Source organism: Panthera pardus, unplaced genomic scaffold, assembly GCF_024362965.1.
Source record: "Panthera pardus isolate Hobbes unplaced genomic scaffold, ASM2436296v1 HiC_scaffold_20, whole genome shotgun sequence".
NCBI lineage: Eukaryota > Metazoa > Chordata > Mammalia > Carnivora > Felidae > Panthera > Panthera pardus.
In genome coordinates this window covers 31,219,238-31,291,326 of record NW_026526766.1, presented here as the reverse complement: position 1 = coordinate 31,291,326, position 72,089 = coordinate 31,219,238, and the positions used below count along the sequence as shown (strand labels likewise).

At 36.6% G+C, this 72,089-nt stretch overlaps 1 protein-coding gene and 1 pseudogene across 5 annotated transcripts; one reads left to right on the top strand and one right to left on the bottom strand.

Annotated features, from left to right (window-relative positions):
* Positions 1-35,876: 35,876 nt before the first annotated feature.
* On the top strand, positions 35,877-54,442 carry ZNF658 (zinc finger protein 658). Of its 5 annotated transcripts, XM_053907882.1 has the most exons (7): positions 35,890-36,078; positions 38,111-38,209; positions 38,381-38,439; positions 40,133-40,286; positions 43,494-43,620; positions 43,916-44,011; positions 50,638-54,442. In XM_053907882.1, exons 4-7 carry the CDS (start codon positions 40,275-40,277, stop codon positions 53,526-53,528), a joined length of 3,126 nt encoding a protein of 1,041 aa, XP_053763857.1. In that variant the 5' UTR covers positions 35,890-36,078; positions 38,111-38,209; positions 38,381-38,439; positions 40,133-40,274; the 3' UTR covers positions 53,529-54,442. The 5 variants fall into 5 exon arrangements, with proteins under 5 accessions (XP_053763855.1, XP_053763857.1, XP_019294763.2 ...); XM_019439218.2 differs by lacking the exon at positions 40,133-40,286; XM_053907879.1 differs by lacking the exon at positions 40,133-40,286 and having other exon boundaries at positions 35,891-36,026.
* A 5,070-nt stretch (positions 54,443-59,512) lies between these two features.
* LOC109260770 (L-lactate dehydrogenase B chain-like) lies at positions 59,513-60,307 on the bottom strand (annotated as a pseudogene).
* Positions 60,308-72,089: the final 11,782 nt, after the last annotated feature.

Here is a 72,089-nt window from a genome sequence, read left to right as displayed (position 1 = left end):
AATGAGCACATAATATGCTCAAAAACATATTAAAAAGGCATGGGTGGAGACACCCCTGGCTGTTTGCATTACAACCTCAGCTCCTTCTTGATCATGCTATGATTTCTCTTAAATGTTTTAAATCTTAATCCCAAGGACTAACTACAGCTGAGTGACACTGTTCAAAATAAGATAAACCCTCTCACCCTATGGTGCTATACAAAACTCCTGAAGGGAACCCACATGGACTGGGCCCACTAAACTTCTCACCTGGGGTGGAGGATATGCTTATGTTCTTACAGATTCTGGACGTCTGTGGATCCCCACTCGGTTAGTGAAGCCATACCATGGCATGGTGGATACCCCCAGGATATCTTCTAGTGAAGCAAGACTTCCAGAGAATGACTCTGAGTGAGCAGCCACTGGCCCCCGTTTTCAAGACGGAAGAAGCCTCTTCATGGACTCCTCATCCTGAAGTCACTATACAAATGCAAGTCCTTGACCCTGATATAACATAGGGAAGCCTTAAATACCTAACCAGGCCAGCGTCCTCTTACAACACAATGGTATTGCATACACCGCTGAGTGTAAATGGCACGTTTCCTTCCCTGTCCATGTATATTTCTTGTACGTCTTTCATAAAACTGTATTATAACGGAAGGGAGGAAGCATCCCTTTCATTATACCCTATTATCTTAATGCAAGCATTTATCTAATAAGTCAAATTAGATAAGCACCTAAGTTTTGCACTGATGCCTGTGACATATAATCTTTGTTGAAAGGCAGATTGAACAGTGACTCAGGCCATTTTTGACATCTCAAATCCATTTAACAAAATGCCATTTACCCCAGCAGTATCCCACAGTCATAACACTCAAGTAGACATCCTTTCTCAGTTCTTTTGCTTAAAGTAGCTTGTTAGCTTCACTAACCCAACTTACAGTCATTTTTTGTGGGAATTTCTACTCAGTTATCCCCAGGCTCATGAGTGGCCCAGGTCTCCACTTAAATAAAAAAGCATGCCTGAAAATAATTTTCCTCCTCTATAATAGTGTCCTCATCAGAGGAACCATCACCCCAGGGATCCCATGTCTCAGGGTTCCAACTCTTCCAAGATACAATAGTTTTCACTTCAGTGTGTGGCAGTCTATGTCCATGCATCTTTGCTATCCCATGTGCCATCCTTCCATTGAATTCTTTGGGACATAATGTCCATATTAGAGTAACATACAGGTTATACACATCCCATTCTAAAATCTATGTTTCTCTGGGCTATTTCAATTTTCTCCTTAGTCATAATTTCATTTTCTACTATCTTTCCCTTACCATTTTGGATAAAATAACTAATAATCTCTTGGGCATTTTTGGCATGTTCTTGTACTCATTCACTAGTCTGGAATGCTTAGCCAAGTCTCCCTGACATGGTGATGGCTGCCCAGCTTAGGATTTCATTCATGGACAATGGAATTTCCCCTGGTATGGTCCCTTTCATTTTCAGTATCCTGACAATTGTTAGAAGCTGAAGGAGAATCAGCCTCCAGCCTGAGAAGGCACTTTAATACCAAAAAAAATGAAGAAAGTCACTCCATACTATTTACAGTTTTATTCAGGGTAACTTACTGACAGGGACAATCAGGTGGGTGGACAGATGGCCAGGGCACTACACAGCTGTTCTCTGAGCCTGTTCTCCACCTATTCTCCACAGCTATCTGGACCTTAATCTACAGTTTTTATAAAATGAGGGGCATGGTGGTTATGTCCACAGGGTAGTTATCTAAAGTGCCACCACCTATGAACCAGAGGGGAGAACAAAATGGCAGGGGGGGCAAAGATGGATTGCTATTGTTGGCACTCCTATGGAGCAAAAAAGAAAATTATCCTATCAATTGAACAAATCACAAAACACTGTGATCCCGGTAGACTATCTCATTATCCAGGTTCTCGTGTTTTCCATTATAAGTTCAAATCAGGGTTTTATGGTGGCCATAATGTAATTTCATCTTTCCCTGTTGTTATCCACAGAATGTCAGTATCCTATTGTTTCATTATGGAGTTGAAGACCCACTTCAAAAAGTCCTGATCAGTCTTTACATGTTCTTTTTGCTCATGTCATTAGCCAGGTTGGTGGTGGACATGATGGCTTAGTGCATAGTGTTGATCATTGGTGATTGAGTGATTTCTAGTTATTGTCATCCAGCAAAACTTGCATGGCTCCCTTACCTGCTAGCCAGATGAACCAACCTTCTATTTCCTAATTGGCATTTTGCCATAATCTCCCTCTAACTGCCCTTTTCCCACTCATTTTAAGAGTGCATCTCATTTCATCTCTAACGAAACTCTCCTAAATCACTAGGGAGTATTTTATCTGTAGTTACCACCATGGGCCAGAAGGAAATGGGTCTGTTTTCCTGGTAGTACAGAAGGGTGAGCAACAACCACAGATTTTAAAACTTTGTGATATCCTTCCTTCTCACCTGTCCTCTATCTCTAGCCGTTGATACAACTCAACAGATGTCTCTTGGATGACAGTTAAAAAACACTTGTTTCCTTGCCACTGAACACTTCATCAACTAGATGAAATACTGCTTGCCAGATTCCTATTCCATACCTTGGAAGTATGGAATACGTCCTTTTTACAAAAAGGCACTGTGATCTTTTTCAGCCTTTAAAACTGGGGGTTGAAAATCAAATCTAGCTAACCTATCAGGAGTAGGTGGAGCCAAAGTCTTTCTAATGTGGCCTATTATTGAAACTGAATGGATGAACTTTGCAGAAGTTACAACTTTTCTACCAAGAGAATTCTTTAGTTTGTTAAAGACAGCATTTTTATCTTTGTCAGAGAAATTTAGTGTTCTGAGTCTACCTGTTTTGAGAAATTTTGTGAGTCAAATCAAAGCAGGATCTTGGATTTTTGTGGGGCTTATAAGTTGTTACTACAGATGGGGATCCAAGCCACTAAAATAGATTTTTAAATTGCTAACCAACAAGATATCACTTATAAACTAAAAATTGGGGACATAACAGGAATTTTTTAAAAACACTTCGTAAATGTTTACAGTTAAAACATGTAACATATGAATTCTAATTTTACATTTTTATAATACATATAATTAATCATTTAAGAACCCCATTTACAACATAATTTAACCTATTTTTTCTTTATTACAAAAATTTAAGGAAACTCTATTAGCCATTTTTAAACAGAAACATAGACTAATGAGTTTACACAGACACTTCAGGAGTTACTGAGTACCTGCTAGAAAAATATCTTCACAGCTAGAAACTCATGAAATAGGGGTGAGTTGAGGATCAGACAGTTCCTACCAGTTAGTACAACTTTGTATTTACTTTTTTAATTGACATTATTAGTTGCAGGTATACAACATATTGACCCATAATTCTATACATTAATCAATGCTCACCAACCTAAGTGTTGTTATCACACAATGCTATATCAATGGTATTGACTATATTCCCTATGCTGTACTCTCCATCTCTGTGATTTACTATTTATTTTATAACGGGAAGTTTGTATCCCTTAATCCTCTTTATCTATTAACCCATTCCCACATCCACCTTTCCTCTGGCAACAAGTCTATCCTCTGTATTTAAGAGTCAGTTTCTTTGTTTGTTTGCTTTGCTTTGCTTTTTAGATTCCACAAATAAGTGAAATCATCTGGTATTTGTATTTCTCTGATTTATTTCACTTAACATAGTATTTTCTAGGGCCATGCATGTTTTCACAAATGGCAAGACCTCACTCATCTTGCATCTGAGTAATATTCAATTCAAGATATTCAACTCAATTCACATCTTTATCCATTCATCTATCAATGGACACAGGTTGCTTTTATATATTGGTTATTGTAAATAATGCCACAATAGACAGAGGAATGGATATAACTTTTTTGAATTAGTGTTTCCATTTTCTTTGGGTAAATATCCAGTAATAAAATTATTGGACCATATGGCATTTCTTTTATTTAACCATATGTTATTATTTTATTTTATTTTATTTTTATTCCAGTATAGTTAACATACAGTGTCATATTAGTTTCAGGTGTACAATATAATGATTCAACAGTTCCATTCATCACACAGTGCTCATCATGCAAGTGCACTACTTAATACCCATCACCTATTTCATTTCCCACCACCCATCAGCCATCTAATAACCATTATATTGTTCTCAATAGTTAAGAGTCTGATTCTTGTCCAGAATCTCTTTTTCTTGTTTGTTTTTTTTTTCCCCATATGTGGGGTTTTTGCCCTTGGGGAGTCAATAAACCCTCTTCCATATGTACTCCAGGGAAAGGGACAGTTCTCTCCCAATGTGCCTCAGAGATTGCTACACCATGCTATGCACTCCAGGGCCAGCTCCCTCCACTCCAGTGGCATGCACAACAGCTCCCATCTGGAGAAAGTCATGCACTTCCAAAACCTGAGCTGGAGCTCCAAATGTTTGCAAAAAAGAACTGGGACACTCAGTACTTCTTGCTCCCCAGTCTGTGGTCCAGAGAGGTTTTCCTCTTATGCTAACTCAATGCTGCACTTTCTTAATGCCCCCTCTCTCTCCCTTTTGTCTCTCAACAGAAAGTGTTCCCTTCCCTCTGCACCTCTGCCATTTTCCTCCCCCAATTCACATTTATAGACCTATCATCTTTCAATTTGTCTCCCTCCAACTGTGTAGATCCTTCTGCCACTCTGAAGATCTATTTCCTGGGTGTTCCAAGTAATCTGACCTCAATACAGTTGTGTTTGATGTACAAGAAAAACCCAGGGATCCCATATTTTCCACCATCTTAACTCCTTCTGTGTTTTTTTTTTTTTAGTTTTTATATGAATTCCAGTTAGTTCACATACAGTGTAATATTAGTTTCAGGTGTACAATATTGTGATTCAATACTTCCATACAACACCTGGTGCTCATCACAAGTGCACTAAAACAGTAGTGACAAAGAAAATAATGTAAAAGTAGCAACAGAATAGAAAACAACTATATACAAGGGAAACCACATAAGGCTAGGAGTGGATTTTTCAGCAGAAACTTTGCAGGACAAAAGTGGCATGTTATATTCAAAGTGCTGAAAAGGAAAAATATGTATCCAAGATTATTCTATCCAGCAAGGCTATCATTCAGATTAGAAAGAAACATAAAGATTTCCTCAAACAAAGTTAAAGGAGTTCACAACCACTGAACTAGCCCTACAAGAAATATTAAAGGGGATCTTTGAGTAAAATGGAAAGATCATAAGTCAGAGTATGAAAATTATAAAACAAAAGCAGTAAAAATAAACACTTTTATAAAAATCAGTCAAGGGTTGAAAATATGATGCCATATTCCTAAAATGTCGGGGAGACAGGAGTAAAAAATGGATTCAAAGTTTAAATATAGACTGCTACGCAGAAAATGTGACATACAAAGTTAATGGTAACCACAAATAAAAAAACAGTAGATGTGCAAAGTATAAACAGAAAGGAATAGAAGTATAACACTAAAGAAAGCCAGCAAACGATGGAAGACAGTAAGAGAAAAAGGATTGGAGAAAAACTACAAAAGTGATGACAAAACAAGTTTAAAAAAAGGCAATAAATAAATATCTATCAATACTTTGAATGAAAATGTACTAATTGTTCCAATCAAAAGCCACAGGGTATAGGATGCATAACTGGCTCAGTCAGTAAAGCATGCAAACCTTGAACTCAGGGCTGTGATTTCAAACCCAATATTGGGCCTAGAGGTTACTTCAAGCAAACAAAAAAAGACATAGGGTGACAGAGTGAATGAAAAAAAATACCATATATGTGCTGCCTACAAGACCCATTTCAGACCAAAAGACTCCTGCAGATTGAGAGTGACAAAATGGAGAAATACTTATTATGCAAATGATTGCCAAAAGAAAGCCCAGGTGGCATACTTATATAGACAAAATAGACTTTAGAATGAAGGTTATAAAAGAGACAAAGAAGGACACTATGTAATAATAAAGGGGACAATCCAATAAGAAGATATATTAATCAAAAACATTTATGCAACCGACATAGGAGTATCCAACTACATAAAGCAATTAATAACAAACATAAAGGAACTGAGTGATAGAAATACAATAATAGTAGTAGACTTTACCACCCCATTTACATCAATTAACTGATCATCCAAACAGATAATCAACTAGTTCACAGTTCTTTTGAATGACACACTCAACCAGTTGGACTTCACAAACATATTCAAAACATTCCATTGCAAAAGAGCAAAATACACATTTTTTTCAAGTATACATGGACATTTTCGAGAATACATCACATATTTGGCCACAAAGCACATTCAAATTTAAAAAGATTGAAGTCATAACATGCAAATTTCTGACCACAATACTATGAAACTAAAAATCAACCACAAGGAAAAATATGGAAGAACACAAAAATATGGAGGTTAAATAATATGCTGCTCAAGAATAAAAGGTCAACTAAGAAATCAAAGAAGAAATAAAAAACTATGTGGAAACAAATGAATATGAAAACACAATGATCCAAAAACTTTAGGATGCAGCAAAAGCGGTCCTAAGAGGGAAGTTTATGGCAACTACCTCAAGAAGCAAGAAAAGTCTCAAATAAACCATCTACCCTTACACCTAAAGGAGCTAGAAAAAAGAGCTATAAACAAAACCCAAACCCAGCAGAAGGAAGGAAAAAATAAAGATTAGAGAAGAACCAAGTGATACAGAAACAAACAAATAAACAAAACAATCTAGCAAACAACAGAACAGATCAACAAAAACAGGAGCTGGTTCTTTGAAAAGATGAACAAAATTAGTAAATCCCTAACCAGGCTCATCAGAGAGAGAGAAAGAGAGAGAGAGAGAACCCACAAATGAAAGAAGAGAAATAACAACCAAAAATCCAAACAATTGAAAGAAAATATTATGAAAAATTATATTCCAATAAATTAAACAACCTAGAAGAAATAGATATATTCCTAGAAATACATAAACTACAAACACTGGCAGGAAGAAAGAGAAAATTTGAACAGACTAATTACTAGCAATAAAATTGCATCACTAATCAAAAAACTCCCAACAAACAAAAGTCCAGGAACAGACATCTACACAGGTGGATTTTACCAAACATTTGAAGAATTAATTCTTCTCAAATTATTCCAAAAAATAAAAGACAAAGGAAAACTTCCAAATCCATTCTATTAGAACAGTATCAACCTGGTAGAAAAACCTGGTAAAGCTACAACAACAACAACAAAAGAACTACAAGCCAATATCTATGATGAAAATAAGAGCACAAAGTCCTCAAAAAAATTAAAAACAGAATTCAACAATACATTAAAAAAAATCATTCACCACAATCAAGTGGGATTTTTTCCCCAAGATGCAAGGGGATTCATCTTTGCAAAACTATAAATGCAATATGTCACACTAAAAATAGAAAGGATAAAAACCATACAATCACTTCAATAGATGCAGGAAAAGCATTTGACAAAGTACAACATCCATTCATGATAAAAGCTCTCAACAAAGCATGTCTAGAGGGAACATAACGCAACATAATAAAGGTCTTAACGCAACATAATAAAGGTCTTACATGTCAAACCCACAGAAAACATCATATTCAATGAGAAAAAACTGAGAGCTTTCCCCCTAAGTTCAGGAACAAAACAAGGATGTCCACCTTTACCATTTTTATTCAGCATGCTACTAGAAGTCCTAGCCAGAGCAATCAGACAACAAAAAGAAACAAAAAGCATTCAAATTGGTAAGGAAGTAGTAAAACTTTCACTATTTGCCAATGACATCATACCACATACAGAAAACCTAAAGACTTCACCAAAAATTAACTAGAGCTGATGAATGAATTCAGTATAATCACAGGATACAAAATTAATGTAAAGAAAAATGTTGCATTTCTATACATTAATAATGAAACAGCAGAAAGAAATTAAGAAAACAGTCCCACTTCCAATTGCACTAAAAACAATAAATTATCTTGTAATCAACTTAACCAGAAAGACTTGTACTCTGAAATTTTTAAAACATTGATGAAAGAAATTCAAGATAACACAAAGAAATGGAAATACATTCCATGGATACAAAGAACAGATATTGTTAAAATGTCTATACTATCCAAAGCAATCTACACATTTAAGGCAATCCCTATCAAAACACCAACAGCATATTTCACAGAACTAGAACGAACAATCAAACATTTGTATGGAACCACAAAATTCCCTGAATAGCCAAATCAATCTTGAAAAAGAAATACAAAAATAGAGATATCACAATTCCAGACATCAAGTTATATTACAAAGCTATAGTAATCAAAAGAGTATGGTACTGGCACAAAATTAGACACATAGATCAATGGAACTGAATAGAAAACCCAGAAATAACCCTACAATTATATGGTCAATTAATCTTCAACAAAGGAGAAGAAAAATACATGAGAAGAAAGAGACATTTCAAGAATGGTGTTGGAAAACTGCACAGGTATATACAGAGGAATGAAACGGGACCACTCTCTTATACCATATACAAAAATAAACTCAAAATGGATTAAAGACCTAAACCATAAAAATTCTAGAAGAAAGCTCAGGCAGTAATGTCTCTGACATCAATCAGAGCAACATTTTTCTAGATATGTCTCCTGAGGTAAGGGAAATAAAAGCAAAAATGAACTATTGGGACTATATCAAAATAAAACGTTTTTGCACAGTGAAGGAAGCAATCATAAAACTAAAAGACAACTGATGGAATGGGAGAAGATATTTGCAATGACATATCTGAAAAGTGTTAGTGTATAAAATATATAAAGGACTTATAAAATTCAACACCCAAAAACCAAATAATCCAATTCAAATTGGGCAGAAGAAATGAACAAACATTTCCCCAAAAAGATATCCAGATGCCAACATTCACATGAAAAGATGGCCAACATCACTTACTATCAAGGAAATGCAAATCAAAACTAGAATGACAGATCACCTCACATCTGTCAGAATGACTAAAATAAAAAAAAAAACATAAGAAACAATAAGCAGTGGTATTTGGAGAAAAAAGGAAACCTTGGCACTGTTGGTGAGAATGCAAACTAGTAAAGCAACTGTGTAAAACAGTGTGGAGTTTCCTCAAAAAGTTAATAATAGAACTACCTTACTATCCATAAGTCACACTACTGGATATTTACCCAAAGAATACAAGAACACTAATTCAAAGGAATACATGCATCCATATATTTATAGCAGCATTATATGCAATAGCCAAGTTATGGAAGCATCCCAAGTGTCCATCGATAGGTAAATGGATAAAGAAAATATGGTATATACACACAATGGAATATTATTCGTCTATAAAAAAGAATAAAATCTTGCCAGTTATAATAACAGAAGGAGCTAGAGAATATAAGGCTAAGTGAAATTTGTCAGAGAAAGACAATTACCATATGATTTCACTTATATGTGGAATTTAAGAAACAAAACAAACACACAAAGGAAAGAGAGAGAAAGACCAACAAAGAAACAGACTCTTAACTATAGAAAACTAATTGATGCCTACCAGAGGAAAAGTGGGGAGAGGAGGGGAGATTGGGGTATGAAATAGGGAATGGGGATTAAAGAGTACATTTATCATAATGAGCACTAAGTAATGTATAGAATTATTGAATCATTATATTATACACCTGAAACTAATATAACACTGCATGTTAACTATACTGGCATTAAAATTAAAAATTAAAATAAAAGAAACCATACAATTCAGACCAGCAAGGTTTTCAAAAAAATTAGATCTAAAAATGTTATGAATAAATAAATAAATAATTGCTCATTTTACCTCCTGACAGAGGAAGTTCTGGTTTATGGAAGCAGAGAGGATAAGCAACACTCCCCAGAACAAAAACAAATGTTTCAGATGGATAATTAATCACACACTATTGACTAGACAAATACAAGTTTTATAATTCACCTTAATTTACTATAGTTTGATTTTATTTATTTTTTTAATTCCTGGGGCACCTGGGTTGCTCAGTTGGTTGAAAATCTGACTCTTGATCTCAGCTCAGGTCTTAATCTCAGGTTTGTGAATTCAAGTCCCTTGTTGGGCTCCTTGCTAGGTGTGGAGCCTACTTTAAAAAAAAAAAAATTCCAGTATAGCTATCATACAGTGCTATTTTAGTTTCAGGTGATTCAACAATAACATCCATCCCCTAGTGTTCATCATGACACGTGCACTCTGGATTAATTCCCATCACCTATTGCACCCAACCCCCAATCACCTTTCATCTGGTAACCATCATTTTGTTCTCTATAGTTATGAGTCTGTTTCTTTGTATCTCTCTCTCTCTTCTATTTCCTTTGTGTGCTTGTTTTGTTTCTTAAATTCCACATGTAAGTGAAATCCTATGGTATTTGTCTTTCTCTGACTGAATTAATTTGCTTAGCATCACATTATTCTCTCTAGCTCCATCCATGTCATTCCAAATGGCAAGATTACATTCTTTTTATGACTGAATAATATTCCACTGTATATGTACATCACTCCTTCTTTATCCATTCACCTATCAATGGACACTAGGTCTGCTTCCATAATTTGGGTATTATAAATAATGCTGCTATAAAAATAGGAGTGTATGTATCCCTTTGAATTAGTGTTTTTGTATTTTAGGGGTAAATATCAAGTAGGGCAATTACTAGATCATAGGGTAATTCTATATCTAATTTTTTAAGGAACCTCTATATTGTTTTCCACAGTGGCTGCACCAGTTTGCATTCCCACCAACTGTGCACAAGGCTTCCTTTTTCTCCACATTCTCACCAACACTTGGCTGTTTCTTGTGTTTTTTATTTTAGCCATTCTAACAGATATGAGGTGATAATGTCATTCCAGTTTTCATTTGCATTGCCCTGATAATGAGTGATGTTCAGCATCTTTTCATGTGTGTGTTGGTTATCTGAATGTCTTTTTTGGAGAAATGTCTGTTCATTTCTTCCATCCATTTTTTAAAATGTTTTATTTATTTTTGAGAAAGAGGAAGATAGACACAGTATGAGCAAGGGAGGGGCAGAGAGAGGGAGACACAGAATCTGGAGCAGGCTCCAGGCTCTGAGCTGTCAGCACAGAGCCCGACATGAGGGTGGAACCCACAAATTGCGAGATCATGACCTGACCTGAAGTCGGACGCTTAACTGACTGAACCACCCAGGTGCCCCTCTTCCACCCATTTTTAATTCAATTATTTAGTTTCTGATTGTTGACTTGTATAAGTTCTTTATATATTTTGTACATTAACCCTTTATTTTGTATATGGTGTAGAAAGTGGTCCAGTTTCATTCTTTTGCAAGTAGAGACCAGTTTTTCCAACACAATTTGTTGAAGAGACTGTCCTTTTCTATTGGATATTCTTTCCTGTAATTTTCTATTGTTTTAAAGCATGTATTTTAATTAAAAATGTCAGTAAAAGTTGATTATCTACCCAGAAAACCGCCAGAGGATTAGCAGAAGGGAGTCTCCGGAGTCAAGCGCCGACGAGAGGCCCACGGAAGAGGGTATGAAGGGCGGCGAGGCGGTGCGCCCTCCACGGACTGGCGGGAGGGAGCCGGGGCGGAGGGGCGGCTCGCCGGCCAAGCAGAGCCCCCGAGTCTGGCTGGCAAAAGCGGAAGGGCCGGACGGACTGTGTTCCGACAGCAAGCGCGACTTAGCATCTGGGAGGTCATAAGTTAACAGCTCTGCTCGGAAAGCGGGAAGGCTGGAGGACAAAGAGAGGGAGAGCTGCTGAGCCCCCGGACAGCAGAGCTCAGCTTGGCGGGGAACAAAGGCGCCAGCGCCATCTCCCCCGCCCATCCCCCAGCCAAAATCCCAAAGGGAACCAGCTCCTGCCAGGGAACTTGCTCCCTCCATGCAAACACCCAACTCTGTGCTTCTGCGGAGCCAAACCTCCGGCAGCGGATCTGACTCCCTCCCGCTGCCACAGGGCTCCTCCTGAAGTGGATCACCTAAGGAGAAGCGAGCTAAGCCTGCCCCTCCAGCCCCCGTGCACCTTGCCTACCCACCCCAGCTAATACGCCAGATCCCCAGCAACACAAGCCTGGCAGTGTGCAAGTAGCCCAGACGGGACACGCCACCCCACAGTGAATCCCGCCCCTAGGAGAGGGGAAGAGAAGGCACACACCAGTCTGACGGTGGCCCCAGCAGTGGGCTGGGGGCAGACATCGGGTCGGACTGCGGCCCCGCCCACTAACTCCAGTTATACACCACAGCACAGGGGAAGTGCACTGCAGGTCCTCACCACGCCAGGGACTCTCCAAAATGACCAAACGGAAGAATTACCCTCAGAAGAATCTCCAGGAAATAACAACAGCTAATGAACTGATCAAAAAGGATTTAAATAATATAACAGAAAGTGAATTTAGAATAATAGTCATAAAATTAATCGCTGGGCTTGAAAACAGTATACAGGACAGCAGAGAATCTCTTGCCACAAAGATCGAGGGACTAAGGAACAGTCACGAGGAGTTGAAAAACGCTTTAAACGAAATGCAAAACAAAATGGAATCCACGATGGCTCGGCTTGAAGAGGCAGAGGAGAGAATAGGTGAACTAGAAGATAAAGTTATGGAGAAAGAGGAAGCTGAAAGAAAGAGAGATAAAAAAATCCAGGAGTATGAGGGGAAAATTAGAGAACTAAGTGATACACTAAAAAAAAATAATATACGCATAATTGGTATCCCAGAGGAGGAAGAGAGAGGGAAAGGTGCTGAAGAGGTAATTGAACAAGTTATAGCTGAGAACTTCCCTGAACTGGGGAAGGAAAAAGGCATTGAAATCCAAGAGGCACAGAGAACTCCCTTCAGACATAACTTGAATCGATCTTCTGCACGACATATCATAGTGAAACTGGCAAAATACAAGGATAAAGAGAAAATTCTGAAAGCAGCAAGGGATAAACGTGCCCTCACATATAAAGGGAGACCTATAAGACTCGTGACTGATCTCTCCTTTGAAACTTGGCAGGCCAGAAACGATTGGCACGATATCTACAGTGTGCTAAACAGAAAAAATATGCAGCTGAGAATCCTTTATCCAGCAAGTCTGTCATTTAGAATAGAAGGAGAGATAAAGGTCTTCCCAAACAAACAAAAACTGAAGGAATTTGTCACCACGAAACCAGCCCTACAAGAGATCCTAAGGGGGATCCTGTGAGACAAAGTACCAGAGACATCACTACAAGCATAAAACATACAGACATCACAATGACTCTAAACCCATATCTTTCTATAATAACACTGAATGTAAATGGATTAAATGCGCCAACTAAAAGACATAGGGTATCAGAATGGATAAAAAAACAAGACCCATCTATTTGCTGTCTACAAGAGACTCATTTTAGATCTGAGGACACCTTTAGATTGAGAGTGAGGGGATGGAGAACTATTTATCATGCTCCTGGAAGCCAAAAGAAAGCTGGAGTAGCCATACTTATATCAGACAAACTAGACTTTAAATTAAAGGCTGTAACAAGAGATGAAGAAGGGCATTATATAATAATCACAGGGTCTATCCACCAGGAAGAGCTAACTATTATAAATGTCTATGCGCCAAATACCCGAGCCCCCAAATATATAAAACAATTACTCATAAACATAAGCAACCTTATTGATAAGAATGTGGTCATTGCAGGGGACTTTAACACCCCACTTACAGAAATGGATAGATCATCTAGACACACAGTCAATAAAGAAACAAGGGCCCTGAATGATACATTGGATCAGATGGACTTGACAGATATATTTAGAACTCTGCATCCCAAAGCAACAGAATATACTTTCTTCTCGAGTGCACGTGGAACATTCTCCAAGATAGATCATATACTGGGTCACAAAACAGCCCTTCATAAGTTTACAAGAATTGAAATTATACCATGCATACTTTCAGACCATAATGCTATGAAGCTTGAAATCAACCACAGGAAAAAGTCTGGAAAACCTCCAAAAGCATGGAGGTTAAAGAACACCCTACTAACGAATGAATGGGTCAACCAGGCAATTAGAGAAGAAATTAAAATATATATGGAAACAAACGAAAATGAAAATACAACAATCCAAACGCTTTGGGATGCAGCGAAGGCAGTCCTGAGAGGAAAATACATTGCAATCCAGGCCTAGCTCAAGAAACAAGAAAAATCCCAAATACAAAATGTAACAGCACACCTAAAGGAAATAGAAGCAGAACAGCAAAGGCAGCCTAAACCCAGCAGAAGAAGAGAAATAATAAAGATCAGAGCAGAAATAAACAATATAGAATCTAAAAAAACTGTAGAGCAGATCAACAAAACTAAGAGTTGGTTTTTTGAAAAAATAAACAAAATTGACAAACCTCTAGCCAGGCTCCTCAAAAAGAAAAGGGAGATGACCCAAATAGATAAAATCATGAATGAAAATGGAATGATTACAACCAATCCCTCAGAGATACAAAAAATTATCAGGGAATACTATGAAAAATTATATGCCAGCAAATTGGACAACCTGGAAGAAATGGACAAATTTCTAAACACCCACACTCTTCCAAAACTCAATCAGGAGGAAATAGAAAGCTTGAACAGACCCATAACCAACGAAGAAATTGAATCGGTTATCAAAAATCTCCCAACAAATAAGAGTCCAGGACCAGATGGCTTCCCAGGGGAGTTCTACCAGACATTTAAAGCAGAGATAATACCTATCCTTCTCAAGCTATTCCAAGAAATAGAAAGGGAAGGAAAGCTTCCAGACTCATTCTATGAAGCCAGTATTACTTTGATTCCTAAACCAGACAGAGACCCAGTAAAAAAAGAGAACTACAGGCCAATATCCCTGATGAATATGGATGCAAAAATTCTTAATAAGATACTAGCAAATCGAATTCAACAGCATATAAAAAGAATTATTCACCATGATCAAGTGGGATTCATTCCTGGGATGCAGGGCTGGTTCAACGTTCGCAAATCGATCAACGTGATACATCACATTAACAAAAAAAAAGAGAAGAACCATATGATCCTGTCAATCGATGCAGAAAAGGCCTTTGACAAAATCCAGCACCCTTTCTTAATAAAAACCCTTGAGAAAGTCGGGATAGAAGGAACATACTTAAAGATCATAAAGGCCATTTATGAAAAGCCCACAGCTAACATCATCCTCAACGGGGAAAAACTGAGAGCTTTTTCCCTGAGATCAGGAACACGACAGGGATGCCCACTGTCACCGCTGTTGTTTAATATAGTGCTGGAAGTTCTAGCATCAGCAATCAGACAACAAAAGGAAATCAAAGGCATCAAAATTGGCAAAGATGAAGTCAAGCTTTCGCTTTTTGCAGATGACATGATATTATACATGGAAAATCCGATAGACTCCACCAAAAGTCTGCTAGAACTGATACATGAATTCAGCAAAGTTGCAGGATACAAAATCAATGTGCAGAAATCAGTTGCATTCTTATACACTAACAATGAAGCAACAGAAAGACAAATGAAGAAACTGATCCCATTCACAATTGCACCAAGAAGCATAAAATACCTAGGAATAAATCTAACCAAAGATGTAAAAGATCTGTATGCTGAAAACTATAGAAAGCTTATGCAGGTAATTGAAGAAGATATAAAGAAATGGAAAGACATTCCGTGCTCATGGACTGGAAGAATAAATATTGTCAAAATGTCAATACTACCCAAAGCTATCTACACATTCAATGCAATCCCAATCAAAATTGCACCAGCATTCTTCTCAAAACTAGAACAAGCAATCCTAAAATTCATATGGAACCACAAAAGGCCCCGAATAGCCAAATTTTGAAGAAGAAGACCAAAGCAGGAGGCATCACAATCCCAGACTTTAGCCTCTACTACAAAGCTGTCATCATCAAGACAGCATGGTATTGGCATAAAAACAGACACATAGGCCAATGGAATAGAATAGAAACCCCAGAACTAGACCCACAAACGTATGGCCAACTCATCTTTGACAAAGCAGGAAAGAACATCCAATGGAAAAAAAGACATCTCTTTAACAAATGGTGCTGGGAGAACTGGACAGCAACATGCAGAAGGTTGAAACTAGACCACTTTCTCACACCAATCACAAAAATAAACTCAAAATGGATAAAGGACCTGAATGTGAGACAGGAAACCATCAAAACCTTAGAGGAGAAAGCAGGAAAAGACCTCTCTGACCTCAGCCGTAGCAATCTCTTACTCGGCACATCCCCAAAGGCAAGGGAATTAAAAGCAAAAGTGAATTACTGGGACCTTATGAAGATAAAAAGCTTCTGCACAGCAAAGGAAACAACCAACAAAACTAAAAGGCAACCAACGGAACGGGAAAAGATATTTGCAAATGACACATCGGACAAAGGGCTAGTATCCAAAATCTATAAAGAGCTCATCAAACTCCACACCCGAAAAACAAATAACCCAGTGAAGAAATGGGCAGAAAACATGAATAGACACTTCTCTAAAGAAGACATCCGGATGGCCAACAGGCACATGAAAAGATGTTCAACGTCGCTCCTTATCAGGGAAATACAAATCAAAACCACACTCAGATACCACCTCACGCCAGTCAGAGTGGCCAAAATGAAGAAATCAGGAGACTACAGATGCTGGAGAGGATGTGGAGAAACGGGAACCCTCTTGCACTGTTGGTGGGAATGCAAATTGGTGCAGCCGCTCTGGAAAGCAGTGTGGAGGTTCCTCAGAAAATTAAAAATAGACCTACCCTATGACCCAGCAATAGCACTGCTAGGAATTTATCCAAGGGATACAGGAGTACTGATGCATAGGGGCACCTGTACCCCAATGTTTATAGCGGCACTCTCAACAATAGCCAAATTATGGAAAGAGCCTAAATGTCCATCAACTGATGAATGGATAAAGAAATTGTGGTTTATATACACAATGGAATACTACGTGGCAATGAGAAAAAATGAAATATGGCCTTTTGTAGCAACGTGGATGGAACTGGAGAGTGTGATGCTAAGTGAAATAAGCCATACAGAGAAAGACAGATACCATATGGTTTCACTCTTATGTGGATCCTGAGAAACATAACAGAAACCCATGGGGGAGGGGAAGGAAAAAAAAAAAAAAAGAGGTTAGAGTGGGAGAGAGCCAAAGCATTAGAGACTGTTAAAAACTGAGAACAAACTGAGGGTTGATGGGGGGTGGGAGGGAGGGCAGGTTGCGAGGGAGGGCAGGGTGGGTGATGGGTATTGAGGAGGGCACCTTTTGGGATGAGCACTGGGTGTTGTATGGAAACCAATTTGACAGTAAATTTCATATATTAAAAAATAAAAAAAAAATAAATAAAAAAAATAAAAAAGAAAAAAAGAAAAAAAAAAAGAAATTGTGGTTTATATACACAATGGAATACTACATGGCAATGAGAAAAAATGAAATATGGCCTTTTGTAGCAACATGGATGGAACTGGAGAGTGTGATACTAAGTGAAATAAGCCATACAGAGAAAGACAGATACCATATGGTTTCACTCTTATGTGGATCCTGAGAAACATAACAGAAACCCATGGGGGAGGGGAAGGAAAAAAAAAAAAAAAAGAGGTTAGTGTGGGAGAGAGCCAAAGCATAAGAGACTGTTAAAAACTGAGAACAAACTGAGGGTTGATGGGGGGTGGGAGGGAGGGCAGGGTGAGTGATGGGTATTGAGGAGGGCACCTTTTGGGATGAGCACTGGGTGTTGTATGGAAACCAATTTGACAGTAAATTTCATATATTAAAAAAAAAAAGTTGATTATCTAACGTATAGTAGAAATATCTCTATTTACAAGTCAGGATTTCATCATTTTTAAGTTTATTTTCCTTCATGCTTAAAACTTTTATTGATGATATAAACTGCAGCATGGCTTAGATCCAGTTCTCTCAATTTCATGTGTATACATCCAAACATTATTAAATGTTTAAATTTTAAAAAACATGAAAAAGAAGCTTTCCAATTACAAATTGATCATATGGAAAGAATATACAAGATGTGATTCTGAGACAAGTAGGGGAAATTTCTTTGTACTCTAGTCTCTTGTAATTCCATTTTTGTTTTGTTTTGTTTTATTCCAAATTTTATTTAAAGTCTAGTTAGTTAACATACAATGTAATATTGGTTTAAGAAGTAGAATTTACTGGTTCATCACTTACATATAAACCCAGCGCTCATCATAACAAATGCCATCCTTGATATCCATCACCCATTTAGCTCCTCCCCCATCCACCTCCCTCCATCAACCCTCAGTTTGTTCTCTATAGTTGAGTCTATTATGGTTTGTCCCCCACCCTCTTTTTTTCCTTCCCATATGTTCATCTGTTTTGATTCTTAAATTCCACTAATGAGTGAAATCATATGGTATTTTCTTTCTCTGATTGACTTATTTCACTTAGCATAATACCTTCTAGCTCCATTCATGTCATTGCAAACAGTAGAATTTCATTCTTTTTGATTCCCAAGTAGTATTCTATTTTATATATACCCCATCTTCTTTATCCATTCATTAGTCAAGAACATGGGCTCTTTGCATAGTTTAGCTGTTCATAATGTTGCTATAAAAATTGAGGTTCATGTGCCCCTTTGGATCTGTATTTTTTTATCCATTGGGTAAATACCTAGTATGGCAGTCCTGGATCATAGGGTACTTTTATTTTTAATTTTTTTGAGGAACCTCCATAGTGTTCTTCAAGAGGCTGCACCAGTTTGTATTCCCATCAAAAGTGCAAGAGGGTTCCCCTTTCTCCGCATCATCACCAACATCTGTTGTTTCCTGCATTGTTAATTTTAACCATTCTGACAGTTGTGAGGTGGTATCTCATCATGGGTTGGATTTGTACTTTCCTGATGAATGATGTTGAACATCTTTTCATATGTCTGTTAGCCATCTGGATGTCTTCTTTGGTAAAGTGTCTATTCATGTATTCTGCCCATTTTTAAACTAGATTATTTGGTTTTGTGCTGTTGAGTTTTATAAATTCTTTATAGATTTTGGAAACTAACCCTCTATCAGATATGTTATTTGAAAATATCTTCTCCCATTTTGTAGTTTTGTTAACTACAGAAGTTAACAGTTGTGCAGAAGCTTTTTATGCTGATGAAGTCCCAATAGTTCATTTTTTCTTTTGTTTCTCTTGCCTCTGGATACATGTCTAGTGAGAAGTTGTTGTGGCCAAGGTCAAAGAGGATGCTGCCTGTGTTCTCTTCTAGAATTTTTATTGTTTCAGGTCTCATATTTAGATCTTTCATACATTTTGAATTTATTTTTGTGTATGGTGTAAGAAAGTGGTCCAGTGTCATTCTTCTGCATGTTGCTATCCAGTTTTCCCAAAACCATTTGTTGAAAAGACTGTTTTTTACTCATTGTATATTCATTTCTGCTTTGCCAAGATTTAGTTGACCATATAGTTATGAGTCGAATTCTGGTTTGTTCCACCGATCTAATGTGTCTGCTTTTATTCAGTACCACACCGTCTTGATGAGTACAGCTTTGTAATATACCTTGAAATACAGAATCATGGTTTCTTCAGCTTTTCTTTTATTTTTCAGCATTTATTTGGCTATTTGGGATCTTTTGTGGGTCCATACAAATTTTAGGATTGTTTGTTCTAGCCCTGTGAAAAATGATGGTGAGTGTGTGTGTGTGTGTGTGGAGATTGCATTAAATGTATAGATTGCTTTGGGCAGTATAGACGTTTTAACAATGTTTGTTTTTCCAATCCATTAACATGGAATATTTTTCCATCTCTTTGTGTCCTTTTCAATTTTTTCATAGTGTTCTATAGTTTTCAGAGTACAGATCTTTTACCTCTTTTGTTGGGTTTATTCCTAGGTATCTTACTGTTTTTGGTGAAATTGTAAGTGGGATCGATTCCTTGATTTCTTTTTCTGCTGCTTGATTATTGGTGTATAAAAATGCAACTGATTTCTGTATATTGATTTTATACCCTGTGACTTTCCTGAATTCATATATTATTTCTCATAATTTTTTTTTGTGGAGTCTTTTGGGTTTTCTACATAGAGTATTATGTAACATGCAAATATTGGAAGTTCTACTTATTCCTTGGTGATTTGGATGATTTTAACTTCTTTTTATTGTCTGATTACTGAGGTTAAGACTTCCAGTACTATGTTAAATAACAATGGTGAGAGTGGACGTCCCTGTCTTGTTCCTGGCTGTAGAGGAAAGGCTCTCAGTATTTTTCCCCAGTGAGAGTCATATTAGCTATGTTTTTTTTTTTGTTTTTGTTTTTGTTTTGTTTTGTATATGGTCTTTATGATGTGGAGGTATGTCCCATCTATACATACTTTTTAAAGGGTTTTTATTAGGAATGTATGCTGTATTTCATCAAAAGCTTTTTCTGAATCTATTGAGAGTATCACATGGTTCTTATTCATTCTTTTATTAATTTAGTGTATTGCGTTGATTGATTTGCAGCCCAGGTATAAATCGCACTTGATCATGGTAAATAATTGTTTTAATGGACTGTTAGACTTGATTTACTAGTATCTTGTTGATAATTTTTGCATTCAGGTTCATCAAGAATGTTGGCCTATAATTCTCCTTTTTAGTGGGGTCTTCGTCTTGTCAAAAGAAAGCCTGAGTAGCCATAGTTATGTCAGACGAACTAGATTTTAACCCATAGACTGTAACAAGAAGATGAAGAAGGGCACTATACCATAATTGAAGGGTCTATCCATCAAGATCTAACAATTGCCAATATTTATGCCGCCAGCTTGAAACACTCAAATGTATAAATCAATTAATAACAAATACAAAGGATTTTAATACCCCACTTATAGCAATGGACAGATCATCTAAGCAGAAAATAAATAAGGAAACAATGGCTTTGAATGACACACTGGCAGATGGACTTAACAGATATATTCAGAACATTGTATCTTAAAGCAGTAGAATACACATTCTTCTCAAGTGCACATGGAACATTCTCCAGAATAGATCACATATTGGATCACAAATCATCCCTCAACAAGTACAAAAGATTGAGACCACACCATGCATATTTTGAGACTACAATGCTATGAGACTTGATGTCAACCACAAGAAAACATTTGGGAAGACCACAAAAACATAGAGTTTTAAGAACATGCTACTAAAGAATGAATGGATACACCAGGAAATTAAAGGAGAAATTTAAAAAACATACAAGAAAGCAAATGAAAATTAAAACACAACAGTCCAAAACCTTTGGGATGCGGCAAAGGCAGTCCCAAGAGGAGAGTGATTGCCATACAGACCTACTTCAAGAAACAAGAAAGCTTTCAAATACACAACGTAAACTTACACCAAAAGGAACTAGAGAAGGAGTAGCAAATAAAGTCTAAGTCAAAGAGAAGAAGGGAAATAATAAAGATTTGAGGAGAAATAAACAATATAGAAACAAACAAAAAAAGCCAAAACAGTAGAACAGTTTAATGAAACTAAGAGCTAATTCTTTGGAATAAAATTGATAAACCTCTATCCAGACTTATCAAAAAGAAGAGAAAGGATCCAAATAAATAAAATCACAAATGGAAGATGAGAGAGCTCAACCAACACTACAGAAATACTAACAAGTATAAGAGAATATTATGAGGGGTGCCTGCGTGGCTCAGTTGGTTAAGTGTCCAACTTCAGTTCAGGTCATGATCTCATGGCTCAGGAGTTCAAGTCCTGAGTCTGGCTCTGTACTGATACCTCAGAGTCTGGAGCCTGCTTTGGATTCTGGGACCCATCTCTCTTTCTGCCCCTCCCCTGCTTGCACTCTGTCTCTCTCAAAAATAAATAAACATTAAAAAAAGATTTTTGGGGCACCTGGGTGGCTCAGTCGGCTGGAGGTCGACTTCAGCTCAGGTCATGATCTCACGGTCTTTGAGTTTGAGCCCTGTGTCAGGCTCTGTGCTGAGCGCTCAGAACCTGGAGCCTGCTTCCAATTCTGTGTCTCCCTCTCTCTGCCCCTTCCCTGCTTGCTCTCTTTCTGTCTCTCTGTCTCAAAAATAATAAACATTAAAAAAACATTTTTTAAGATTTTTTAAAAAATCACAAGAGTATATTATGAAAAGTTATATACCAACAAACTGGGCAATCTGGAAGAAATAGATAAATTCCTAGAAACACACAAACTACCAAAATGGGCAGAGGAAGAAACAGAAAATTTGAATAGTTCCATAGCCAGCAAAGAAATTGAATCAGTAACCAAAAATTGCGGGGAAGTAGGTTCTACTTACATAAATGGGTTAGAAAAAAGCTTAGGGTGGAAAGCCACCACCATGAGGTGAAAGTGCCCGATGTTAGCTAGCGAGATATTGTAATGGGATCATGAGTAACTTGTTATATCACCTGCAGGAAATTACTTTCCATCTGGCACTAATATACCTTGATCACAAACACCACTTGCTCCCCAGACCCTTTGCTTCTCACACATACAAGATAATGATTACTGATTGTTTTCTTCACATTCACCACATGTGTAAGATCTTGAGAGCTCAATAAATATGGAGACAAAACCACTGTTGAGGGCTCTTGTCTCCTTCTAGACATTAGCCTCTCTTATATTCAATTTTGTGTTCACTCTCTTGCTGGACAAGAGAGAACTCCAGACTCATAGTCTGCAACAAAAAATTTCCCAACAAACAAGATGACTAGATGGCTTCCCAGCAGAATTCTACCAGATGTTTTAAAAAGAGTTGATACCTATTCTCAAACTGTTCCAAAAAGTATAAATGGAAGGAAAACTTCCAAATTCATTCTATGAGGCCAGCATTACCTTGATTCTTCCAGTTACCTTTTAAATAACTTTTAAAATGTACTTAAAGGAGAACAAATAGCCAATCTTTCAGCCTCACTTCATGTGTTAACTTACATTTGAAGACAAATTCCTTATTTTTACTTTTGCTATTTTGCTACAAGGATATTTTTCTATTTGATAGTTCTAGAGTATCATTCTAATTCAAAGGCACTATCACTAACATAAAAAATGACAAAGCATTTAATCATTTCCCCCTCCTAACAACCACAGAGCTATCTATTACTACTATTATCAGAAATAATAGAACACTTTGTACTACTTTTTAACAACATGGAAAGCTAATGAAAGATACCCTAAGAATTACATTAACACTTGTAAAGTAAGCAGAGTTTCATCTGTAAAGTCTGACTAAACTTCAAATGATCTGTTTATACAGCTTGAAAGCAATTCAAAACACAATAAACAAAAATAAACTTCTTATTTCTGACATGTAAAGAGCTTGACAGTCATCACATGCATCCTCACAATAAGAATAAAGCTGAACAAACTGAAATGCAACAATTCTTGATTCATCAAAGAATTGAGAACATAAGACAAACTGTGATCCTGAAAACTAAATAATCAAATAGGCAATTATAGAGAATTACAACTTACCAGGAACAGAAGCCCATAGCTTAGGTCAGTATATTTAAACTATAATTGATGAATTTCTGGAGTCTTTGTGCAGACTAAGCTTAGAGCTTAAAACTCTGAAGGAGCCTACTCTTAAGCCCTACACTTTCCATAATTTTTCTTGAAATATCCCTACCAGTTTTCCACTATGAATATCAGAGAAAAAACTGTAGTGCCTCTCACAGGGGAAAATAAAAGCAACCATTCTCAAATATATCCAGAGGTTTCTTCTCCTTAAACGAGGCCTTCCTTCAAGGAAATTATTCTACCATAGCCCAACATAAGAGAATTTTACCAAAGCCTGACAAACCTGGCAAAGGAAACTCCCAAGTCCATCTCTCTTTAGATTTTGACAAAGAGGAAGGAAAATGCATAATTTAGGCCCATGAAAAGAATAAAACCTAATTATAGGACCACACAAGTCTTGCTTACTCTCCTCCCATACATTAAGACCACATCAGTAGAACTCCTGAATAATAGCAGGGGATTATAGCTGAAAGAATTGAAAGCCTCAGACCTTATTATAGGATCTATGGATAACTAAAGACAATATTGGAGACAAAAACAAGGACAGTAGAGGAAATTTTAGCCTCTAACATCACAGCTATAGCAAATAGTAAACACAGTCTAATTTTAGCCAGAAAAACATAAAAGCTTACACTAAAGACCAATCTACTTCAGTGCCTTTCAACTAATATTAATATATATATGTATATATATATATATATCTCAAACATATATATATATCTCAAACACACACACACACACACACATATATATACCTGTTAAAGAAAATTACAATGCACACTAAAAGGCAAAATGGTCTGAAGAAACAAAGTAAGCATTAGAACTAGACTCAGAACTGGCAGAGATTTTGGAATTATCAGACTTTGAGTTTAAAATAACTATGATAAATATGCTGATGTATTTAATGGAAGAAACGGATAACATGCAAGAACAGATGGGTAATGTAAGCAGAGACATGAGAACTCTAAAAAAGAATCAAGAGAAAATGTTAGAAAACAAAAATACTATAATAGAAATGAAGAATGTATTGATGAACTCAACAGACTAGACAGAATCAGCAAATTTGAAGATATGTCAATGGAAACTTCCAAAAGTTAAATGCAAAGAGATAAAAGAATAAAAACAATGGGATAGAATATCCAAGAACTGTGAAATAATTACAAAAAGGTCTAAGATATACATAATGGGGTATTAGAAGGAAAGGAGAGAGAACATTAGAAATATTTGAAGCAATAGTGGCCGAGAATTCTCTAATTAACAGACACAAAACTACAGATCTGAGAAGCTCAGAAAACGTCAACTATGAAAAATACCAGAAAATATACACCTTGGAATGTCATATTCAACTTCAGAAAATCAAAGGCAAAGAAAACATCTTGAAAGAAACCAGTGGTAGTTGTGGTGGGTGTAAAACCTTAGATATAGAGAAACAGAACAAGAAGTACTTTGGACTTCTCTTCAGAAACCATTCAAGCAAGAATAAAGTGGAGTGAATTATTTGATGTTGAAATAAAAACCACACCAATGTAGACTTTGTATATGATATACAACTTTATACCTACAAATTTTATAACCTAGAAAAAATGAACCAATTTCTTAAAAAACACATTCATTAAGAAAGAGACCTGGGAAGATGGCAGTGTAGGAGGACTCAGCTCACCTTGTCCTGCTGATCACTTAGATTCCATCCACATCTGCCTAACTAACCCAGAAAACCACCAGAAGACTAGCAGAATGGATTCTCTGGAGCCAAGTGTAGACAAGAAGCCCATGGAAGAGGGTAGGAAGGGCGGAGAGGCAGTGTGTGCTACATGGACCAGTGGGAGGGAGCTGGGGCGGTGGAGGAGCAGCCCACCACGGCAAGGCAGAGCCCCTTGCAAAAGCAGAGGGGCTGGACTGCCTGAGTTTTGACAGCCAGTGGGACTTAACATTTGGAATGTGAAAAGTCAACAGCTCTGCTCTGGGAGAGTGGGGAGGTCAAAAAGACGCTGGGAGGGAGAGTTGTTGAGCCCTGGAAGACAGAACTTAGCTCAGCAGGGAAACAAAGGTGCTGGGAAGCACCATCTCCCTCTCCCATCTCCCAGCCAAACTTCCAAAGGGAACCAGTTCCTATCACCGAACTTGCTTGCACTGCGCAAATGCCAATGCTGTGCTTCTGTGGCTTCTGTGGATCCATCTCTCTGACAGGTCAGCCTCCCTCCTGGTTCTGCAGGGCCCCTCCTGCAGGGAACCATGGAAGGCAAAGGGAGCTCAGCCTTCCCCTCCCACCCCTGTGCATCTTGCAGATCCGCCAGCTAATACACCAGATCCCATCAAAGCAGCACCACAAGCCTGGCAATGTGCAAATAGCCCAGACAGGGGCCACACCACTCCACACCCCTGGGAGAGGGGAAGATAAGGTGCACACCAGTCTGACTGTGGCCCCGTCAACCAACACAAGTTTCTCCAGACAGCACAGGGGAAGTGCCCTGCAGTCTGCAGCCATGGCAGGGACTACCACAATGATGAAACGGAAGAATTCTCCTCAAAAGAAACTCCAGGAAGTAGCGACAGCTAACGAATTGATCAAAAACGATTTAAGCAATATATCCGAACAAGAATTTAGAATAATAAAATTAATCTCTGGGCTTGAAAAAAGCATAGAGGAGAGCAGAGAATCTATTGCTATTGCTACAGAGATAAAGGGACTAAGAAATACTAATGAAGAGCTAAAAAATGCTATAAATGAGGTGCAAAATAAAATGGAGGTGGCCATAGCACGGATTGAAGAGGCAGAGGAGAGAATAGGTGAATTAGAAGATAAAATTATGGAAAAAGAGGAAATTTAGAAAAAGAGATAAAAAAATCCAGGAGTATGAGGGGAGAATTAGAGAACCAAGTGATGCAATCAAATGGAACAATATCCGTATCATAGGAATTCCAGAAGAAGAGGAGTGAGAGAAAGGGACTGAAGGTGGACTTGAACAAATCATAGCTGAGAACTTCCCGCATCTGGGGAAGGAAAAAGGCATTGAAATCCAAGAAGCACAGATAACTCCCTTCAGACGTAACTTGAATTGATCTTCTGCACGACATATCATAGTGAAACTGGCAAGATACAAGGATAAAGAGAAAATTCTGAAAGCATCTAGGGATAAACAGGCTCTAACTTACAAACGAGACACAGAAGAGTAGTGGCAGACCTATCTACTGAAACTTGGCAGGTCAGAAAGGAATGGCAGGAAATCTTCAGTGTGATGAACAGGAAAAATATGCAGCCAAAAATCCTTTATCCAGCAAGTCTGTCATTCAGAATAGAAGGAGAGATAATGGTCTTCCCAAACAAACAAAAACTGAAGGAATTCATCACCACTAAACCAGCCCTACAAGAGATCCTAAGGGATTCTGTGAGTGAAATGTTGCAAGGACCACAAAGTACCAGAGACACCACTACAAGCATGAAACCTATAGACATCACAATGACTCTAAACCCATATCTTTCAATAATAACACTGAATGTAAATGGACTAAAGGCTCCAACAAAAAGACATAGGATAACAGAATGGATAAAAAAAAAAAGACCCATCTATTTTCTGTCTACAAGAGACTCATTTTAGACCTGAGGACACCTTCAGATTGAAAGTGAGGGGATGGAGAACTATCTATCATGCTACTGGAAGTCAAAAGAAAGCTGGAGTAGCCATACTTACATCAGACAAACTAGACTTTAAATTAAAGTCTGTAACAAGAGATGAAGAAGGGCATTATATAATAATTACAGGGTCTATCCATCCGGAAGAGCTAACAATTATAAATGCCTATGCACCAAATACAAAAGCACCCAAACATATAAAACAATTAATCACAAACATAAGGAACCTTATTGATAAGAATGTGGTAATTGCAGGGGACTTTAATACTCCACTTACAACAATGGATAGAACATCTAGACACAGGATCAATAAAGAAACAAGGGCCCTGAATGATACTCTGGATCAGATGGACTTGACAGATATATTTAGAACTCTGCATCCCAAAGCAACAGAATATACTTTCTTCTCGAGCGCACATGGAACCTCCTCCAACATAGATCACATACTAGGTCACAAAACAGCCCTTCATAAGTATACAAGAATTGAGATCATACCATGCACACTTTCAGACCACAATGCTATGAAACTTGAAATCAACCACAGGAAAAAGTCTGGAAAACCTCCAAAAGCATGCAGGTTAAAGAACACCCTACTAAAGAATAAATGGGGGGCGCCTGGGTGGCGCAGTCGGTTAAGCGTCCGACTTCAACCAGGTCACGATCTCACGGTCCGTGAGTTCGAGCCCCGCGTCGGGCTCTGGGCTGATGGCTCAGAGCCTGGAGCCTGTTTCCGATTCTGTGTCTCCCTCTCTCTCTGTCCCTCCCCCATTCATGCTCTGTCTCTCTCTGTCCCAAAAATAAAATAAACGTTGAAAAAAAAAATTAAAAAAAGAATAAATGGGTCAACCAGGCAATTAGAGAAGATATTTAAAAATATATGGAAACAAATGAAAATGAAAATACAACAATCCAAAAGCTTTGGGATGCAGTGAAGGCAGTCTTGAGAGGAAAATATATTGCAATCCAGGCCTATCTCAAGAAACAAGAATACAAAATCTAACAGCACACCTAAAGGAAATAGAAGCAGAACAGCAAAGACACCCCAAACCCAGCAGAAGAAGAGAAATAATAAAGATCAGAGCAGAAATAAACAATATAGAATATTTTTTAAAAAAAACAGTACAGCAGATCAATGAAACCAAGAGTTGGTTTTGTGAAAAAATCAACAAAATTGCTAAACCTCCAGCCAGGCTTCTCAAAAAAGAAAAAGAAGAGGACCCAAATAGATAAAATCATGAATGAAAATGGAATTATTACAACCAATCCCTCAGAAACACAAGCAATTATCAGGGACTAGTATAAAAACTTATATGCCAACAAACTGGACAACCTGGAAGAAATGGGCAAATTCCTAAACACCCACACACTTCCAAAACTCAAACAGGAAGAAATAGAAAATTTAAACAGACCCATAACCAGTGAAGAAGTTGAACCAGTTATCAAAAATCTCCCAAAAAATAAGAGTCCAGGACCAAGTGGCTTCCCTGGGGAATTCTACCAGACATTTAAAGCAGAGATAATACCTATCCTTCTCAAGCTGTTCCAAAAAATAGAAAGGGAAGGAAAACGTCCAGACTCATTTTATGAAGCCAGCATTACTTTGATTCCCAAACAAGACAGAGACCCAGCAAAAAAAGAGAACTACAGGCCAATATCCCTGATGAATATGGATGCAAAAATTCTCAAAAAGATACTAGCAAATCGAATTCAACAGCATATAAAAAGAATTATTCACCATGATGAAGTGGGATTCATTCCTGGGTTGCAGGGCTCTTTCAACATTCACAAATCAATCAATGTGATACATCACATTAGGAAAAGAAAAGAAAAGAAAAGAAAAGAACCATACGATCCTGTCAATCAATGCAGAAAAAAGCATTTGACAAAATTCAGCATCCTTTCTTAATAAAAACCCTCAAGAAAGTTGGGATGGAAGGAACATACTTAAACATCATAAAAGCCATTTATGAAAAGCCCACAGCTAATATCATCCTCAATGGGGAAAAGCTGAGAGCTTTCTCCCTGAGATCAGGAACACGACAGGGATGTCCACTCTCACTGCTGTTGTTTAACATAGTGTTGGAAGTTCTAGCATCAGCAATCAGACAACAAAAGGAAATCAAAGGCATCAAAATAGGCAAAGGTGAAGTCAAGCTTTCAGTTTGCAGATGACATGATATTATACATGGAAAATCCGATAGACTCCACCAAAAGTCTGCTAGAACTGATACATGAATTCAGCAAAGTCGCAGGATACAAAATTAATGTACAGAAATCAGTTGTATTCTTATACAACTAATAATGAAGCAACAGAAAGATAAATAAAGAAACCGATCCCATTCACAATTGCACCAAGAAGCATAAAATACCTAGGAATAAACCTACCCAAAGATGTAAAAGATCTGTATGCTGAAAACTATAGAAATCTTATGAAGGAAATTGAAGAAGGTATAAAGAAATGGAAAAACATTCCATACTCATGGATTGGAAGAACAAATATTGTTAAAATGTCAATACTACCCAAAGCTACCTACACATTCGATGCAATCCCAATCAAAATTGCACCAGCATTCTTCTCGAAGCTAGAACAAGCAATCCTAAAATTTGTATGTAACCACAAAAGACCCCGAATAGCCAAAGTAATTTTGAAGAAGAAGACCAAAGCAGGAGGCATCACAATCCCAGACTTTAGCCTCTACTACAAAGCTGTAATCATCAAGACAGCATGGTATTGGCACAAAAACAGACACATAGGCCAATGGAATAGAATAGAGACTCCAGAATTAGACCCACAAAAGTATGGCCAACTCATCTTTGACATAGCAGGAAAGAATATCCAATGGAAAAAAGACAGTCTCTTTAACAAATGGTGCTGGGAGAACTGGACAGTAACATGCAGAAGAATGCGACTAGAGCACTTTCTTACACCATTCACAAAAATAAACTCAAAATGGATGAAGGACCTGAATGTGAGACAGGAAACCATCAAAACCCTAGAGGAGAAAGCAGGAAAAAAATCTCTGTGTCCTCAGCCACAGCAATTTCTTACTTGACACATCCCCAAAGGCAAGGGAATTAAAAGCAAAAATGAACTATTGGGACCTCATGAAGATAAAAAGCTTCTGCACTGCAAAGGAAACAACCAACAAAACTAAAAGGCAACCAACAGAATGGGAAAGATATTTGGAAATGACATATGGAAGAAAGGGCTAGTATCCTAAATCTATAAAGAACTCACCAAACTCCACACCTGAAAAACAAATAATCCAGTGAAGAAATGGGCAGAAAACATGAATAGACACTTGTCTAAAGAAGACACCCAGATAGCCAACAGGCACATGAAAAGATGCTCAACGTCGCTCCTCATCAGGGAAATACAAATCAAAACCACACTCAGATATTGCCTCACACCAGTCAGAGTGGCTAAAATGAACAAATCAGGAGACCATAGATGCTGGCGTGGATGTGGAGAAACGGGAACCCTCTTGCACTGTTGTTGGGATTGCAAACTGGTGCAGCTGCCCTGGAAAATGGTGTGGAGGTTTTTAAAAAAATTAAAAATAGATCTACCTTATGACCTAGCAATAGCACTGCTAGGAATTTACCCAAGGGATATAGGAGTGCTGATGCATAGGGGCACTTGTACCCCAATGTGTATAGAACTTGCAACAATAGCCAAATTATGGAAAGAGCCTACATGTCCATCAACTGATGAATGGGTAAAGAATTTGTGGTTTATATACACAATGGAATACTAAGTGGCAATGAGAAAGAATGAAATATGGCCTTTTGTAGCAACTTGGATGGAACTGGAGAGTGTTATTCTAAGTGAAATAAGTCATACAGAGAAAGACAGATACCATATGTTTTCACTCTTATGTGGATCCTGAGAAACTTAACAAAAGGCCATGGGGGAGGGGAAGGAAAAAAAAAAGAGAGGCAGGGAGCCAAACCATAAGACACTCTTAAAAACTGAGAATAAACTAAGGGTTGATGGGGGGGGGTGGGAGGGACAGGAGGGTGGGTGATGGGCATTGAGGAGGACACCTGTTGGGATGAGCACTGGGTGTTGTATGGAAACCAATTTGACAATAAATTTCGTATTAAAAAACACATTCATTAAAACACACCCAAAATAAATATACAATCTTAATAGGCCAATATATATATTAAATATTTTGATCAGTAGTTAATAACCTTTCTAAAAAATACTTCAGGTAATATTGTTTCACTGGTGAATTCTACCCAAAAATTAAGGTTAAAATGTTATCAATTCTATACAATCCCTTTCATAAAACAGAGTGGAGAAAACGATTCCTAACTCATTCTCCGAGGCCAGCATTAGCCAACTAAAACCAGACAAAGATATTACAATTCAGAAAAAAGTACAGAATACATGAATGTAAATGTATAACCCTTCAACAAAATTTAGCAAAAACTTAATCCAAAAATGTATAAAAGCAATTATGTACCATAACCAAGTGTGATTTATCCCTGGTATGCAAGGCTGTTTTAACATTGAAAATCAGTTAATGCAATCAATGATATCAACAGAATGAAGAAAAACATACAATCATATCAATAGAAACATAAAATGCATTTGACAAAATCCAGCACCCATTCACGTACACACAAATCTCTCTGGAAACAAGGTGCAGAGGGGACTTCCTCAACTTAATAAAGAACACCTGCAGAAACGGGCAGCTAATTTCATACTTAAATGCTGACAAACTAAATGATTTTTTCCAAGATAGAGAACAGAAGAAAGATGTACCCTTTCATTGCTCCTACTCAACATGGTACTGGAAATCCTAGCTAATGCAGCAGAACAAAATAGATAGATGATAGATAGATACATAGATAAAAGGCATACGGATTGGGAAGAAAGAAATAAAATATCTTTGTTCAGAGATGACATTATTTTCTATGTCAAATAATTTACCAGAAAGAAACATATGTAACTAAAAAGTGAATATAGGAAGATTGCAGGATACAATGTCATTATATAAAACTCAATTGCCTTCCTATAAACCAGCAATGGACAACTGGTATTTGAAATGAAAAACACAATACCATTTACCTTAGCACCAAAACATTAAAATGCTTAGAAATAAATTTAACAAAATATGTACATAATCTATATGAGTAAAACTACAACATTCAGATGAAATAAATCAAAGAAGAACTAGATGGAGGTATTCCATGTTAATGAATAGAATTCTCAATATTTTAACATGTCTTTTCCAACTAACTTGATCAATAGATTCACTCAATCGCAATCAAAATCACAGGAAGTTATTCGTACATACCATCAACTGATTCTAAAATTTATATGGAAATGCAAATTGTCCAGAAAAGTTAAACCGGTATTGAAGAAGTCAGTCAGAAGACTGACACTACTTAATGCCCAAAACTACTATAATGCTACAATGATCAAATCAGTGTGGTGTTGGAGACAGAATTAACCAAAAATTTAAATGGAACAGCATACAGAGCCCAGAAATAGACTCATACAAATATTGTCAACTGATGTTTGATCATGGAGCAAAGACAAATCAACAAACAAAAGACAGTCCTTTAAAACAATGGTGATAGAACATTTGGACATCCATATGCAAAAAGATAACACAGACCTTACACATTAACTCAAACATTAACTCAAAATGGATCAGAATTCTAAAAATAAAATGCAAAACTATAAAACTTCTAGATTAAAACATAAAAGAAAATCTAGGTGACCTTGAGTTTGGCAACCAATATTTAGGTAACATCAAGGCACAATCCATTAATGAACAAATTGGTCAGTTTAACCTCATTAAAATTGAAATTTCTGCTGTGTAAAAGAATGTCAAGAGAATGAAGAGAAGCTACAGACTGAGAGAAAATATTTGCAAGAAAATATCTGGTGAAGGAATTTTATCTAAAATATATAAGAACTCTTAAAATTCAACAATAAGACAATGAACAACCTAATAAAAAGTGGATGAAGGAGTTGAACAGATAACTCACAAAATAAGATATATTTATAGCAATAGGCATATGAAAAGCCCAGTGTCACCTGGTATTACAGAATTGCAAATTATGAGATACTACTACACACCAATGAGAATGGCCAAAATCCAGTGCAGTGACAACACCTAAAGCTGGTGAAGATATGGAGCAAGGGAAACTCTCATTCACTGCTAGTGAGAATGCAAAATGACACATCCACTTTTGGCAGACAGTTTACCAGTTTCCTGTAAATTTAAACACAGTCTCCGCTACACAATCCAGCATTGTTTTCCTTGCTATTTCCTCATTGCTTTGAAAAGTTATGTCCATGCAAAAGCCTACACACACACACACACACACACACAAGCCCTTTTATTTTGTGATTCCAAACACTTGAAAGCAACCAAGATGCTTTTCAGTAAGAGAGTGTATAAACAAACTATGCACATCCATATAATGGAATTTTATTCAGCATTAAAAAATAAATGAGTTATTAAGCCACAAAAAGGGAGAAAGCCTAAATGCATATTCTAACTGAAAAAAAGCCAGTCTAAAATATTTTAACTATATGACATTCTGGAAAAGGCAAAACTATTGAGATAATGAAAAGAAAAATGGCTGCCAGGAGTTCAAGAGGGAAAAGCCAAAGGGGAGAGGTTGAATAGACACAGAGCAGGTTTTCCAGGCCAGTGAAACTGTTCTTTATGTTTTAGGGTAGTGAGACTGTTGTTCTCTATGATAATGTAATAATGGGTATTACAGTAGATGAGATTATTCATGTAGCAAAAGAACCATACAACACAAAGATTGACTGCCAATGTCAACTATGGATTTTAGGTAGTAATAATATATCATTCATTAGTTGTAGAAAATGTACCACACTAATGTAAGATGTTAATAATAGAGGATACTGTGTGTGGGGTATATGGGAACTCTACTTTCTTCTCAATTATTTTGTAAACCTAAAAATACTCTTTAAAAGTCTACAAATAATTTGTTTTTATGTCCTTAGGTCTCTAATTTGTTAGAGTCTGATGTGTGCATGCATTAATTTTGAAAGAAAGTTTACTCGTGGAAATGCAAAATTGATAAAATTAATTTTTTTACTGTTGGTTATATATATTTTCATGTATTGCGTAATTTTAAAGTTAGCTTACCCACCTCCAACCCCCAGATAAATCCTGCCAAAATATGACTCTTTCTTTTTTTGTTAATGCTTGCCCCGTTTTGTGGTATTTGTTCTATTGCACAGCAATATTCATAAGAGATACTTGTGTATACCCTTGAAACTTTATTTTAAAAGATATACTTCTGGGGGCACCTGGGTGGCCAAGTCAGTTAAGCATCTGATTTCGGCTAGGTCACAATCTCATTTTTGGTAGGTTCAAGGCCCATGTAGGGCTCTATACTGACAGTGCAGAGCCTGTGTGGGATTCTCTCTCTCTCTCCCTCCCTCTCTGCCCCTCCCTGACTTGAGCTTTCTCTCTCTTTCAAAATAAATAAATAGACTTAAAAAAAAAAGGTATACTTCTGGAGGGGAAGTAAGCTCTCTTTAACCCTCCTCCCACCACCAACTCATTGTCCCTGCTCCCATTTTTACTGTGTATTAAAAATAAATTCAAACATTCTAGATATAGTAAAATGAGCATCGTATGCACATATTACAGATTTAACAATTCTTAACTTTGCCATATTTTCTTTTCTGTTTTGCTGCATTTTAGAAAGTAAATTATAAATATATGATTTAATAATTGAATTTTTTTTTATGTTTCAAGTTTCTATTTAAATTCCAGTTAATGAACATTTAGTGCAATACTTTCAGGAGTAGAATATAGTGCTTCACCACCCACACACAACACCCAGTGCTCACCCCAACAGATGCCTTCCGCAACACTCATCACCCATCCTGCCCATCCTCTGCCCACCTCTCCTCCCAGTACTCCCAGCACCCGCCAGTCCCCACAGTCAAGAGTGTCTCAGGGCCCCTGGGTGGCTCAGTCGATTAAGCATCTATTGATTACGCTCAGGTCATGATCCCAGGGTCATGCTCTCTCCTGCTCTGTTTCAAAATAAATAAGTAAAACTTAAAAAAAAAAAAAAAAAAAAGTCTCCCACAGTGAACCCCATCGCCCTTCTTATCTTTCCTTCCCCTATGTACATCTGTTCTGCCGCTCAAACTCCACATTTCTTTATGTATCTTTAAAAATAAGAACAATTTCCTACATTGTACAAATAATCACACTAACCAAAGTAATGGTAATTTTCCTTTATATTTCTAGTATCTAGGCTATATTCATGTTTCTCCAATTGTAGTCTCTTGTAGCTGTTGTTTTTTTCCAACTAGAATCCAACTGAGAACCATGCTTTGCAATATGTTGCCATGTCATAAAGTTAAAGTCTAATCCACGTATCTGGAGACTTAGGAAAAGTCTTCAAGGGTCAAGTCCAGTTGTCATGTCCCAAGGCGCTAATTGCGGGGGGGGGGGGGGGGGGGAGGCTTCTAACATTACTTCCTGCAGTTTCCAAGTTTTGTGGGAAATGTAATCTTTTTTTAATGTTTATTTATTTTTGAGAGAGAGGGAGAGTGTGTGAGCCGGGGAGAGGCAGAGAGAGGGGGAGGGAGACAGAGGATTTGAAGCTGGCTCTGTGCTGACCGCGGGGCGGGGGGGGGGGGGGGGGGGGGTGGCGGGAGGCATACTGGACCGCAGGAAGGGTGAGATCACGACCTGAGCCAAAGTGGGATACTTAACCTACTGCGCCACCCAGGCCCCCTGGGAAATGTAGTTTTAAACGTCACGGGCCTACCGCGCAGCACTCTGGGAATCCAGCTTGGGGGCTCATTCTGCGCAAGTGCACATCCAGCCCTATCTCTTTCCGCGGGCCATCCCTGACTGAAGAGGACACGATCTCGGCTTCCTTGGGTCTGTGGGGGAATAGAGGCTGCGCGCCGGGGGTGAGAGCACTGGGGACACGGCTTCGCGAAGTGTGGGGCTCTGCTAGGTCGGGTAGGTTTGTGTGCGGCGAAAGCCAGGGGGAAGTTCGAGGAAGCTCCTGGCAGATTCTCCCCTCCTCCAGCCTCTGCATGTGCGGGGGGGGGGGGGGGGGGGGGGGGCGGGGGGGGGGCGGGTGTTGGTTCCCACCTACTTCTGCGGAGCAGGTGGGGCTGAGTCCCCTGTCTGGAGAAGGTACTTCCTGTGGGTTCTGGGTGCTGGGACTGTGGGCAGTGGAAAGGGAATCCGCCTTTATGATGTTTTCGATGAACATGAGGCTACCAACAGTAGCTTGTGCATTAGTCTGAGAATTAAGTGTGTAAGTTACTGTCACAAGATGCTTTGTTCCCTTTGGTATTTTATTTAAGCCTCACAATTGCCTTTAACATTCCATGTTAAAAAGTGAAAGGAACTTACTGGGGACGGAATGATATACCTGAGGGCACGGCTGGTAGGTGAGAGAGGCTGGAATAAATACAAGTAGATTTTACTCCCTACTTTTTACTCTTTCCAATATCCATTCTGCCCCAAACCCAGAGGTGAAACCTCTGGAGCTCTTAGCAGAGTCCCCAAATTTTCAGAGGAGATATGATTGTGAAGTGAATATGGACAGAACCTCACAATGTGGTAAATATTTCCTGGGATTTGTGGATTCTTTTTAGAGCCCCTCCTTCAGACAGAGAGTCTTGAACCTTCCTGCACTAAGCTATCTCCATTCTCAGAAGCACATTCTGATAGTCTAACGCAGTGCTGGCCAGTAGAAAGATAACACAAACCAACCATAATTTAAAATTTTTCAGTAGCAACAGTGAAAAGATTAAAGAGGTGAAATTTGTTTTACTGATGTGTTTAACTCAGTATATCCAAATTACTATTTTGATTTGTGAGTAGGCACACTTCAGGTGCAGTAGTTGCATGCAACTAATGACTACGTTACTGGATTTGTAGTGAATTCCAAAGTCACATTTAGAGTGTTAAATGGAGATTTCAAATGCAGTAAATTTGTTTCTCAGACCTGGATCCCAGCCCCTCTGGAGGAAAGTAGGTCTTAAGATAGGAAAATGAGAGCCCTAGAAACCATTGTCAGCTCTTCTGACAGATCCTTCACTGGAGTTTCAGAACAGAGGCAGAAGGTTCAGGAAAGGCACAGGTCCTGATTTTCTATACCAGAAGCAGTTCTTGATCCCTGTACAGCATGAGTGATGTATATTCAGGAGTATTTTCATGAATTGTGTAATTTTAAACAGCTAGCTTACCCCACCTCCACCGCCCCCCCAATAAATCCTGCCAAAATATGACTCTTGGTAATGTCATCACACCCCTGAAGCCATCACAGACTGGACAGTGGCACTGGACCTCCTTGCAGAAGGTGGTAACTTGAGGTTGAGAGGGGTGGGTTACTGTCATGCTGCACAGGAACAGGCATGTCACTGGATGGCTGGTGAGGACATGATGCCCAGGGACGATATAACCAGCCAGAACTGGTGAAATCTTAAACAGCACCCAGTTTCCTTCATTCTCCCCTCTTTCCAGATTCTGAGCTGCCCTCACTCTATGTCCATCAGCACATATGGCATCTAGTTATGCGATGCTCCCTCTTTCCTGAATGTAGGTAATAATAAAAGGAGAGTAGAAGAAAGGCGTTCTATACTGGACACTTTGGAAGCCCAAAATATTGGGCCTGAAAGAATGATTTTTGTAAAGACACCCAAGGCAGAATCAAGAACTAAGCACAGTACTGTTTACTTAAATAGATAAGTACTATAGGCATCTTATTAAAAAATATGTCTTATAAGTTGCAACCAAGTTAGAACAAAAAGTTAGAAAATATATTTCTTGCATAAAGCATCCCATCTTTGTTTTGGAGTTTTCTGGGGAAGTTCTAACTCAAGGTATAAAGACAACACAAACTTGATTAACAATCACATCTAAGTAATTTTTTTCACAGTTTAAATGAAGGTAGAAGGTTTTACCTTTGTATGCCTGAATTTGTTTAACCAATCTCCTTTTGTTTTATTTTGTGTTTTTTGTTGTTGTTCTTAATTAGAAGGGGACATAAATTGTTAATTCATCGACTTTTGAGTTACACAGCAGTGAAAAGACAAGTTTAAGCCGACATAATCATATTGGAGATGCACTTGTTCAGGTACTGCCTCTGTGTGGTCCCTCCTGTTCTTTCTCAAGAATGTCAAAAGGACATTCTTCTATAGGGAAACCTTTTTTTCTAGCTGGTGTTATAGAAATTTTTAGGCAAATGAAAATAGTTGTAAGGCAGACCAGGTTTCTCATAACTCTATTTTTCTTTCCTCTTCCCCAGGAGAACCTTTTCATTTCTTTACATTCTTCAAGGAGCAGCAGAAAATGAACATAGCTCAGGTGAGTTCTGTTTTAATAATCTGTTTGTTTTACAGTAGATTTTATAAGGGCTTAGGTGTCTATTCACATGGAAAAGTAAAAATAGAAATGGATCAGATGCCTTCATAGGTGGAGATACAGATGAAGAGCAGAGCAAAGGTAGCATGTGGATATATGTAGATGCTCTTATATTACAATTTTATCAAATTGGAGCTCTAAATTTATTTTTGAATTTCTGGTAGCCATGTCAGAGTGTTAGACAAACAATGCTTTTAAAGGTCAACACTGATGAGATGATTATGCAAACTGATACCTCATAGAATGTTAAGACATTTGAAGTTCAAAAAAAATCTGTTTATCTTTTTTTTTTTTAATTTTTTTTTTAACATTTATTTATTTTTGAGACAGAGAGAGAGCATGAACAGGGGAGGGTCAGAGAAAGAGGGAGACAGAATCTGAAACAGGCTCCAGGCTCTGAGCTGTCAGCACAGAGCCCAACGCGGGGCTCGAACCCACGGACTGCGAGATCATGACCTGAGCCGAAGTCGGACGCTTAACCGACTGAGCTACCCAGGCACCTCCCAAAAAATCTGTTTTTCGAGTAGGTGATTTAGTTAACAATTTGTCAGTAATAACTCTAAAATAATATAGAACATTGTCTCTACTTGTTCTTCAGTAAAAGTAGAAGACATAATGCTAAATGTGAACTTGGTCAATTCTATTTTCCAGAAATTCAAACATAAGAGTTGAATAAGACATTTTTTCTGATGAATCAACTGAATATCCTTAAAATTACTGTCCATAAATATTTTGAGTACCCTTGGTATTTGGATTGCTCAGCAGACAATTTAAAATTGTGTTCTGTTTCAAATGTTTAAATACTTTCTGTTCACACTTGGTTTCTCTCCCACTTGCCTGTCATATCCAGTGACCAGAGACTTGACTGTAATCACATCCTTGAGTCTTGTCAAGTCCTTTCTTTACCTGACTTTTCTGAGCACTTGTCTCTGCTTCTCACTCTGCCCTTCTGGAAAATTTCTTTGTTAGTGTCTGTGACACCCTCCACTGGCTTTTTCCTTCCCCTGCTACTATCTTTGTGGAGTCATCTACTTTCCCTTGTACTTTCATGTGGCTCATCCCCCATTTTTGTCCTTGGCCTTTAATCTGCTCTATTATCTTGGTATGGTTTTATTCTCTTTATTTTTATCTAAACTTTATTGAGATTCAGGTCATATACCATGCCATTCACCCATTTTAAGTGTAGAATTCAGTGATGTTTTAGTGTAAATGTGCAGATATCACCACACTCAATTTGAAAATACTTTCATCACCTTAAAAAGCACCTCTACATTTTATCCCTTCTCATCTGCTCATTTGCCTCTAAGCCCCAAGCAACCACTAATCTATTTTCTGTCTGTATAGATTTGCTGACTCTATTATTTCTTGTAGGAGGGTTCTGCCTATGACAAATTTTGTTTTTGTTTATCTAGGAGGGTTTTAATTTTTCTATTTTTACTAGTTATATAATTCTTGGTTGACAACTTTTTTTCTTTCAGCATTTGTCATACATCATTTCATTACCTTCTGTCCTCCATGGTTTCTGATTAGTAATCTGTTTTTAATACTGTTGTACATGATGAGTCACTTCATTCTTGCTACTTTCAGTATTGTCTCTTTGTCTTTGTATTTGACTGTTTGATTTCCATGTGTTTAGGTGTGGATCTCAAACTCTAAATTTATCCTACTTGAAGTTTGTTGAGCTTCTTGGATTTGTAGATTAATGTTTATCATGAAATTTGGAGACTTCTTGGCCATTGTTTCTTCAAATATTCTTTCAGACTTTCTGTTTGGGACTCATGCATATGTTGGTAAGCTTAATGCTATCCCATATTTCATTTTCTGTCATTATTTTTTCTTTGTTTCTCACACTACATAATTTCAGTGGGCATATTGTCCACTTTGTTCATTCTTTCTTTCACCTGCTCAAATCTGCTGTTGAACCCCTCTGGTGAAATTTTGATTTAGTTCTTATATTTTTCAACTCTTGAGTTTCTATATAATTTATATTTGTTATATTTCTATCTCTTTATTGATATTCTTTATTTAGTGAAATTTTTTTTTTATATTTTCCTTTAGTCCTTGGACATTGTTTTCTCTAGGTATTTGACCATATTTAAAATAGCTGATGTAAAGTTATTGCCTAGTAAGTCTAATGTCTGCTTCCTTAGGAGCAGTTTCTATTAATTATACCTTTTCTGCACATATGTCTTTCTTTCTTTTCTTGTTTACTAATATTTTTGTTGCAAATTGGACATTTTAAATAAAATAATGTGACAACTCGAGAATTTTCTCCTCTCCACAGGGGTCATTGTCAAAATTTATTTTGTTCAGTGACTTTTTAAAAAATTCTGTAGAGCCTGTTTCTTGTCATCTGAGGCAGCTAAAGTCTACAGAAATTTCTTTAAATGCCTAGAACCAGTAAATTTTCCAGTCTTTGCTAAGGAGATCTGTGCATGTTTGGGAATTCCTTCTACAGTCAGACAGGCAGTTAATAACTCTGCATTAACCTACACTTCCTTCTAATGCCAAACTCAGAGTCACCTAGAATTGACAGCTTAGACCCTTCTCACATCTTTCCTGAGCATACTCACAGCCTTGGGTGTATGCACAGCTCTGTGCAAGTATATGACCTCCTAGATTTCAGGAATATATCAGAGCTTTTCAAAACATTTATGGACATCTCATTATCCAGCTTTTCCTTTCAAGCTTCTTAGTTAAGCCATTAATTGCCCCAGCTGTTATCTACCACCTCAGATAGCCATTAAGTTAAACAAATGCCTTTAGTTGTTGTTGTATTTAATGTTTATTTATCTTGAGAGAGAGAAAGCATGTGCATGTGGGAGGAGCAGGGAGAAAGGTAAAGAGAGAATTCCAAGCAGGCACCATGCTGTTCGCACAGAGCCATTGCAGAGCTCAATCCCACAAACTGTGAGGTCATGACCTGAGCCGATACCAAGAGTCGGACACTTAACCGACTGAGCCATCCAGGTGCCCTGCCTTTAGTTGTTTTTGACAAATACCTGTGAGAATAAGGCTTTTCACTCTCTGAGCTAGCTCAAACAAAGGCATCCTGATAAGCAGGGTCTTTTAGGAAACCACCAAACAGGTCAAATAATGACAGTTTTCTGTGAATGAGGCTTTGATGGATCTCCAACCCAGTTCTGCTGTTGTTGTGGTTGCCAGCCTTCTGGTTGCAGACCATTGGTTCTCAAACTACTGCAGAGTTGGGAGAGAGAGGGATGGGAACAGGGTAAGTTAAAAGGATATGGATCAGCATTCTTATTATGATTCCGCTGGTTTTTTTTAATGTTTTGGAGATAGCCTTTGTTAATTTCTATAATTTTGCCAGTTTTTTCATTGTTATTTATGGGCGAGAGAAATTTCTTAGATCCTTCAACATTTAATATTTACGTCACTTGTTAGCTTATTTTTTTTTAATCCAAGTGATTTCATTAAGTCAGATAGTAAAGAGATTGGCAAAATGAAAGCAATGCCACTTTTCTCACTAATTTTTTTAGTTTTGGAGGATATAATTAAAAAATTTTTTTAGATTAAATTTTATGAGGGGTATTCCTGTTCTTTTGTTTTTTTTAGTTACCAGCTACTACTACTGAGTTTCACACACAGGAGGTACTCACTTAGTAATACCGAAGACATGAATGAACAAATAATTGGATACATAACTGGGGGGAGAAAACTTGCTTCTATCCTATTATTTCTTAGTCTTTTTCTTTTTCTTTCCTATTTATAATTGTGATAAGAACACTTACATGAGATCTACTCTCTTAGCACATTTTTTATGTGTATAGTACAATACTGTTAACTATAGGTGAGCTACACAGCAGATCTCTAGAACTTAATGATTTTGCATAACTGAAACTTTTTACCAATTGAACAGCAACTCCCCAATTTCCCCTCCTCCCAGCCCCTTTGAAGTGCTTTGTTGTGGAAATTTTCCCTTTTCTCATTTTCTAAGATTCTACCCTTTCCTGACTCTTACTACTTTTCAGAAAACTTTTTATTTAGCTTTGTGGCCTATACTTTATTTGCCACCCTCTTTAATATTCAGGCTTCCTCAAATTCTGTTTGGTATTTTTCTTTCCTCAGTCCCATATAGGATGCATAGCAAGCATATAGCTCAAATTGTTGTCTGTTTGCCTCTTAAAATTTTAGGTACAACCCAAATTGCTAATAAGTCCTAAATTCTTGCCTTCATTTTAGACCTCGCTTCTGTGTTCTAAAACCATGTGTATACTAGTTTAAGAGATAGGTCCGGTTTTATGTTCACAGACCCTTCAAGAACAACATGAACAGATCTGTTCACTCAAACTTCTAACATTTATTTTCCTTTTGTTTCCTAAATGTCAGTGTTTAGCATCAACATTCCAGAAGCTGCTCGTACAGTTAGACTAGGTGGTTGCACAAGAAGGTAGTTATCAAATTGGTTTTTGCTGCTGCTCTGTGATTATATCCCTATCATTATATTCATTGTTGTTACTTCAGTTAAAATAATGTTCTCTTATATTGCTCTCTGTGGTTCCAACTGCCTGGTAAGTTGTTCTTTGCTCTTCATGAACTCTAGATTTATGTTATCTTTACGTATTTATTTATACCTAAGTTTGATTGTGTAAAATATCTTCACAGCTTACATGTTATCTCTTCTTTGTCTCTCATTATTTACAATGATGATGCCTGAAGAGGGAATGAACATCTTAGAATTCTCTAAATACCCACGGTAATCACTTGGGATGTAGAGGAAGAATTGTAGGAAGCCTCTATACGTTGAATTTTTTTGTCTTAAAAAAATCTATGGTTTATAAACAGATATAAATGAATTATAGTAAGTTAAAAATCTTGATAACTGAATAACTCCACAAAGACAAAATTAGGTCAGAAATAGATGCCTTTTAACCCATTTGTTTTAAAGCTTAAAAGTAAACAGGAAAAATAGTAATTCTTAAAGATACTTTCTTTTCACTTAATTCTGAATCCGTGAATAAAATGTATTGTCACAGGGGTCTGTGTCATTCGAAGACGTGGTTGTCGAATTTACCCAGGACGAATGGCAGTACATGAGCCCTGCTCAGAGGACACTGTACAGAGATGTGATGCTGGAGAACTATAGCCACCTCATCTCAGTGGGTAAGCATACCTTAGTATGTGACTTCCTCTAGGTTACGTTTACTTTTTTTTTAAAGTTAACAAAACACATGGACTCTTTGTAGAGATTAATGTTGTACAGGCTTTTGAGTAAGAGGTCCAAGATAACTGAAGCCTTTAAGGAAACAGAAACAATGTTTATGTTACTACTTTCCATGGAAAACTTCAATTGAGCACATTATTTTGCTTCTCTTGCTACTGTTAACTTTCTACACCTTTGGAAACCAAAAAGCCAATGGATCTGGTCTATATATACCCTCAATTGTCATGTTTACAGGGTATTGCTTGACCAAACCCAAGATGATCTTCAGGTTGGAGCAAGAAGAAGAGCCCTGGTCCTTAGAGGAAGAATTCCTAAACCAGAGGTACCCAGGTGGGTGAGCACTGACAAAAGGAAACACTTGGGGTAGTTCAACTTTTAGGGGAATACCTTCGAAAGTTTGTTTTATCCTTTTAAACAGCTCTATTGAGATAGTTTACATATTGGACAATCCACCCATTTAAAGAGTACAATTCGGTGGCTGTTCATATATTCACAGATACATGTAAACATAACCACACTCCCATTTTCATCACCTCAAAAAGAAACCTTATACCCTTTAGCTATTGTCTCCCTTCCTCCTGTCCCCTACAGCCTTAGCAATCACTAATCTACTTTCTGTCTCTATAGATATGCCTATTACATTTCATGTAAATGGAATCACACATTATGTGGTCTTTTATGATTGGTTTCTTTCACATAGGATTACAAGATTCATATGTATCAATATTTCATCCTTTGATTGACAAAATAAGGTCTCATTGTTTGTTCATTCTTCAGTCATTAGATGTTTGGGATTCTACCTTTTGGCTATTATTGAATAATGCTAATAGAAACATTCATTTACAAGTTTTTGCATGGATTTATGCTTTTTTTGACATGTGTTTTTATTTATTGAGTTATACTTAAGAATGGAATCACTGGGTTTTATGGTAACTATTTCAGGAAACTCCAGACTATTTTTCACAGTGCCTGCACCATTTTTCATTCCTAATGACAGCATATGAGGGTTCTGATTTTTCCACATCTTCACCAATAATTGTTATTATCTGACTTGTAGCCATCCTAGTAAAAGAGAAGTGATGTATTATTTAAGTTTTGATTTGCATTTCTGTATTAGTCATCTGGCCTGGCATAATAAAATACCATAGTCTGGGTGGTTTAAACAACAGACATTTTTCATAGTTCTGGAGGCTGGAAGTCCAACATCAAGGTGCCAGCATAGTTAATTTCAGTGAGGCATCTTCCTGGCTTGCAGAGGACTGCCTTTGACTATGCCTTCATATGGCCTTTCCCGTGTACTTGCATGGAGAGAAAGAGCTGTGATGTCTCTTCCTATTCTTATAAGGACACCAACCCTATAAGAGTTGGAGCTGTACCATTATGACTTCATTTAGCCTTAATTATTTCTCCAAAGGCCTTATCACCAAATTACATTGAGGTTGAGGGCTTCAACATATGAATTGCAATTCAGTCTATGACAATTTACCTGTTCACTAGTGATGTCAAGCATTTTTTCATGTGCTTGTTAGTATTTGTGCAAACTAATAAACAATTTCAAGAATTTCAAAAATTATAGTTTCAACATAACTCTTAGAGCAAAAAGGTAAAATCATCCTGAGCGTGTTTACTGAAAGTTTTTGTTGTGAAACTATTAAAACAGATTGCATAACATAAAAATTGACATAATTTTTGGACCATGCATGTTTCCCAGTCACTAAATATAAATGATTTGATCATATTAGTTAGCTAAAAAAGATATTCCTAAATAAGTATCTTTGAAAGATTGTAATAAAAGGATAGTAAAGTTATTAAGGCAAAAATAAAATAGTTTAGGCGGGCGCCTGGGTGGCTCAGTCGGTTGGGTGGCCGACTTCAGCTCAGGTCATGATCTCATGGTCCGTGAGTTCGAGCCCCACGTCGGGCTCTGTGCTGACAGCTCAGAGCCTGGAGCCTGTTTCGGATTCTGTGTCTCCCTCTCTCTGACCCTCCCCCGTTCATACTTTGTCTCTCTCTGTCTCAAAAATAAATAAACGTTAAAAAAAATTTTTTTTTAAATCAAATAGTTTAGGGTTTCATGTTATCATTCAGGTTTGAATTTAGGCAATAAATGCATAACTTAAAAAAAAACGCCCTCTAGTCAAGAGCACAAGTTACGCATTTGAATGACTACACCAAACAATATCATACCAATTATCATAAAACACAAAATAATGGAGTACTAAGAATTTAAAATTCACCAGTATTAGGAGGTAATAATGTACTTTATCTGATTATATTAGACATGCTATGAACATTAAATAAGTATGCCTATATAAACATAGATGATATTTATATTAAAGGGAACCATATATTTGTACATGTATCCTGAAATCAAAGAACAAGCCTTTCAAATTCCCATGGATTTATTATAAGATAGTGAAATGCAATATTAGTCTAAAAAAGAAAACCTCAGTAAATCCAAATTAGAATCCCATAAATAGTAATCTGAACATATTTTGATAAATCTAGAAATTAATGATAACATGAGTAAAAAAAATCTATTGATATGGATATTTCAAAGATTACCTCTTTTAAACAACATATAAATACAAAAGGATATCAAATCCAAAATTGCATGACATTTATAAAAATAAATATGCATATTATTAACATTAGGATATGTGTAAGTTAATGAACAGAGGTAAATTGGTAGTCTCCTAGTAATAAATTAAGCAAGAACAATAACAAAAATGTACTAATACAAGCAGAACTTAAGAGTGAAATTAAAAATTAATAAACTGGAGGATTGAGAAATTGTCGTATGTTTCTTAGAATAAAAAACAGTAAAATGAATGAGCTAACCCTAACAAAAACAAAAGAAAAGAAGCACTTATGTGATAAATTCAAGATTGTAAAATTTAGTGCAATATCAAAGCAAATCTCATTCATAGAAGTGATGTGATAGGATTTGCTCTGTTAGATATGTAAAGCTGTGAGAGTTAAGTAGTATGAAACTGGAGGTGGGATAGTTTAATATAATAGTGAAACAGAAAAGAAAGGTCAAGAAAAACACATATGCTTTATAGATAATTGGTCTTTGACAGGTGGTTCTATTCCCACAGATCAGTGGAGAAAGAATCTTGAGGTAATCTTTTGGATCTACATGAAAAATGGGATTCAGGTGGCTTAAAGTCCTGATTTTCAAAGCAAAACTAGAAATATTCTATATGATAATGAGAATGTGTTCATGACTCTGCTTAGGGAAGAAATTAATAAGATATAAAAAGTATTAACTGGGGGAAAGATGGAGTAATGTATTTTGTTTTACTCTGCCCACTAAGTACAGCAAAATGTATACGTGTGTGTATGTGTGTGTGTGTGTGTGTGTGTACAGACATAAACATAGACCTATATATATGTATATGCATATTATATATAAAAGTATATATATATATATATATATTTGTATGTTTAGAGAGAGAGAGAGAGGGAGAAAGAGACAGAGAGAGAGGGAGAGAGGGGAAATGTAACATTCTGATAGATAACAAAACAATGAAGGTGAACTAGGGGCCTTGGCACTTGATAAAATACAGGGTGGTTAGTGTTAGGAAAATGCTGGTAGGGACCCTGATCTCTTACCCTTCTCCATTGTTAATAGAGCAACCCACTCCTCCAACTCCCAAAGGTGTCTGTGGAAGTTCAGTCCACACTTGGCAGTAGTGAAGCTGCACTCCACTTCTTTTGTTGGCATGATTTCAGAAGAGGTTGGCTAATACTGAACATTAATTTTGATAAGTCCTATTTATTAATTTTTTCTTAAGGATCATGCATTTGTTGTGCTGTCTAGAAGTATCAAAATTCAAAGTAACACAGATTTATTCATGTTTTCTTCTAGAAATTTTTAAATTTCACATTTTATATTTTATGATCCACTTGGTGTTAGTTTTCATAGACAGGATGAGTTATGTGTTAAGTTTAAATTTTTGAAAAGGGGAGTCTAGTTATTCTAGCACCATTTTATTGAAAAAATTATCATTTCCTATTGAATAGCATTTCCATTGTTCTTAGAAAATGGATGAACATATATTTTGTATATGGTACATAAGTATAAATATATGTGTATATTTGTACTTTTATTCTGTACATTTTAGACTATAAATTTCTGTGGTATCTCTGTTCTTTTTTATTTATCTACATATTTATCCTTCCCCAGTACCACATTAATTTTATTACTCTAGATTCTTAATTAGACCTTGAAGTCAGGTAATGTGAGTCCACCAATTTTCTTATGTATAAATTTTAAAATGATCTTCTTGATATTTACAAAAAGCATGCCAGCTATTCAACTGGGATTGTATTGAATTTATAGATCAAAAGAGGATTGATATCTTAACAATATAGATTCTTCCAATCAATAAAGAACATATACATATCCTTTTATTTATGGTTTATTTGATTCTTTTTATCAGTAGTTTTCAGCAGATACCAAGTATTTTGTTTTTTGTTTTTTCAGCACTATGGTAAATCATATTCCTTGTCAGATTTAAAATTCCAGTGATAATTGCTTGTATATGATTGGCTTTTGTATATTGGCTTTGCATTTTGCCTTGCTGAAAACAGTTATTAGTTAAGGAGCTCTTTTGAAGATCTTCTTGGGGCTCTCTGGGTAGACTTACTGTGTATCGTTTATTTCTATTCTTGCTTTATTGCATTGGTTGGAACTTCCACAGTCTGGAATAGAAGTGCTGAGGGTAGACAGCCTTGTCTTTTTCCAATCTTAGTATTCAGTCTCTTATTCTTAAGTCTCTTATTCTTAATTATGATATTAGCTACAGGCTTTCTGTATATTCCCTTTATAATAGGTTAATGGATGGAATTTGAATTTTGTAAAATATTTTTTCCCTTAAATGATGTGATTTGTCTTCATTCTTTAGATGATTAAGATGATGGATTACATTGATTGACTTTTAAATATTGCAATAGTATTCTTGGGATGAACCCCCACTTGATCCTGATAAATCATTTCTTTTCATATATAGTTCTTTTTGATGCTTTTTTTTTGAGGATTTTTACATTTATGTCATGAGGGATATTGGTCTGTAGGTTTCTTTTCTTGTGTTTTCTAGAAGAAATTATGTAAAATTGGTATTTTATTATTATTATTATTATTATTTTTAATGTTTGGCAGAGTTCACTAGTTACTACCATCTGATCCTGGAGCAGTTTCTTGGAACTACATCTTTGTCAATCACATATTCAGTTTCTCAGATGCTGACCTGTTGTGTTACCTCTTCCTTCATGAGTTAATTTGGTAGTTTTTTCAAATGAAATTTGTCCATTTCACTTAAATTGTCAAACTTACGGGCATAGAGTTTCCCCTAATATTCTTTTACTGTCTTTTTAGTATCGTATCAGTATTTATGTCCCCTCTTGCATTTTTTTCTGATATTAATACTGTGTGTCTTCTCTTTTTTCTTCTTGGTTCTAGCACTTAAAAAAAATCTTCAATGAACTAAGCTTTGGTTTCATTTTTTTCTCTGCTTTTCATTTCCATTTTCATTGTCATCTTTAGTCTTTATTATTTTCTTTTTTCTTTCTTTAGATTTAATTTTTTCTCTTTGTCAAGTTTCTTAAAGTAGAAGCTTAGGTGACTGATTAGAGGTCTTTCTTTTCTAATATAAAAGATTGTAAGCTATGAATTTATCTCTGAGAACTACTTTAGCTGCATCCCACAAATTTGTATATGTTCTAAACAGTTTTTCATTCAATTCTAAATATCTTAATTTCTTGGGAGATTTTCTCTTTGACTAATGGATTAATTGGAAGTATATTAACTTACAAATATTTTGTGTCTCTCCAGGTAACTTTGTGTTAATCATTTCTAGTATAATTTCTCTGTGGCTTGAGATTATACTTTATACAATTTCTGTTCTTTTATATTTGTAAAGATTTTTCTTGTAGTCCATGATGTGGTATGCCTTGATGAATATTTTATGTATATTTAAGAATAATATGAATTAAGCTATTTTTAAAATGTTCTTGGATTTTGAGAGTATAGTTATTCTAAATGCTGCTGCATCCCTTCTAGCTATAATATTGTATTCCTGCCTCTTTTCCCTTTTTTCCTTCCCCTACCTGCTGTGTTGTCACAAGTACCCTAAAACAGATTTATTTCTTTTGCAGATTCCATGGAGTAGATAGGAATGTAGTTTTAGGAATAGTTGCGGTAGTGATTGTTGTTACCATCCCTGAATGTCCTATAAATAGAACTTGCTTAGGATTCTTCATGATCTTTCCACTAAGCTCTTGGTTTGGCTCATGGAAAGAAATTTTGCAAGTGTCCAGTCCTTTGTACCTGTGGCAATGGAACTTTCATTTCCTGTTAAACCTATCTAGAACCACAGGGAAATATTCCATTTTTGTTAGGCTTGAGTAGGGTGCATATTGTCAAAAAGATTTTCTGTTCTGTTAGACTATCTTTATTTCAGACCTTTGGCCAGAAGGAATAGGGTTTTCTTGTAGCTCTTTTTGTCTGTGTGTTGTTGACTTTGGATTGCAGGCTTCTCCAACACTCCAGTACCCCATATAAGAATTATGGGAAACAGAAAAGCCTTGAAATCCTCTGCCATGTCATTTCTTGAGTCCCAAAGTTCCACATTCCATTTTGTAGCGTCTTACTTTTTTATTTATTACTGATTGATTTATTGATTTTCCAGGGATATTTTAATTGTAAGAGGGAGGACTTGGGAAGATAGCTACTCTATCTTAGCCAGCACTGGAAATAATACCTGTTTTCTTTAAATAACATGGATGAAGAGAGAGAGAGTATATTTCTTTTTCTCTGTGTGTATGAATTACTAATCTCTGGGAATGTGACCTGTAACAGTAGATTACAATACATAACAAACATATGGCTATAAATTCCTTTCCATAAGAAATGTAAGATACAGAGATGTTTTCTATTTTTCTCATTTTAGGATATTTCAGCATTGATATTCACATTGAGGAGAACCAGGAAAAACAAGAGAAACCTCTGTGGCAAGTAATACTCACTAATAACAAAACATTGAGTAAAGAAGAGCAGAAAGTCTTAGAAAAACCATTTAATCTGGATATAACTCCAAATTCTTCAGGAAATATGCCTTGTAAATATGACTCATGTAGAATGAATTTGCCAGGTGTTTCTGAATTAATTATTTGTGATAGAAACTATTCAAGAAAGAAGGCTGATTACATAGATGTATGCAAAAAATTGAAGCTTGATACTAAGCATGAGAAAACTTACACTGGAGAGAAGTCTTACAGATATAATAAAAATGTAAAACCTCTCAGTTATTGGAAAAATCATCAGAAACTTCAAACCCTGGAACAATCTTTTGAATGTAATGAATTTGGGAAAATTTTGCATGATAAGACTGTTTGTGTTATGGGAGAGGAATCCTATAAGGATGATGAATTTAGGAAAAACTGTGATAACTACATGAGAACTGGCACAAAAGAGAAATGCTTTCATCTTAATGAATGTAGGAAATCCAAAACCACTATTGAGAATTATAATAAAGTTCACATGGCTGTGGCACACTATGAATGTAATGAAAGTGGGAATAACTTCAGCAGTATCTCATCTCTCACTCAATCTCAGAGAACTGCTACAGAACACACTAGTTTTGCAAGCAATAAGTGTGACGAAAACTTGAGCCAGAGCTCAGCCCATATAGTACAAAAAAAGACACAAACTAGAGATGAATTTTGTGTGTATAATGGATGTATAAATACCTTCTACCAGAAATTAGACCTTATAGTATGTCAGAGAACTCACACAGAAGAGGAATTGTACCAGCGTGGTAAATACAGGAGGTCCTTCCATCAGAACTTAGCCCTTAGTGTACATCAGCAAAGTGAAACTGGAGAGAAGTCATTTGAATGTAATGAATGCAAGAAATCCTTTTACCAGAAAGTACAACTCATTCATCATCAGAGGACCCATCCAGGGGAGAGACCTGAGGAATGTGGGGAATCTTTTTGTTCAAATTCACACCCTATTCATTATCCTGGAACTGATATAGGGGTCAGTCTCTATGGATGTAGTAAATGTGAGAAAACTTTCTGTCAGAAGTTAAACCTCAGTGAAAATCTGACAGTTCACACAAAGGAGACACCTTATGATAATAGTGGATGTGGGAAATCTTACAAGAAGTCTGCTCTCGTAGTATGCCAAAGAACACACACAGGGATGAAACTCTGTCAAAGTAATGTATATGGAAAAACATTCTCCAAGACGTCACATAGAGAACATCAGAGAATTCACACAAGGGAGAAATCCTACAAATGTATTGAATGTGGGAAAGCTTTCTCTAAGACATCACATCTCAGAGCACATCAGAGAATTCACACAGGCGAAAAACCCTACAAATGTGTTGAATGTGGGAAAACTTTCTCTCATAAGACACACCTTAGTGCACATCAGAGAATTCATACCGGGGAGAAACCCTATGAATGTAATGGATGTGGGAAAACTTTTGCTGATAATTCAACCCTCAGAGCACATCAAAGAATTCACACAGGGGAGAAACCCTATGAGTGTAATGAATGTGGGAGGCCTTTTACCCATATATCTGTTCTCAGAGCACATCAGAGAATTCATACCGGTGAGAAACCCTATGAATGTAATGACTGTGGGAGATCTTTTGCCCATAATTCAGCCCTTAGAGCACATCAGAGAATTCACACAGGAGAAAAACCCTATGAGTGTAGTGACTGTGAAAAAACTTTTGCCCATAATTCAGCTCTCAAAGTACATCAGAGAATTCACACAGGAGAGAAACCATATGAATGTAATGAATGTGCAAAAACTTTTGCCCATAATTCAGCCCTCAGAGCACATCAGAAAATGCACACAGGGGAGAAACTCTATGAATGTAATGAATGTGGGAAAACTTTTTCACAGAAGACACACCTCAGTACACATCAGAGAATTCACACAGGTGAGAAACCTTATGAATGTAGTGAATGTGGGAAAACCTTCTCTCAGAAATCATACCTCAGTGGACATGAAAGAATTCACAAAGGGGAAAAACCTTATAAATGTAATGAATGTGGGAAAACATTTGTTTATAAGGCAGCTCTCATTGTCCATCAAAGAACTCACACAGGAGAGAAACCCTATGAATGTAATGAATGTGGGAAAACTTTCTCCCAAAGGACACACCTCTGTGCACATCAGAGAATCCACACAGGGGAGAAACCTTATGAATGCAATGAATGTGGGAAAACTTTTGCTGATAATTCAGCCCTCAGGACACATCAGAGAATTCACACAGGGGAGAAACCCTATGAGTGTAGTGAATGTGGGAAAACTTTCTCCAAGACATCACACCTCAGAGCACATTTGAGGACTCAGACAGGGGAGAAACCCTATGAATGTAATGAATGTGGGAAAACTTTTTCCCAGAAGTCATATGTTATTGCACATCAGAGAATTCATACAGGTGAGAAACCCTTTGAATGTAATATATGTGGGAAACCTTTTGCCCATAATTCAACTCTCAGAGTACATCAGAGAATTCACACAGGTGTAAAATCCTATGAATGTAATGAATGTGGGAAGACTTTCTCCCAGAAGTCACACCTAAGTGCACACCAGAGAATTCACACAGGGGAGAAACCCTATGAGTGTAATGAATGTGGGAAAGCTTTTGCACAAAATTCAACTCTCCGAGTACACCAGAGAATTCACACAGGAGAGAAACCCTATGAATGTAATGAATGCAGAAAAACTTTTGTCCGTAAGGCAGCTCTTAGAGTACATCACACCAGAATGCACACCAGAGAGGAAACCCTTACATGTAGTGAATTTGGGAAGTCCTAATGGGACTCAGATCTTATTGGATAACATATATTAAAGAAGCTCTTGTCACATAGACTGGCAAATTGTTTCCTTTTCCACTAGGCACATCCATAGCTTGTCTAATTTCACAATCTGTCCTTCATTCAAGTGAGGCTGGTCATGGAATATGACACTATTACATTTAATCTAAGTCTAACCTTCAGAAGTCACCTTACATTCTTTCTGTCTTATACTGTATAGAGATATTTCCAGGGCAGACTTCAGTGCCATGTATTAAATATGGTAGAACATAAGGTGAAAGAAGCCAAATCTGAATAACTGGGTGAAACAGCATCTCCACTAACATCTTCACAAGTTGGCTTAAAAGACAAACATCAAGTTGTACTCTGTTGAGCTTTTACGGATTTTGTTCTATTGGTTAAACACACATAGCTTAGATAATTCTGTTACGGTGGGACAAAACCCTATGAATATAAATGTCAGGAAGACCTATAAAATTCAGCCTGTCACTATGTATCAGAGATTTCATATGAGGAGAAAAGCTGTCAACATCTTGAGTGATCAGAAGCCTTCATTAAAAATTAGAGAAATCTCAGGGAAAAACACAAAAGCCTTTACTAGATGTTAAACATCAAATAATTAAGATTTGACCAAAATCTTATAATTTGATAATTTATATTTTAATGCATATTGAACAGTTGTTTCAGATTTTTTTTCCTGAGGAAATGTATCAGTTTCAGAATTGAAGATAAAATCTTCACCCAGAACTGTTGTACCTAAATTTGTGATTTATATATAACTTCAAGTTTTATAGAAAATATATAATAAAATATTCACCTGTACAGAAACTCACTGTGGAATGTGAAGTTTTAAAGATGGAGGAATAACTTAAATTCTGTGTGCAACCCCAATAAATGTTTGTGGCTAGTCTCTGAGCTATGTGGTACATCTGTATTAGTTTGTGTAATAATTTATTATTGGTGATGAGTTCTAGTAGAAGACAGCAACCAAACCTCCTCTGGACCTAATCCATTTTCCTTTTTGATTTATAATTTACGTTCTTCTGTTGGCTTCCTTCAGCTTGATGCTGTTGATGCTGTGAGATTTTGGCCTGCCTGCTAGTATGGCCCTGTTTTTCTAGGATATTGGAGATCCATAAGATTTCCTAAGTATCCTCGTGTATCTGGATGGGTGAGTGGGCTGAATGTTGATTCTTAGATGGTTTTTTGGCCTTCATTATATCGCACTAGTGGCTTATTTTGCACTGTGTAATTATAAAGGAAATCATCTCCTCATCCCTCTTGTATGCATGTAGCCTGGGCATCTCGTGTAGGCTCGTTTTCCAACCTCATAATGTATGCTCACACTGCAGCGTTGCAAACCAGTGTTATTTCTATCCTGCTAGGACAGTAGGTTTTGGAATTGGAATGAAAAAGGCTACTTTCATGTCATAAGTACCACACTGATATTGAAAAACAGACTAACTTGAGAACAGGTATTTTTTTGACAGTGGGTTGTTACCACCCAGCGGCATCACTACCAAAGAAAGCCATTGGATGAAGGCTGTATCATCATAGTACCAGGGCTACTACACCAGCCACTGAATCAGCACTCCTTGTGACAAGGAAGTTCCAGCAGCTAAGAAAATGTTTGCTCTTCCTCAGTCTCTGTGCTCTTCCTCAGTCTCTGACACCTTGATGCAACTTGAGCTTATTGCACAATGTTCAAAGGGAAATGAAGGAAAAAAACATCTCTTTCCACATGTCTGATTTTTTCAGAAAACTGTATGAAAAGGAAATTATCAAATCTTGAATACATTAAAAAAATTAACTTCAGTTTAGAATAGTGTTAGATTTAAATAATTACCAATACTAGGTCCTATATACTCACCCAGTTCCTCTTATTAACATCTTTTATTACTCTGGTATATTTGTCTTAACTAAATAATGACACTGATACATTATTAACTAAACATCATTTTTCAGATTGCACTGTTTTTTCCTAATATTTTTTTTATATTTCAAGATGCCATTCAGGATACCACATTACATTTAATAGTCATGTCTCCTTATCTTCCACTAGTCTGTGACAATTTTGTAGACCTTCCATGTGTCAGTTACCTTGACAGTTTTGAGAAGGACTTGTCAAGTATTTTATAGAATACCTCTCGATTTGGATTTCTTATATCTTTTTTTTTTTTAATGATTGCACTGGCACTACAGATTTGTTTTGTGTATTCATTTTATTTTGTAGGAAGATCACAGAGATAAAATGATATTCTTACCATATTAATAGTATATGCTATCAACATGAATAATCACTGATAATGCTAAGCTTGATCACCTGGTTTAGGTTGTATCCCTCAAAATTGTGTAGGTGAGCACTATGCTACTTGGTAAAATATTATTTTATCTTATTTAGTTTATATTGTACACAAACTAATATCAGAATCCTTTTTATATATTTCTGGTTTTAATGTTGGAAACTATAAATACAGATAGATAAAAATTATAACACCAAGAATTTAAAAACTTCACACTGATCCAGTATATAGTCCAAAATTTTTGTTTTTAGTGTTTATTGGAATATGAATGAATCATTGCCCTTTGACCCCAAGGATTTAATTTCAGAATTTTATTTTCATACATCATCATCAGAGTAGTGCCCAATTCTTCTAAACCATTTAATTGCTAAAGCTTGGACTTTGAGTAATGAAAAGACTGAAAGAAAGTTTGTGTTTCATGAGCTTATCAACCCAGATCATTGCATTAACCCAGATAACAATAGGAGATATGAACAATGACCAGCCATCATAACTAAGAAATCTGATAATAGGAGAAATAAGTAAAACTTAGAAAGGTGGAGTATTAAAAGCTTTTAGCTTGTATAGGGTCTTTCAAAAGCATTGATAAATTGAATGGTACTAGTCAGAAGATTTAAAAGGAATGGGTGTGTTATCATTAGAAAGCTAAGTTTAGAAATATATGCTAAAGCCATAGGTAGATGACATAGATATATAAAGATGAAGGAGCAGGTTACACCCAGATAATAACTAAACAATGGAAGGATCATAGAGAAGCAAGAGCTACTAGTGAAGCAAGAACACATGGGCATATGTTACTGCACACATATAATGCATATTGTCCAACATAAGTGTGAATGAAAATCTAATAGGAATTCTTATAAAAGCAACACTTCTGGGAGAAAACTATGCTGATTAGAGTATATGTGGAAAACAGTTTTGTTGATAAACAAGTTCTCAAAACAGGCATATGCCTCTGATAGAAGATAGTAATGCAATAGCACAGGTAGAATGTAATTATGTCCCTATTGAGATAAAGAATAAGACACTTACTACACTACTCTGGAATCCAGAGAAGATTGTTGATGGCCAGAGTGCAGTAAATCCAAGAGAAATAGATCAGAAACCAGCAAGAACAGTGAGAAAGTCGTTAGCATAGAAAATAAGGCAACAAAACACTAAATAAACAACATTAAAAAAAAAAAAGATTATACATGACTTGTGACCAGACAAGAGAAAGAAAAAAGTTACACATTGAAAAATGAATACAAAGTCTAAAATGACAATACTGCCACATTGCCAGAAAATGTGGTGCACTAACAATGACAGTTAAACAGGATTAAAGTGCTGAAGAAGACTCATAGGACCCAAAATGACAATGCTGACAAGTGTGCAATTTATTAAGGGAAAGGGGCGCAATATAGCATGTCATTAAAAGTAAGGATTTGCATCACAGCCAAAGGCTGCTTCATACCACAAGGTTTGGATAATGGCCAGGCATCAGCTCCCATTTTCCTCCATTGTATGAACACAATTTCACTGCCAGAAAAGAGCCATGTGCACAGAATCACTCAGAAGCTCAAAATGGATTTACTGCTGAGGTTTCTTTCCCCTGCCAGATATGTAAGCATATTCTTGCTATGTAATCAGCCCCAAAAGCAGAGGACTCTGAAGGTCTCAGTGAAAACAGGTATAAATCATCAATCACACTGTTATTAATAAACACTGTTGATAAGTTGTTAAAACCTGCCTCCAAACATTTTGGACTGCTGGTTACAAAGAAACATTGTTAATATATTTCATTCCTTAAACAACAGGTAATGATGTGCAGATACCTTAGCTCAGGACTATTCTGGGTCTGCAGGACTTAACCCTCACAGCAAAGTCCACCATCCTGATTTTGGGTCAAAGCCTTTTATAACAAGAGTAAAAACAACAACAACAAAATTCATTCTTAGTTTGATAGCAATCATGTAGATGTGTCTTTCAATAGCATATAATCAAATAGATAATCAAAACACATATACATATTTCAAAGAGTTGTAATAATCAGGGAGGGTTTGTATCATTTAAACCATCCTATAATGCAGCACAAATTGTCTTATATTTTTCCCTTTTGTTTGCCTCCCTGATGTATAGCTATCTGTACTTTTTGGTATACATCTATTAAATAATTAAGAACCCTAGTCAATCTATCATCACTTAAGTCTAAATCTGTAGGCCAATTCTGTTTCATAGAATAGTATTCTGTGAAATGAAAACCATAAGAGACAGACACATTAGTATTATTCCACACAGTCATTGTCTGAGCTCTGGTCTATTTGTTGATTAGGAGTACATAAAACCATCCTGGAAGTATGTTTATTAAATTAGCCATTGTACAGCTCCCTCATTTTTTTTTATTAAAAAAAAATTTTAATGTTTATTTTTGAGAGACAGCATGAGCAGGAGAGGGCAGAGAGAGAGAGAGAGGGAGATCTAGAATCCAAAGCAGGCTCCAGGCTCTGAGCTGTCAGCACGCACTCGAACCCACGAACCGTGAGATCATGACCTGAGCCAAAGTCGGAAGCTCAACTGACTGAGCCACCCAGGCGCCCCAGCTCCCTCGTTTTTTAGAAGAAGAATTTTGGTAGTCTTTGTCCCAAGGGACATCTAAATCTAAGCTAAAAGAGCATGTCATTCACTTGTTCTGAACTTTTCAAAAGGCACCAGAGTGATCTTAGATTTTCCTCCCTTGTAACACCCAAAGGTTGGCTACTTTCCACTAAGCAACAATCTCACATTGTACTCACCATTAATTGAAAAATAAACCTTTCTCCTTGAAGTCAGTGATGGTAATGGTAACAAGATGAGATTACCAGGCCTTATTCTTTGGGCCATTCCCAATCATATAGAGTTGGATTGGATAAATACAGAGAAATATATCTATTCAACCCACTAGGCAACAAAATATTTGCATAGTCAAGCCCAACTAGGTGAAATATAAAGAGAATTTTGTCCATCCCATCAATATCTTGGGAATTCTTGTTATTAGTCAAATTAATACACATAGTTTCTGGTTTTAGAATGTTTTTACACCTTAATTTTAGCCCTGTTAGGGCCTTCCAGATATGGCATTTAAAAAATAAAATTGTAAAGTATAGATGAGTTGTATGTAAACTTATTTTTCATCCCCTATGATATGGACTGAATGTGTCCCTACCCACCCTCACCCCACCCCTGAATCCATACTTTGAAGGCTTAATTCCCCAGTGTGGTAGTATTTGAGATATGGAGCATTTAGGAGGTAATTAGGTTTAGTTGAGTCATGAGGATGCAGCCCCCATGTTGGCTTAATGTCCTTATAAGGGAAAGAGACCAGAGCCCTCGCACTTTGCTCCATGTCAAGATATAGCATGCAAGGAAGCTATCTGTAAACCAGGAAAAGGACCTTTACCAAGAACCCCCACCATGCTACCAATCTGATCTCAGATTTCCAGCCTCCAAAACTGAGAAATAGATATTTGTTATTTAAGGCACCATATGTGTGGTGTTTTGTTATAGCAGTCTGAATTAAGACATTGTATTCTATCTTCCCAGTACTACCAATAAAACAGTGATTTAACTAATCAAGACTCAACTTTAAGTCCCTCATGTTAAATTGCAAAACAATGCTGAAGGTTTGTAGATTAGTGCTTCTATCTTTTGTTACCCTGTGTATTGAAGCAGATATTTAAATTGCTAATTCTAATTGTTTATTAAATGGTCACTAAATTAACCACACTTAATCCGGTAGTCCAGTTAGTATAACCTTTTAGTTTGGTATATCTTTTAGTTTCATAGGAACTTTCAACCACCATCTCATGCAGTTCCTCCCAATTTTCACTGTCATTTTCTGTTCCCATTTTTGGATTCAGTTCCTGGAGAGAAACGTCTGCCACATTCACTCCACTCCACATAGTCACACTTGGGACACCATGTTCTTCCCAAATCCATCCGTGGCAGCTGCTGGGTTGAATGCCAAGTTTTTTCAGCCATAAAATATCTAAATCTAACAAAATCCAGATTACACCCACTTCCTCTAGGTGACATATGTGGGAATATCTGCTGGGTTGGAAACCATAATTATGAATCAATAAGGGCTGTATGTGACTATCTGAGGAATAATGAATTTGAAGACATTAACATTCCTCTGCACCGGATTGAGATGGCTCTTTCTCTGCTGCTGGCAGACTCCTGTAGTTATCACCACAATCTTAGAACTGGCAGTCACAGGTAATCCTTATCTGTCATGTCACAGCTTCAGGTGTCTGAAGAAATAATGTCCCATGTTGCAGATCCATCATTTCTCCTTTGAGTTTATCTTCCAAAATGCCCACAGGGCAAGCTCATCATCCTGAGGCTTTCCCAAAATACTGATGGCACACACGGTACCAACATCCACTACAGTGATCTTATTGTTTGAGACGGTTGCCTCTTCTACAACTGGTGTAACCAGTTTTTCCTTAAGAGTTGCCATTGTATCCAGGAAAGAAATGTCTGTAAAAGTCATGTGAAGGAGACAATGTCAGATTTCTGGCACTCTTTTCTCAGACTTATAGCCTTAAGAACTATGAAGAATAAATGTTTTTTTTAAGCCATCTAATCTATAATTTATTATAGCAGCCTGAACTAAGGGCCCATCCATATAACCTCATTTTCCTTAATTACCTCTTTTAAGGCCATGTTTCTAAATACAGTGGCATTCTGAAATACTGAGAGCTAGGATTTCAACATATGAATTTAGAGGGGCTACACTTCCCTCCGTAACATAGATGAATCTTAAAAACGCACTTAGTGAGATAAGCCAGAGACAAAATAATAAAAATTGTATGATTTCACTTATATAAGGTACCTACAATAGTCAAATTTATAGAGACAGAAAGTAGAATATTGGTTACCAGAAGGTGGAGAAAGAGAGGAATGGAGAGTCATTTTTTAATATGTACAAAATTTCAATTTGGGATGATGACAAAGTTCTGAAGATTGGATGTTGTGGCAGTTGCACACCAATGTGAATGTACATAATGCCATTGAGTTTCATATTTTAAATGATTGAAATGGTAAATTTTATGCTGTGTAGTTTAGCACAATAAAAAATGGTAGAAATAAAACATACAGTAATGGAAATAAGGGATGCCTTTAATGTGCTCATTAGTGTACTCATTATAGACAAGAAAAGAATAAAAAGAATCAGTGAACTTCAAGGTATGTCAATACTTCAAAGAAGGAAGGTGTGAAATTAAAATTAAAACTTTAATGTTTTTTCCTTTTAATTGATCTAAAACATGTTTTTAAAAGCAATAGCTATCACAATGTGTTGGGTGATTATAGGATATAGGAGGGTAAAATGAATGACAGGAATGTCACAGGGACATAGGGAGAACTAGGGAATACTCTTATAAGGTACCTATGATACATGTGAAGTCATATAGTGATATTTAAAAGTAGACTTAGAATACATTTTAAGCTGTAGGGCAACCATTAAGAAACTATAAGATAAATATAATTTTTCTTCATATATTTTCCCTCTGCTATAGTGGGTTGTAATTGACAAAATTGTATACATTTAAAGGGTAAAATGTGATGATTTGATATATGTATACTTTGTGAAATGATTATCACAATCACATTAATAACTCATCTATCACTTCACATAGTTGTGTGTGTGTGTGTATGAGAACTCTTAAGATCTACTCTCTTAGCAAATTTTAAGTATACAATACAGTATCAACTATAGTCCACATGCTTTACATTAAACCCTCAGAACTTATTTATCCTATAACAATATTTGTACCATTTTACTAACATTTCCCCATTTCCTCCATCATCTTGGCAACCACCATTTTATTAGTTCAAAAAAATTTTTTTTTTTTTTTTTTTAGATTTCACATCTACATGATGTGTCTGGCTTCATTACTTAGCATAGTGCCCTCCAGTTTCATCCATGATGTTGCAAATGGCAGGATTTTCTTTTCTTAAGGTTGAATACTATTCCATTGTATATATACATATACTACATTATCTTTACACATTCATCCATCAGTGTACACTTAGGTTGTTTCCATACCTTGGATATGAACATAGGAGTACAGATATCTCTTTGGGGTAATGATTTTGTCTCCTTCAGATATACACCCAGAACTGGAATTGCTGGATCATATGGTAGTTGTATTTTTTTTTATTTTTTTTAATGTTTATTTATTTTTGACAGAGAGAGAGAGAGATAGAACATGAGCGGGGGTGGGGGTGGGGGCAGAGAGAGAGGGAGACACAGAATCTGAAGCAGGATCCAGGCTCAGAGCTGTCAGCACAGAGCCCCACGTGAGGCTAGAACTCACAGACTGTGAGATCATGACCTGAGTGGAAGTCGGAAGCTCAACCAACTGAGCCACCCAGGCGCCCCTATGTTGTTTTTTTTTTTTAGGAACCTCCATACTGTTTTCTATTGTGGCTAGATAGTTCACATTGCCACCAAAAGTGTACACAAGTTTCCTTTTCTCTACATTCGCACTAGTGTTTATTATTTCTTATCTTTTTGATAGTAGACATCCTAACAACTGTGAAGTAATATCTCATTGTGATTTTGATTTAGATTTCCCTGATGATTAATAATTTTGAACATCAGTTCATGTCTTGTTAGCTTTGTTATGTATTCTTTGGAAAATGCCAGTCAGGTCCTTTGCTCATTTTTTAGGCAGAATTTTATTTATTTGTTTATTTATTTAGCTATTGAGTCATAGGAGTTTTGTATATATTTTAAATATTAACTCCTTATCAGATGTATGGTTTGCAAATATAATTTTCCAGTTCATAGGTTACATTTTTCTTTTGTTGATTTTTTCCCCTTTGCAATGTAGAAGCCTTTTAGTTTTATGTAGTCCCGCTTTTTTGTCATTGTTTTTGTTTTGTCATTGTTGGCTTGTTTCATTTTTGCTTTAGTTTCCTGTAATTTTGATGTCATACCCAAAAAATTATTGCCAACAATTATACCAAGGAGATTTTTTCCTATGCTTTCTTCCAGGAGAGTTACAGTTTCAGATCTTTTATTTAAATCTTTAATTCATTTAGGGTTAATTTCTGTGAGGGGTATAAGATAGGGGTTCAGTTTCATTCTTTTGCTTGTGAATATCCACTTTTTCCAGTAACATTTATTGAAGCGACTTTTCTTCTCCATTGTGTTTTGGTGCCCTTTTCAAATATTAGTTAATCATATATGTGTGGGTTTATTTCTGGGCTTTGTATTCTATTCCATTAGTCTATATGTCTGTTTTTATGTCAATACCGTACTGTTTTGATTATTATAGATTTGTAATATAATTTGAGGTCATGAAGTATGATACCTCTACCCTCATTCTTCTTGCTCAAGATTGATTTGGATGTTTGGGACTTTGGGGTTCCATATAAATCTTAGGAATTTTTTTTCTAGTTCTGTGAAAAATGCCAGTGGAATTTGATGTGTATTATATTGAATATGTATATCACTTTGGATAGTATGATATTTTAACAATATTAATTCTCCTAATTATGCACATGGAATATCTTTTCCTTTATTAATGTCTTCTTCAATTTCTTTCATTAGTACCTTAAATTTTCCATGTACAAATCTCTCACCTCCTTGGTTAAGTTTTTACCAAGGCATTTTGTTGTTTTTGATTCTATTGTAAATAGTATTGCATTCTTAATTTATCTTTCAGATAGTTTATTTCAGATAGCTATTGATGTATAGAAACAACTGATTTTTGTATGTTGATTTTGTATCCTGCAAGTTTATGGAATTTATTTATTAGTTTTATAGTTTTCTGGTGGAGTCTTTAGGATTTTTTTATATATAACACCATCATCTGCACATAGAGGCGATTTTACTTCTTCCTTTTTGATTTAAGTGTTTTTTTTTTCTTTTTTCTTTTTCTTGCCTGGTTTTCTGGCTGGGACTTCCAATACTATGTTTAATAGAAGTGGCAAATGTGGTATCCTTGTTCCTGATTTTAGAGGAAAAGCTTTTAGTCTTTAATTGTTAAGTACATTGTTTGCTATGGATTTATCATATATGGTCTTTATTATGTTGAGGTACATATCTTTTATACTTAATTTGTTGAGTTAGGTGGGGAATGGGCTAGATGGGTGATGGATATTAAAGAGGACCTTTGTTTTGATGAGCACCAGGTGTTCTATGTAATTGATGAAATCACTGAATTCTACTAAAACCAATATTGCACTGTATGTTAAACTAAAATTTAAATAAAATTTTGGAAAAGGATGTTGAATGCTGTCAAGTGTTTATTTCTCCATCTATTAAGGTTATTACATAATATCTATTCTTCCCTCTGTTAATGTGATATATCATATTTATTGAATTGTGTACATTGAACCATCCATGCATTTCAGGGATAAATTCCACCTCATTATAGGTTATTCTTTTAATGTGCTGTTGATTTGGTTTGCTGGTATTTTGTTGAGGATTTTTTCATGTGTTTATTAGGGATATTGGCCTATACTTTTCTTTCCTTTCAGTCCTTGTCTGGCCTTGGTATCGGGGTAATGATACTTTGTAAAATGAGATTGAAAGTGTTCCCTCCTTTTTAATTTTTTTGGGAGACATTGAAAGGACTTGGTGTTAATTCTTCTTTAAACGTTTGGTAGAATTCACTAGTGAAGACATCTGGAACAGGCTTTTTTGTTGGGGATTTTGTTACCACCTTAATATTCTTACTTGTTATTGGCCCATTCAGATTTTAAATTTCTTCATGGTTAATTTGGGGTATATTATATATTTCTAGGAATTTATCTATTTAACCTAGGTTATTCAATATTATTGACCTACAGTTGTTCATAGCAGACTCATTATCCTTTGTAGTTCTGTGATATCAGTTGCAATGTCTTATTTTTCATTTCTGATTTCATTTATTTGAATCCATTTTTCCTTTAATCTGCTAAATGTCAATTCTGATTATCTTTAAAAAAACAAACAGATGTTATTCCAATAGGAAAGATCTTCTCTATTTTTTTTTCTTGTCTCTATTTCATTTATTTCCTCTCATCTTCATTATTTATTTATTTATTTATTTATTTATTTTTTGCCTTCTGCTAACTTTGGGCTTTGTTTATTTTGTAGTTCCTTAAAGAACTTCATGAGCAAATTATTTTCCTATTATTTTTCTTTAAAGATAATTTAGTGCTTAAACATAACAATATCACATTATTATAATACATGTATAAGTAAAATATATAGTGAACAAAACCATATGAATTGAAAGGAGAGAAGTGGGGTGCACTATTGTAGTGTTCTGATGCTATATGTAAAGTGGTATATTAGTTTAAGTTAGATTGCAATGAGTTTAAGATGTATATCATTACATCTTGGGTAATGAGCTTATAAAATGAGATAAAATGTAACAATAAAAATATCTAATCAAAAGGAAATCAGAAAAGAGGAAAATAAAATAGGTCAGCAACAAAAAGCAAAATGAGCCATATAAATATTGACATTAAAAATATAAGTGGTTTCAACACCACAGTTAAAGTGGTCAGATTGTCAGATTAATAAAAAGAAAGAAATAGAGAAGGAAAGAGAGAAAGAGAAAGGAAAGAAGAAAAGAAATAAAAGAAAAAAGAAAAGGAAAATAAAAGAAAGAATCAAACTCTACTGTTGGGTGCTTACAAGAAACACATTTTTTTAAACAAAGAAATAAATATTCTTTGGGTAAATACCTACTAGTGCAATTGCTGCATCATAGAGTCGTTCTACTTTTTAAATTTTTGAGGAACCTCCATACTTTTTCCCACAGTGGCTGCACCAGTTTCCATTCCCACAAACAGTCCAAAAGGAGTCCCTTTCTCCACATCCCCACTAAAATCTATTATTTCCTGTGTGGTTGATGTTATCCATGCTGACAGCTGTGAAGTGATATCTCATTGTAGTTTTGATTTGTATTTTTCTGATGATCAGTGATGTTGAGCATCTTTTCATTTGTCTGTTGGCAATCTGGATATCTTATTGTGATAAGCACCAGGTGTTGTAAGAAAGCCTTGAATCACTGTATTGTACATCTGAAACTAATATTACACTGTATCTCAACTAACTGGAATTTGAATAAAAACTTAGGGAATATCACATGAGGCATGGGGTGAAATAAACTGGACACCTCCCCCAAAAAAGAAAGGAATAAGCTAAAAGTAAAGGGATGCAAAATACATATCATGTTAACAGAAATCAATAGAGAGCTGAAGTGTAAATATTAATATTAGACAAAGTAGGTTTCAGAGCAAAGACTATAACTAGGGGAAAAAATTATGTACTATGTGATGGACCATAAAATAAACCACAACCAATGGGTTATTTAATTAAATCAATTAAACAAAAAGATTAAATAAGTTGAAAAATTATGTATTTAATTCATTTCAAAATGTAATTAAGTAAGTAACTAAAATCACTTATGTCATATAAAGTATGTTTTCTGATTACAATTAAAATCAATAACAAAAAGTTAACAGGATTTTCTTTTTTTAACTTTCTTATTTTACTTATTTTTTAAAATATAATTTATTGTTCAAATTGGCTAACATACAGGGTATACAGTGTGCTCTTGGTTTTGGGAGTAGATACCTGTGATTCATCACTTACATACAATACCCAGTGCTCATCCCAACAAGTTCCCTCCTCAATACCCATCACCCATTTTCTGCTCTCCCCCACCTCATTCACCCTCAGTTTGTTCTCTGTATTTAAGAGTCTCTTATGGTTTGCCTCCCTCATTTCTGTTTGTAACTTTTCCTCCTTCCCTTCCCCCAGTCTTAACAGAAGGCTGTTAAGTTTCTCATGGTCCACATATGACTGAAAACATATGATATCTGTCTTTCTCTGACTGACTTATGTCACTTAGTATAATACCCTCCAGTGCCATCCACATTGCTGCAAATGACAGGATTTCACTCTTTCTCATTGCCTAGTAGTATCCCATTGTATATATAAGCCACATCTTCGTTATCCATTCATCAGTTGATGAACATTTTGGCTCTTTCCATAATTTGGCTATTGTTGAAAGGGTTTCTATAAGCATTGGGGTGCATGTGCCCCTGTGAATCAGCCCTCTTGTAACTTTGGATAAATTCCTAGTAGTGCTATTGCTGGTTCATAGGGTAGTTCTATTTTTAATTTTTTGAGGAACCTCCACACTGTTTTCCAGAGAAGCTGCACCAGTTTGCATTCCCACCAACAGTGCAAGAGAGTTTCCATTTCTCCACATCCTCACCAGCATCTATAGTCTCCTGATCTGTTCATTTTGGCTACTCTGACTGGCATGAGGTGGTGTCTCAGTGTGGTTTTGATTTGTATTTCCCTGATGAGGAGTGACATTGAGCAGAATTCATGTATTGGGTTTAGCAGACTTTTGGTGGACTCTTTTGGGTTTTCCATATAGAGTATCATGTCGTCTGCCAAAAGTGAAAGTTTGATTCTTCTTTGACAATTTTGATGCCTTTGACTTCCTTTTGTTATCTGATTGCTGATGCTAGGACTTCCAACACTATGTTAAGCAACAGTGGTGAGAGTGGACATCCGTGTCATATTCCTGATCTCAGGGGGAAAGCTCTCAGTTTTTCCCCATTGAAGATGATATTAGCTGTGGGCTTTTCATAAATGGCTTTTATGATGTTTAAGTATGTTCTTTCTATCCCAACTTTCTCAAGGGTTTTTATTAAGGATGCTGTATTTTGTCCAATATTTTTTCAGCATCTAATGACAGGATCATATGGTTCTTATCCTTTCTTTTATTAATGTGATGTATCACACTGATTGATTGGCAAATATTGAACCAGCCCTGCAGCCCAGGAATGAATCCCACCTGATCATAGTGAATAATTCTTTTTATATGCTGTTGAATTTGATTTGCTAGTATCTCATTGAGAATTTTTGCATTCTGTTCATCAGGGATATTGGCCTATAATTGTCCTTTTTTTGGGGTCTCTGTCTGGTTTGGGAATCAAGGTAATGTTGGCTTCATAGAATGAGTCCAGAAGTTTTCTGTCTGTTTCGTTTTTTGGAACAGCTTGAGAAGGATAGGTATTAACTCTGCTTTAAATGTTAATTCCCCTGGGAAGCCATCTGGCCCAGGACTCTTATTTGTTGGGAGATTTTTGATAACTGATTCAATTTCTTCAGCAGTTATGGGTCTGTTCAAATTTTCTATTTCTTCCCATTTGAGTTTTGGTAGTGTGTGGGTGTCTAGGAATCTGTCCATTTCTTTCAGGTTTGTTGGTATTTAGTTTTTCATAGTATTCTGTGATAATTGCTTGTATTTCTGAGGGATTGGTTATGGTAAATCCATTCTCATTTGTGATTTTGTCTATTTGGGTCCTCTCTAATTTATTTTTGAGAGTCTGGCTAGGGATTTATCAATTTTACTTTTTCAAAAAACCAGCTCTTAGTTTCATTGATCTGTTCTACTGTTGTTATTTTTATTTTTTGGATCCTATATAGTTTATTTCTTCTCTGATCTTTATTATATCTTTTCTTTTGCTGACCTTGGGGTTTCTTTGCTGTTCTGCTTCTAGTTCCTTTAGGTGTGCTGTTAGATTTTATATTTTGGATTTTTCTTGTTTCTTGAGATAGGCCTGGATTGCAATGCATTTTCCTCTTAGGAATGCCTTTGCTGCAGCCCAAAGGGTTTGGATTGTTGTGTTTTCGTTTTCATTTGTTTCCATATATTTTTAAATTTCTTCTTTAATTGCCTGGTTGACCCATTCATTCTTTAGTAGGATGTTCTTTAACCTCCATGCATTTGAAGGTTTTCCAGACTTTTTCTGTGGTTGATTTCAAGTTTCCTAACATTGTGATCTGAAAATGTGTGTGGTATGATCTCAATTCTTTTATATTTATTGAGGAATGTTTTGTGACCCAGTATGTGATCTATCTTGGATAATGTTCCATATGCACTGAATATATCTGTCAAGTCTATCTGGTCCAGTGTTTCATTCAGGGCCACTGTTTCTTTATTGATTTTCTGCCTAGATGATCCGTCCATTGTTGTAAGTGCAGTATTGAAGTCACTGCAATTACTGCATTCTTAACAATAAGGTTGCTTATGTTTGTAATTGTTTTATGTATTTGGTTGCTCCAAATTGGGTGCATAAATATTTATAATTGTTATCTCTTCTTGATTGATAGACCCCTTACTTGTGATATAATGCCCTTCTTCATCTCTTGTTACAGACTTTAGGTTAAATCTAGTTTGTCTAAGTATGGCTATTCCAATTTTCTTTTGACTTCTAGTAGCATGATAGATGGTTCTCCATCCCCTCACTTTCAAGGTGAGGGGTCCTGAAGGTGTCCTCAGGTCTTAAATGGGTCTCTTGTAGACAGCAAATAAATGGGTCTTGTTTTTTTATCCATTCTGGTACTCTATGTGTTTTGATTGGAGCATTAATCCATTTACATTCAGCGTTACTATCGAAAGATTTGGATTTAGTGTCATTGTGTTATCTGTAGGTTTCATGCTTGTGCTGATGTCTCTGGTCCTTTGTAGTCTTTGCAGCATTCCACTCACAGAGTTCCCCTTAGGATCTCTTGTAGGGCTAGTTTAGTGGTGATGAACTCCTTTGGTTTTTGTTTGGGAAAACTTTGATCTCTCCTTCTATTCTGAATGACAGCCCTGCTGGATAAAGGATTCTTGGATGTATATTCCTCCTATTCAGCACATTGAGTATTTCCTGCCACTCCCTTCTGGCCTGCCAAGTTTCAGTAGATAGGTCTACTACTACCCTTATGTGTCTACCTTTGTAGGTTAAGGCCCATTTGTCCCTAGCTGCCTTCAGAATTTTCTCTTTATCTTTGTATTTTGTCAGTTTCACTATGATATGTCATGCAGAAGATCAATTCCTGTTACATCTGAAGGGAGTGCTTTGTACCTCCTGGATTTCAATGTCTGTTTGCTTGCCCAGACTGGAGAAGTTCTCAGCTATTATTTGTTCAAGTACACCTTCCTCCCCTTTCTCTCTCTCTTCTTCTTCTGAAACTCCTATGATACAGATACTATTATGTTTTATTGAATAACTTAGTTCTCTAATTCTCCCATCATGGTTTAGAATTTTTTATCTCTCTTTTTCTCAGCTTCATCTTTTCCCATAATTTTATCTTCTATTTCTCTTTCATCTCCCCTCTGCCTCTTCAATCTTCACTGTCACTGCATCTAGTTTTTTTTACACCTCATTTACAGCATTTCTTAATTTGTCATGACTATTTTTTAGTTACTTGATCTCTGCAGCAATAGATTCTCTGCTGTCTTCTATGATTTTTTCAAGCCCAGAGATTAATCTCATGACTATTATTCTAAATTCTTGATCAGATATACTGTTTATATCTGTTTTGATCAATTCTTTAGCTGTCATTTCTTCCTGGAATTTCTTTTGAGGAGAATTCTTCTATTTCGTCATTTTAGCTAGTTTTCTGTCCCTAATGTGTTTTGAAAGCTTGTTATATGTCCTGTACCTGTGAGTGCTACTATATTAAAGAGGGGTCATACACTCACTGTCCAGGGCCTGGCCCTTCAAGAGGTGTTTTTAGGAGTGTGTTACATGCTGTCTGTTGTTCTGACTCTGGTTGCTTTATCTCCCTACTTGTTGTGATGTTTTGGACCTTCCACCAGGTGTGCTTTTATTTGTTCATTTGATACAGCCCTGGAAAAAAAATTTAAAGGCAGGGAGGCGGGATGATGGTGGTGGAAGAGGCCTTATCCCATACAAAGAGAGAAATGACAGGGTCGGGGAAAAATAAAATAAAAAAAAAATGACCAGAAACTATACTACTTAACCCAGAGAGACAGAGAGGAAAATAAAGGAGATATAGAACAGGTACAAAGAGAATAGATTAAATATGTCTGTTAATAAAACCAACAACCAGAATAACCAGACTAGAGGAGGAAAGAAATAAAAAGGAGAAAAGGAATAAAATATATATACATATATATATACATATATGTGTGTATATATATAAATATATATATATATAAATAAATATATATATATATAGTTCAAGAATTGTCCAAGAATTAAGTCAGAAAATGCAAAACTGCTGGGTGTTTTGGAACCAGTGGCAATGCTGGTCTGGAGGAGGGGCTGTCTCTTTGGTCAATTACAATCTTACTCCAGTAAATACCCAGTTACTAGGCATGGAGCGGCATGGTCTGATGTAGGTGGGTTCCCTCCTCCATTGTGGGCCCTCTGTCCAAAGCCCCACCTTGTTGGTGATGGGGGAAAAATGGTGACACCCCAGTCTCTCCTCCCCAGTCCGGATATCCCAAACCACTCTGTTCAAGCAGTCCTCACAGTGCTGTGTGGGCACAAGCAGGCCATTTTTTGGTTTTTGGTTTTTGTTTTTGCACTCCAGTCTCCGGTGCCTCCCTGGGGCTCAACTGGGAATCAAACCCAGATGTCTTAAAAGATCCCACTCTGCATGCCCTGGTTCCAGGGAAGTGCCATTCCACCCCACCGATGAAGAGCCTCCTCACAGTGCCTCACAGGCGCGAACAAGGCAGTTTATCCCATTCCACCAACTCCTGCACTTCCCTGGCGCTCAACTGGGATTCAAACCCCGGTGTTTTAAAGGGCCCTGCTCTGTCCACCCCCATTGCAGGGAAATGCACTCTGCCCCACTGATAAATGGCCTCTGGCTGGTGGGTGCAGGCAGGGTCCTTTGTCCTTTAAACAACTATATACCTTCTTCCCACAGCAATAGAAGGAGAGGATTGCTCTCTCCCACTGCAGACTTCACCTCTGAACTAGTTACTGAGCCAAGGGCTGGCTTCCCTGCTCCCCAGATGTGCAAACAGGGCAGCCAGCACCAGTCCAGAGAAAGCCTGGCAGTTAGAGATTAGATCTTTCGCCAATTTTTTTCTGATCCCTGGTCTGTTGTTTTTCTCTTTTCCAAATACAGTCCTACACTTCCACAACCTCTATTTCTCTTCTCTTTGTCTCTCTGAAGAAGGGGATCCCTCCCTCTGTGCCTACGCTGCCCATTTTTATCTCTCCCGGTTCGCAGTCACATACCTGTGGCCTGCCAGTTTGTCCCTTTGGGCCCCTGGAGATGTCTCTGCCACTCTGCAGACCAGACTTGTAATTCAGAGTCCTCTGTCCTCAAAACTGCTGTGTTTGAAGGACAAGGGAACTTTGGGTCCCCCTACTTCTCAGCCATGTTGGATCTCCTCTTAACAGGATTTTCAAGATGGCATTGGAGTGTGAAGACCCTAGGCTCATCTTCTCCCATGAAC

Excerpts from the sequence above, each read along its gene's own strand:
- ZNF658 (XM_053907880.1), top strand. Across the intron at positions 43,621-43,915 it reads TAGCCACCTCATCTCAGTGG|GGTATTGCTTGACCAAACCC; the intron begins GTAAGCATACCT and ends TCATGTTTACAG. Across the intron at positions 44,012-50,637 it reads CCTAAACCAGAGGTACCCAG|GATATTTCAGCATTGATATT; the intron begins GTGGGTGAGCAC and ends TTCTCATTTTAG.